The sequence below is a fragment of the Pelmatolapia mariae genome, linkage group LG14 (genome assembly GCF_036321145.2).
Source record: "Pelmatolapia mariae isolate MD_Pm_ZW linkage group LG14, Pm_UMD_F_2, whole genome shotgun sequence".
Classification (NCBI taxonomy): Eukaryota; Metazoa; Chordata; class Actinopteri; order Cichliformes; family Cichlidae; genus Pelmatolapia; species Pelmatolapia mariae.
In genome coordinates this window covers 30462754-30523875 of record NC_086239.1, presented here as the reverse complement: position 1 = coordinate 30523875, position 61122 = coordinate 30462754, and the positions used below count along the sequence as shown (strand labels likewise).

At 39.3% G+C, this 61122-nt stretch overlaps 4 protein-coding genes and 1 pseudogene across 4 annotated transcripts; 4 read left to right on the top strand and 1 right to left on the bottom strand.

Annotated features, from left to right (window-relative positions):
• Positions 1-6992: 6992 nt before the first annotated feature.
• LOC134641539 (olfactory receptor 2AT4-like) lies at positions 6993-7931 on the top strand. The gene has a single exon (XM_063494014.1). It carries the CDS (start codon positions 6993-6995, stop codon positions 7929-7931), a length of 939 nt encoding a protein of 312 aa, XP_063350084.1.
• Positions 7932-26093: 18162 nt separating this feature from the next.
• LOC134641538 (olfactory receptor 5AN1-like) lies at positions 26094-27059 on the top strand. Its single transcript, XM_063494013.2, has one exon. The coding sequence runs from the start codon at positions 26094-26096 to the stop codon at positions 27057-27059; it is 966 nt and encodes a 321-aa protein (XP_063350083.2).
• A 12183-nt stretch (positions 27060-39242) lies between these two features.
• On the top strand, positions 39243-45363 carry LOC134640688 (olfactory receptor 7A42-like; annotated as a pseudogene).
• A 955-nt stretch (positions 45364-46318) lies between these two features.
• LOC135932095 (olfactory receptor 2AT4-like) lies at positions 46319-47284 on the top strand. The gene has a single exon (XM_065471913.1). It carries the CDS (start codon positions 46319-46321, stop codon positions 47282-47284), a length of 966 nt encoding a protein of 321 aa, XP_065327985.1.
• Positions 47285-60110: 12826 nt separating this feature from the next.
• On the bottom strand, positions 60111-61049 carry LOC134640687 (olfactory receptor 6N1-like). Its single transcript, XM_063492590.1, has one exon. The coding sequence runs from the start codon at positions 61047-61049 to the stop codon at positions 60111-60113; it is 939 nt and encodes a 312-aa protein (XP_063348660.1).
• Between the last annotated feature and the right edge of the window lie 73 nt (positions 61050-61122).

Below are 61122 nucleotides of genomic sequence, written 5' to 3'. Positions count from 1 at the left end.
CTGACTGAAAGCGCTAATTCGTCATTCGGCTTTTGTCAGACTAAAGTAACTGTTAAAACTGTTTGAAAAGCTAAGCTATACAACAAGGAGAGATTGACAATTTCCTTTTAGTTCTCAGTTTATTTGATATTGACAAAAGTTAGTCAATTTTGTCTGTTCTTCTGTGAAACAAACTAAGATTTATTTTTAGAATTAAAATTTTGTTTCTAAGTGGAATTGACAATTTAGTAGTCTGTTTTGTTTGTTCTATTTTGAAACTTAAACGCTTTAGCGGCTGCCTTTTGTGTAGTTTGCAATATTTGCCTTTATTTATCTGAAACTGAAGTCTCATGTTCCTTAAGTACATCTACCCTGTTGAACTTATTATGGGAAATAAATATTTTAATTAAAACAAGCTGCTAATTATTTCACATTTTACTTGTGAGCAACGGCACATTTAAATCTTACAAATATAGTTATTTGGCTTATATCGTGATATATATCGTTATCGCCTGAAATGAAAAAAACATATCGTGATATGAAAAAAATCTTATATCGCCCAGCTCTACTTGGAATGTACATGAAACTAACCAGGCAGGTAGGCAGAACACACAACGGGGAATGAGGGAGAATGCAACACTGGACTGAGGGAGACAGAGGCTTAAATACATAGTACAACGACGAGGGAACGGAAAACATATGAGGAACGCAGCTGAGACAAATTAGACATGATGAGACCAGGGAAGCAAGACTAAACACACTGAATATGGAACATAAGACCTTCACAATACAACAGGAAATGAAGGAACACAAGACTGAGATATGAGTTTGACAGAGGAGTGGAGGAAAGGCAGATGAAAGGGAGTGAGGGAACACGTGGGAGCACGAGAGAGAGACATGGCGGGCTGGGGAAACATGGGAATGAAACACAGGGGAAGCTTAAATGTACAAAAGCTATCATCAGGATTACCAAATGAACCTACAATAACAAACCATATTACAAAATGACATCCACACACAAGAAACTCAAAATGTTGGGTCAAAATGACCCAGAACCATGACACTTTCACATTGGACACAGCATGCACTGCAAGTGCTGCACTGACCACTAGATGGACCAAATAAATGACCCAAAATTTGTGTTGTGGTGGCTGCTGCGCTCTTCCCGTGTGCAATTTTTTGTGGCTGCTCTACATTTTCTAGATGTTCCCTGTCATTTTCAATCATATATATTTCATGCATTCTTGAATGGAAATATGTATTTTGTATATTTCATGCATTCTTGAATGGAAATATGTATTTTGAGTTTCATATGATGTCTTAATACAAACCTCCTGTATGGAACTCAGTCTGCATTTTACATTATTTTGCAGCTGACAAGTGAATTTAATATAATATTACTATCATGTTAGATAACAACCAATGTATTAATTTTTAGTATATAAACCAAAACTTCACACATGCCCATGACTTTTATGTCTAACAACAATTTATTTCAGTGTTTAAAAACCTGACATGCCCAATTCAGTGGAAATACATTTCCACAGCACTGCTTTCCTCAAGAGGTCCTTATAAACACATAAACTGGTGTCATAAAGTTGCTTGCACTCAGACGCTCAGATAGACTCAAGTTTTCGGTTTGGAGGAATTGTGACTCTTCAGCCTGGCTACAGTGCTGAAGAGAAACCTAGGGTTGTTCTTATTTTCTTCAATATGATGAATAGTAGGATGCCCTTGCTTTACAGAGGGCTTTCTTATAGAGCGGCAAACTCTTTACAGGCTAAATGAAATTCTAAATTTGTGAGATTATATTTACTCTCAAATTTTGGAGTGATCTATTTTAAGGTACGCATTTGAGAGTTATATCAGGGAGTCAAGTACTTCTGATTTGAGACTGTTTTTCAGAGTATCCATACGAAGTGATGATATAACACTATTGTAGATTATTGACTTGTGTACGAGTAGTGTTTAGAGAGCTGCTCTTTAATAAATTGTGCAATCATTAGATTAAGCTTCTTTAACAAATAGCAGAAAGGACAACAAGATGGTTCACATACATCTTGGTCTCCTCATCTTGTTCTTCACAGCACAAACAAATGAGTGGTTTTCAATTAAGATGTGTAATAATGTGAGCCCAACTTTATCAAGCCCAAATTTTGATATATCTATATATCAAATACAGAAATAAAAGACACAAGTATTGTGTCACAAAGCTCTTTGAGGTTCATTACTGGAGCTAGGTACTGAGTATAATTCACTCAAGAGGGGTGAGTATGACACATCTTTCCTGTCAGCCCTTTGTAAACAAAGAAGTCATTAACCTAATGAGCAAACGTAAGATGTAACACAGTGGAAGTTGTGTCCGGTTTTGTAAGAAAGTTTAGTTGGACAAAAGATTAAATCTATCTATTTGTATTTTGGTATAATTTTATATATTTCAAATGAAATGAAATGATTTTTTAAATTTACTTAGATTAAAAATACTAACATTATTTCTAAAAATAAAAATATTTTGTGATGCATACATTTATCCACAACACATTTATGCATTTCTACACAAATACCAGTTCAAATGTTAAATTGTGGCTCAGAACCACTTCAAGAGATAGACCAGTTTATTTAGAATGGTTAAAAAGTCTTTAAGTGCTGTATGAAAGTGTGTTAGTAAATATGAACATGCTCAGAGCAGAAGAGTGCTATACCAATGCATTTATCTGCTTAATTTACCTATAATAGGCTGCATCTCCTCAGTATAAGGCCTACATATGTTTTATTTAATCTATAGGAATTTTGTGCTTAAAAACTGCTCCAAAAATTTTTATTTTCTTTATCAAGTCTGTCTATATTATAATATATTATTGGAATACGCTAAATGGTTGTTTGTTTTTATTTACCTTTCATTTGTTTGTTGTTGGGGTTTGCAACGTTGAGTTGTGTTCAGTGGTTGAGAGGAGGCGGTAGAAACCTTAGCAGGATAGTAGGTTGAATGCACGATCAGACTGGTACTGGGGATTCCACAGCGTATCCTTTAATGCACATTCTCTTCATCAACCATACAAGGCCCGGTTGAAATGCTGCTGCTTATCAAATATGACAGACAATGTTCATTCAACATATAACGTTGCAAAGGTTTTCTGGAGAGGTAAAACATATAAAGTCCGTCTCTCTCCATGTATTCGCGTGCAAGCACATTGCTCCCATAAATCATAGAGAGGGCTGTGGCGCACACTAATGACCTCATAACCCCTTGACTTATGTTACATTAAAGAGACACCACACCATTGTGACTGTTACATATTTCCCCCGGGTTAAACAAAGGCTGTCCCCCAGCCGAACACAGCAAAGGTACAATCCAGACTTAACCGGCCTCCATACATGGTTCAGCAGGATAAGATGTTAAAACCAAAACAGGGAAATGTACAGTGCAATATGGACAAACTGGCATACATGACAGTGTCCCACATGGTAAATGGCCATGTTATAGAAACTTAGGATAGCCAGGACAATTACAGAATGAAATTCCCTATTTGTCACTGTTTTTTTTTTCTTCAAAAACTGTAAGAGTCAGCATAATATGTGAAAACAGTACCAGGAAGAACTGTAGAAAACTTAAACACAGTCATGCTACAACAGTAACCAGCACGAAACACATAAAAATGCAACTTCAGGAACTATGGCAAAGCTGCATCGATCCCACGCTCAGGAAAAGCAGGTCACGACGAAGAGGCCAAACAGAGAACGGCACCAGAGTCCACAAACAGCGCTGGAGCGGCTCCAGTCGTTGCCATGGAAACCCACCCCCGCAATCCTTCGATCTTCTCGACGTCCGCGTCCAGGCCAGCCTGGTCTGTTTCCGCGAAGTATGGCAGACATCTACTTTGCCACGATGTACCTTTTAATGTATAAATCATCAGCTGCTTGAAGATACAGCACACCGAGGTCCAAGAAAAGATGTTCGGGCGACATTTTGTAATGTTGAGTTGTGTTCAGTGGTTGAGAGGAGGCGGTAGAAACCTTAGCAGGATAGTAGGAAGAATACACGATCACACTGGTACTGGGGATTCCACAGCGTATCCTTTAATGCACATTCTCTTCATCAACCATACAAGGCCCGGTTGAACGGCTGAAGCTTATCAAACATGACGGACAGTGTTCACACAACCTGTAACGTTGCAAAGGTTTTCTGGAGAGGTAAAACATATAAAGTCCATCTCGCTCCATGTATTCGCGTGCAAGCACGTTGCTCCCATAAATCACAGAGAGGGCTGTGGCGCACACTAATGACCTCATAACCCCTTGACTTATGTTACATTAAAGAGACACCACACCATTGTGACTGTTACAGGTTCTTTTTTATATATGTGTTCTAGCATTTGAAGCATCAGTGGTAAAAGGGGCTTCATTGGTACTGATGAAGCCCTGTAGCAATAATCCTCTAAGCTGCACACGTGTGCAATTGCGCACTGCTGGCACGATCTCTGCGCACAGAAAATCTAACCTGAATTGAAATTAAAATTAAAACTTTAACAATTCTGTTTTGCAGTGTTAGTCAGTAAGTGACTGGCTGCTCCTGTATGGGATTAGAACGATGCCACCTTATCCCATAGTCCAGCCAATAATGCGATTCACATTCGTATATACGCAGCTAATCAACGTCGTTGGCAGGCTATGACAGCGTCCTTATGTGCTGACACCGGTGTTTTAGCTGGCAAAGCGGCGTGGCTGATGAGGAGTGAAGCCACGTTAATGACAACGTGTACAACTATTGGAAATGTGAGCAGGACAGACGGAACAATTGATGGAAAAAGTGTGGAATTTATACCAGTTTTAAAATTGTGTTGCTAGGCCACGTAAAACCAGAGGTATGATAAAAATATATGCAATGTTTGGTTTTCTTCCTGAATACTATCGTTGTTTATATTTACTGCGGGAAGAAACTTTAAAAACTGTTTTATAAGGGAAACGCTCGAAAGCACTCTCCGTCTGTCAGCAAAAACAAAACCAAAGAAAACCAAAAAAAACCACCCTTTCCTATTGGTGGAAAAATGTACCATGTCGACCAATCAAAAAATTATATGGCAACATGGCATTTAGTTGTTTAGGAAGGGGGAAGTTTTAGGAGTGACGGCGGTGTTTTGAGATGTGAGAGATGTGAGAGATTTTCGACGTTTAGCGCAAATCTTGTGTAGTTAGTGTGTAGTGTAGTCAATAGTTTTGTTGTGTGTGTCAGAACAATGAGGCAACTACTGAATGTTACAGGTGTTACAGCAGTGATACATCTCCTGTTGTCAAGCCTGCAGGTATCAGGCTGTTGTTCTCCTTTATCTCATAGTGGACAGAAATTATGTTTTGAAGTGGCACAAATAATTTGTGTGGCATCAAATTTGATGCAGAACACCTGATTGTTCTGTAAATAGTTTGAAATGTTTATTTAAAAAACCACCTTGGCTGCATTTTTAGGTAAACAGCTGCAAAAAACGTTGTTGTTTGCATAATTCAGTGATTTTTTGAAGAAGTAACTATATAATTGTCACAGCTGTGGTGGCAGACGTGTGGTGAGTGTGAAGGAGGACCCAGACGCTGGCACTGGCTTAGATGTGAGCGAGCTTCGTTAACATACACTGGAGGCACAAACAGAAACACGATGAACAAAACAAAACCTAAAGGTGACCTAAACTGGGAATGGCTAACAAAACGAACCTGAACGGACGACTCTGGAGAAACGCAGGGAAGAAACACAGACGGACTAGCGACGAACATGAGTGAACACATACTATAAATACACAGAAGGGAACGAGGAAACTACACACAGGAGGGAGGCACAGCTGATTGTGATCGACAAGACGAGACAGGGGAAACGCAAACTGAACACTGGCATAAGACACAGACTTTCACAATAAAACAGGAAACTCAAAACACACGCGAAGACAGAGACTCAGAGACGCAGGCTTTACACAGAGACCTGACTACACTAGAGGGGATACACAGGCAGGGATGACACAGAACAGAGGGAGCACAGAATTAACACTGGGAGGTCAAATAACAAAACCTAAAAATCAGAACTCAGGAAGTACCACAAAACTAGGGAGCTAGAAACACTAGGACAGAAACCCAAAACACAAACAGTCACAAACCATGATGAAATCAAAAGTAAAAGTACAAAAACCAAAAACACTGGGTCACCGACCCAGGACCATAACAATAATTAATTGCCCAACATTGGTCATTATATACTGTATTTTGCAGAAAGGGAGTTACAGGACTCTTTCCCAGACCACAGACTCATACTTATTATACAAGTCAGAGCTTTATAAAAAACAAAAAAAGTTTTGTTTTCTAAAATTGGAGTTCAGGTTATTTTTACTTCCAATAGTGTTAACATACTACACAGGTCATGAACAAGATTTTTTTTTAAATTTTCATTGTAAGTGGGCTAAAGCACTTAATTAAAAGTAGTCTAACATAAATGTAAATGCTGTAATTTGATTATTTTAATAAACCATGTAGCTTGGATGGATTCGATGCTGGCGGGACCACAGTGCACACGTCTGCTGGTGCTCACAGTGGTCCAAGGGACTGCTCAGGGAGTTTGTGTGTTCGCTCAGAAACATTAAAAATTAGAGGAAACATTGCCCTGTAGCATTTTGTGCCAAAGAATGTAAATAGAATTAGTGGAATTTAAAATTATCCTAAAACTATCCTCATCTACCATTAGTAGTGGAGGGTGGGGGTGACATCATACATGATGTAATCTGCAGTCTCTGGTGATATGTAAACACAGACAATTGATATCCAGCGTGATTGGATGAGGGAGCTGCCAAGTTAAGACTTCCTGTTGTTGTGAGACTTAAAATGTGAAAGCACTGTTGTGTGGTTAACCCAAACCTGTTTGGGTTCAGAAGGGTTCAAACTGATTCTTTTTCTTTTTTTTACAACTGTTTATCACTGTTAACAGCATATTTTTACTTCTTCAACTACATCTGAAAATTTTTGTAACTTAATATTTGTTAAATATGTCTTTACAGAATGCTTCAATCAAACTAACACATTTTATTATAGGTGGTTTTGACACAGTCAAAAGGCCTGTAGCAGTTGGTGTGGTTATGCTGATAATCTATTTATTAGCTGTTTTTGCAAGTTTAGTCAATATCATCTTCATTGTTTCTGACAAGCAGTTACATAAACCAATGTATCTTCTGATTTGCAATCTTGCTGTTGTTGACATCTTCTATACCTCTAGTGCCACTCCAACAATGATCGGGGTTCTACTTGCTGGTGTTAATACCATATCATATGTGGAGTGCTTAATTCAAATGTATGTTTTCCAGTTGGGAGCAACAATGGAGAGGTTTTCTTTAACAATTATGGCATTTGATCGGTTAATTGCTATAATTTATCCTCTTCAGTATCATAGTTATTTAACAAATACACATACACTAGTATTTACATACATTGTGTGGATTGTTGCCTGTAGTTTTGCACTATTTCCACCTGTAACAGTTGCACCGCTCCCTCACTGCTTTTCGAGGCTTAGGTATACTTTCTGTGACTATGCTGCAGTAATGCGAACCACTTGTGTTGACCCAGAGAAATATTTCAACCAAGTTGCCATTATAACAATTTTTGTGTCATTTTTCACATTCGCTTTCATTTGTCTTTCATATTGTGTTATTTTAGTTTTTGTGAAAATATTATCAAATGATGACAAAAAGAAAATGGGAAGCACTCTTGTGAGTCATCTGATTTGTGTATCATGTTTATACTGTCCTCAGTTTGTCATTGTTATCTTGACCAGGTTTGGTGTGGTATTAACTCTTGAAGAACGCCAGGGTTTATTGATTGGCACCATCCTTGGCCCATCTCTTGTAAATCCTTTTGTGTATTGTCTCAGGACAAAGGAAATTAAAAGTAAGATCTTTAAGATATTCAGGAAGGTTGACACAGCTGGTTAGAGTATTGTGAACTCTGAATACACTTACTTACTGGGCACAAATACCTTACAATATGAAGTGCCTTGAGGCAACTGTTGTTGTGATTTGGCGCTATATAAATAAAATTGAACTATTAAAATATTCATATATGCACTTTCTAAATATTGTTTGGTGATTTGTGAACTTTTGAACGCTATTTAGGTGAGAAGTCACATTTAATGCAAAAATGTTGAAGATAATTTTCTTACACAAATTCTGAAACACAGAATGTTCCAGTTCACTCTGGGACTTTTCTGAGTTTTGATTAAAATCCATAGACCACAAGTTTACAATTCAAGTACCGAACTAACACCTTCTCTAATTGATTCTTTGATAGTTTTATCGTGATTATTTATTGTTTTTTGTGAGCAACACTGTGTGACAATAACAATTAAGTAATTACTTTATTTTGAAACAAAATAACAAAATAAATGTGTTAATGTTGTCTGAGCAGACTTTTATGACCCTAAGAATATTTATTTCCTTTGTGAAAACAGTTAAGGTTGTCATTAAAAAAAATAGTAACTGCTAAGAAGTCAAGGGTCACATCAAGAGAGTAAGAGGATCTTTTTGTTGTTCAACTACTAAAATAGCAAACATCAGATGGGATAGGAACGGACCGTGAAAAGAAAGATGTCTAAATTTTTTAATTATCTTCATAGATTTTTTTTCTATAAACTAAAAACATTTTCATCTTATACATGAGACGTTTTTTGGGATACAACCCACATACTGAAGTGTGCTGCTAACTCACAAATGGATATATTATATGAAATATTAGTGCTGACTATATTTGTCAGTTAACACTTTGCAGCTTAATGAGGATGTTTCAATCTGAATGTGTCCTATGCTGTGGCAAGAAATGTTTTGCAAGTCAAATACTTTCCATTACATTATCACTATAATTATTACTAACACAAGAAGAGTGATAAATGCATCTCCCCTGATCCGATATTACTTTTTCAAAGATATGTTCAAATTTAAGGCACATTTTTTGGTTATTTTATGCATGTCATACCGTAGGACATTGATTAAAAAAGATGATGATAATAGAAAAACTTTAAGAAATCTTTGGTTTTTGATTTTTTCATTTACTTCCAGCCACATGCAGTTAGTTTTTCCTTTATTTTTTTTATTTATTTTTTTTTTGGAGGGCTGCATAAGAGTACATCTATGGTGGGTAAAATTGCAAATTGAATTTAACCCTAGAGAACCCATGGGGTCAAATTTGACCCCATGGTTTCCCTAGAAAACCAATGGCGTCGGCTCTGACCCCATGGGTTCTCCAGGGTTAAAATATATGATGGCAAACTCCAAATGGCAAAATAGGACTAAAATCACTCAAACTAATTTCATACACTGGTTTTAAAACCTTTTTAAAGATATCCGGTCCGGTTTTGTGAAAACTGTATCCTCTGGAGTGATGCCTAAAAGCACCACACTAGAGGACATTGTCTGTCCTCTATACCTAGGACTTTGACTTGCTCTTGTGTGAGTTAATAATCATGGTAAAGGTAACATAACTGTAGGAAACATGCATACAAGTATGTATGTGTGCGTGTTTGGTAAAAGGAACTCACAAAAAAATACACTAACAGTCAAAATTTTGGGCATACCTTCTCATTTAATGTTTTTTTCTTTATTATCATGACTACTTACATTGTAGATTCTCACTGAAGGCATCAAAACTATGAATGAGCATATGGAATTATGTAGTAAAGAAAAAAAGTGTGAAAAACTCAAAACATGTTTTATATTTTAGATTCTTCAAAATAGCCACCCTTTGCTTTGAATATTACTTTGTGCAGTCTTCTCTTGGCTTCTCTCCATGGGCTTCATGAGACAGCCACCTGAAATGGTTTTCTAACAGTCTTCAAGGACTTGCCAGAGGTGTTCAGCACTTGTTGGCCCTTTTGCCTTCGCTCTGCAATCCATCTCATCTCAAACCACCTCAGTTGGGTTTAGGGCATGTGACTGTGGAGGCTAGGCCATCTGGTGCAGACCTCCATCACTCTCCTTCTTGATCAAATAGTCCTTACACAGCCTGGAGGAGTGTTTGGGGTCATTGTCCTGCTGAAAAATAAATGATGGTCCAACAAAATGCAAACCAGATAGGAAGGCATTTGACTGCAGGATGCAGTGGTGTCCCTACTTGTTCATTGTGCATATTTCCCCTCTATTGGCTTCCTTTCACTGGCTCCCTATTAAATCCAGAATTAAACTTAAAAATCCTGCTCCTCACATACAAGGTCTTAAATAATCAATCCCCATCTTATCTTAATGACCTTATAGTACCATATCACCCTATTAGAGCACTTTACTCTCGCACTGCAGGCTTACTTGTTGTTCCTAGAGTATTTAAAAGTACAGTAGAATGGGAGGGAGAGCCTTCAGTTTCCAGGCTCCTCTTCTATGGAACCAGCTTCCAGTTTAGGCGCAAGGAGAGAGGGCGGTGGTGCGTGAGTTACACGGAGCATCCAGAGAAGTTAGCTTGTTTTTATGTAGTATTAGTAAGTGTGTTTTGACTTTTCGGAAAGACAAGTCACAATGTCGGTAAGCTAGTGACATGACACGTAAAGTTTCGGCGTGAAGCTACTGGACTGTGTGTTTTGTTTCCGGCCACTGTGCACGCATTGAGTTAAAGCAGACCTTCCCAAAGTGTGGGGCCCGCCCCCTAGGGGGGGCGCAGAGCCATTGCAGGGGCGGTATAAAAAGGGAAAAAAAACAAAAAAAACAAGGCTTGGACACTGCTAGCATAATAGACAGGTTTTTGACGGGGCTCCCACACAAACGCAAAGCAGGAGATGAAGCATAGCTGAATATGTTTCCAAACCAACTTCATTCTAAGCCAAAGACTAGAAAATATGGTGAAGCATATCTTCCCTTGGGTTTCACCTGCACAAGTGTCAAGGTAGGTCTCCCCTGCAGAATTGGTTTTCCCTTCGTCGGGAGCTCGCGCTGGGCTCTTCAAATCACGGACAAACAGTATCCCACATTCTTGATTTTTAGTTCACAAACACTTCTTGTAATGACTAACTACTCCTGACATTTTGGAGATGTTAGCTCTTTATACAGTAAAGTTACAGTGGGATACAAATAATATCAGGCTCATCCTGCCACAATTTGTTCCCCTGGTTCAAATCCCGGACAAACAGCATCCCACAGTTTTTTATGTTTTTAAACCAATTTCCACAGAGAGGCATTTTTTGAAAAATGTATTGATAGCAATTTTGAATAATATTACACAGGGAAAAAACAACTACACATAAAATAATTACACCGTGACGCCTCTGCCTTTCTAAATAGAGGGACAGTAACTGCGTGTGTATGTGTAAGAGTGTAAAACCTGAAGATAGAGACAAAATACTGTTAATCTGACTATCTGCCATTCTGCAATTCATCTCATGTAAACAATAACATGGCGCACAGCGTGACCTGAAAAAAGGCACATTCCTTTGACGTTGCGTGACGAACTCTGTATTCCTTGTCCACACATAAAAAAAAAGGAGTTTTAAAAAATCTCCGTTTTCGGTGATTGGAAACGCCGTTTACATGTGGACGAAACAGCTGCGTTTTCAAATATACCCGTGTAGGTGTGGACATAGCGTAAAAGAGTTAGTAGTTTATTTTCTTACTATCTGTAATTTATTGCCGATTACTGCAGATTACTTGTATTTACTTAATTGTTTACTAAATGTTTGAGGTGTGAAATAAACCGCAATGGAGCAAAATATGGGTGTGTGTGGTTAAAGGATGTGTTTGTGCGTGCGTGTGCGGGGGGGGGGAAACATTTTTCTTGTAAAACAAAGGGGGGCCTAGCAAAAAAAGTTTGGGAACCACTGAGTTAAAGTGAGGCTATCCCAGCCGTTCGCTAATACGGACTACTGTAGACTGCCGTTTCGCTAAAGTTGTGGAACTTAAACAAGCCGCAGAGGATCGTTACCGAACTGGATAATGACGGACAGACCCCAGATAGTCACTCTGAGTACCTCTGGCAACGTGGGAAGCTAAAAACAGGTAGCTTGTGGAGCATGTGGAGATCACGGACCTTACTCATCTTTGTGCTACTGCATTCAGAGCGGAGCGATTCTGAAGGAGCTAAAGATAACCTGTTGCCTGGATTAATCGGGTGGGAGTTGCAGTTTCACAAGGTACTGAGTTTATTTATTTATTTTTGCTCATTGAGTGAAGAACTTCCGATTTGGAGATCGTTTTGGATTTATACTGGAGTAATACAGGCCTGCAACATAGGGTTTATTTCTACCGGCTTTAGGTTTAGGGACTATAATTGTTTTATCACTGGTGGTTTACACTGTATATGTGGAGATTCTGTGTACAGCTGGTAAATTGCTGTGTGTGTTTTTGGTTTGCCTGAATGCTAAAACCTGCCATTTTATTATTTTATTGTTTTCATTATTTTAGTAAATTAAAGGAGGGTTGCAATGGTCTACTTTACAATGTGTATGACATTATTTTCTGCACTGTTAGACACTGTTGCTCATTTTAGTGTGTAGTGCTACTTTTAAGAGATAAGCTTCATTGATCCCAAAAACAAAAGAGAAGTTAATTTAAGAATATAGTACAAGAGTACACCGGGAAAAGAACCCAAAGCCCATTTATTTAATGGTATTGAGTAAATAAGGGCTACATAAATTATCCAAAAATATGAACATGAATATGCAGTTGTCTTTCTCTGTGTGTCAGCCACTTTGACTGGGAACCAGCCCAGGGGATTCTTCGCCCTATTGTGGCTGGGATAGGCTTCAGACTTTCCACAGCTTATAGATAGCAAATGGAAAGAAATGGAAGGATGGAGTTGAAGAATTCTAATGTAAATCAAGGTGCACATAATCAAGCTGCCTTTGTGAGTTTTATTTACCTTTGCAAAGTAGTCAAACAACAGTTCAGAGTACAGAAGTGTTTTGCATGTAATGTCATTCTTAAGGCCCTTTCTGTCATGTGCTAGCCGTGTGAAGCAGGCAGGAGAGGACCCAAACGCAGAGTCACAGAGGCGAACATGAATGGCAGCTTTATTGCTGAACATCAGGAAATACAAAACTAACTAAACTTGGAATGTACATGAAACTAACCAGGCAGGTAGGCAGAACACACAAAGGGGAATGAGGGAGAATGCAACACTGGACTGAAGGAGACAGAGGCTGTGTCCGAATTCAGGGGAAGGATGCTTAAAATGCCATATTTGGATGTGATGACGTCACAGCGAAGCGGCGAAGGCTGTCCGAATTCAAAGAGCACTCAAAATGTGGTGACAAATGCGTCCTACCTCTCCGCGAATTTGAGGGTCAGTCGTGTCCGAATTCAGGGGAAGGATGCGCCAATGCCATATTTGGAGGCAATGACGTCACGGCGACGCGACGAAGGCTGTCCGAATTCAAAGAGTACTCAAAATGTGGCGACAAATGCGTCCTACTTTGCCCTGAATTCCAAGGATGGGTCCGATGTATCCTTCATGTCCTAATATCCCAGGATTCATTGCGGGCCACCTGCCGCATAAATTCCGAACCAGTAGAAGGATTTTGGACCGGAACAATGGCGGGCGAACCGGGCGTGACAGTGGGAGAGGAATCCGCATTCAAATGTAAGTACTTGAAAATCTGGTGTTACAAAAGTTAAACCCCCGTAGCGGTTCTGTTGGTAGTCTCTGGGCATATGCCTGTGTTTAGCTTATAATCCATAGAATCCCCGTGATAGACTGCACGTGAACTAGTATGGTGGCCCCAGCAGTTTGTCATGCATTGCCACTCACATACAGCTACGTTATATCTTGCTAATTAATCGTTTTGTGATACGTTGCAGGGAACAAAGAGCAAACAACTCTCCTTATCCGATTGCGAGGCGAAAACGACCACCTCTTCACTGGGGTAAAGAATTCTGCCACTGTGGCATGGAGGTACAAGAACAAATCAATTCACACCCATATATGAGTATAGTTTCATTAACCCTCATGCTGCACAGAACCTGTGATATCCATTCGGTATCACTCTGGTGTGCTGCTGTGCAAACGTTCGGATGTGGGGATCAACATAGTTGCCAAGGTTTCTGTCTTCTCTTATTTTTCGGGTGTGATCAGGACTATACTGGAGAAGATGGGCTTGCAGAGGACAGTCACCCCCTTGCAGGCAAGGAAAAAGTGGGATAACCTCAAGACAAAATACAAAGTATGTTGTTCTCAAGCAGATAAGTCATGAGGACACAAGTTAGTAAATGTACACCTAGTAAGAATTGTGGTGTTATCATGTGTTAACTGTCGTGTTTTTATTTCCCCTGCCTTTAGGACTGCAAGTATCCAGGGTCAGGAGAGGGTGTAAGTGGGAAGCCCACTGCTGCCACTTGGCCCTGGTTTGCCCTCATGGACGAGGTAATAGGACAGAGACCGTCCATCAGGCCCCCTGTCCTACTGTCCACTCTCCCTGAGGACACTCCAGGGCCAAGTTCAGCAGTGGGTGACCAGAACGTAGCAGAATCTGACACTGATGAGGGAGACAGTCAGCAACCGACAACAGCAAGGAAGAGGAAATGGGATCGGGATGACGAGCTGCTCAACCTTATCAGGGAGGGCATGCAGCAACAAAGGGAGGCTGAGGAGAGAAGGGCGCAGGAGAGCAAGGAGCGAATGGACAGACTTTTTTCAATTCTGGAACGTCTGGTTCCAAAATGACTGCTGCGCCCCTCTAATCTTCTTTGACAGTTCTGTGACATTTGTGTGTTGAGATGATTTTCCAGGCACCAGACACCTTCTCTTCCCTGCATTGCAGACGCTTTACTTTAAATTGTTTTGTTACATTGTGCCCTTTGTGTTGGACTTTACAAGTCTTATTTTAGCAATAAATGGAATCAAACAGTAATAGTCGCTGAATCCATTTTATCAACAGGTATTGATATGATGCCAAGTCATAATTACAAATGGACATTCACTCAAAAACAGAGTACATATCAGGAACAACAACAAAAAAACAAAAAAACAAATGTGCAATGCATAAGCAGCATTTGAAGACTACAATATTTGCAGCTATGTACATGTGTTCACACAAGATTAACCTGAGTGACCTGTTCCCGGACCATTTCATTCACAACTCCAATACATGCCAGGAAGTCCCTGGCAGTGTTGCTGGATCTGCTGAAGACAGATCAGACATGGATGGGGTGCTGCAACTGTGACCTGCGGTTTGTCTGGTCTAGTCGGCGAGTGGAGAATCACACAGGGTGGTCTGCAAAGAGAGCTGAAAGATGCATCCTCCCACTGTCCACTGCAACGTCCATCCACAAGTTTGCAGGGCTGGCTCTATCGACGGCTGCCGCACCACTAAGATGTCAGAGATATGCAAGCAGGAGTGCCATGAAGTGCCATATGCCACCGGGGAAAAGGTTCCTACACAAATTTGCACTTGCCTGTTAACAGTAGTCGTGGTCTGGTGGTACCTCCTCCAGGGCTGACACCTCAGATGACAGTTGGTCCCGCCAAGGAGCACCACTGACTGCCTCCAACCCTAGCCTTCCCCTCCTCATCCTCTGTTCCATCTTCCTCAGGCTCATCCACTGGGGCCACGATGTCACCGGCACTGAGGCAGATGTTGTGGAGGATGGCACAGGCTGTCACAACCTGTAGTGGTTACAACACATACGTGTGTGTGCGCATGTATATATATATATATATATATATATATACACACATACATACATACACACATATATATACATACATACATATACACACACACACGTGTGTATACACATACATATATATACATACATACATATACACACACACACGTGTGTATACACATATATATATATATATATATATATATATATATATATACACACATATATACATATATACATATACATATACACATATATATATACATACACACATACATACACACACACACACATACACACATATATATATATATACATACATACATACATATGTACACACTCATACACACACACACCTATATATGCACATATATGTGTGTAATACACACACACACACACACCTATATATGCACATATATGTGTGTAATACACACACACACCATTTGCGAACAAACATTATATGTTGCAATATTCACATGTCATTGGGTGGTCACTTACATGGGGTACAAAGGTGTGAGGCACCTCCAGCGCTTGCAGGAAGATGGCCCTGAACCTCGTTTTCAGCATTCCAAACGCATGCTCTATGATGGAGCGTGCCCTGGAATGGTGGCTGTTGAAGCGCTGGGCTCCCACACCTCGGACTGGCCTCTTGTAGGGTGTGATGAGGGGGAGTGGATGTTGGAGGCATGGTTACCCTCCATCTGCGAGGATGAAATGTCCTGGAGGAGGGTAGACTGACTGTCTGTACAGTGGGCTGTGGCGGAGCACCCTGGAATCGTGCACCGAACCAGGCCAGCCCACGTAGGTGTCGATGAAGCAGTCCTGATGGTCACAAACTGCCTGCAAGGTGATAGATGGAAACAGTTTCCTGTTTCTGTAGCACTGACCATCAGGGCCGCTTGGACACTTGATGCGGATGTGGCAGCCGTCGATTACACCCACCGCTTTCAGGAAGGCTCTGTGGCGTGCCAGCCCTGCAAACCCACGGGACACTGCCTCCAGGTCCTCTGGTGTCTTTGGGAGGTGGATGACCTGGTGGCGAATGGCCACCACTTCGTCTGTGACACAGTGGACAATGGTGTGGACAGTGGAACGAGGCATCCCAAACACTCATGACACCACCCTGTAGGATGCTCCACTTGCCAACCAAAACATGAACACCAGGATCTCAATTGTGGCACCCCAACCATGGCGCCGATCCTGGTCCAGGAGATTTAGCAACACTGCCAGGGACTCCCTGCTTAGCCAAAAATCGGGCCTCGTGTCCTCCTGGTTGAAGAAACGGTCCAGGACGGGAACACTCAGGTTGATCCTGCAGTATACGGTTCTTGTCTGCTTGGATGAAAGGTGGAGAACAACATGAACAGTTATGGTAGAAGGGTATGGTTTCATTTATTTTGAGGTACTATGTACTATGTACTACTGCACTGTGACAATACTTATGCTTTCATACATATACACTTCATCTGAGTAACTAAGCATGTTTCTGTACTCTAAGGTACCCTGTTTTCAGCTTTGTGACATTTTTACTGCCATTCCAGGCACATACATGAGTTACAGGATCCAATTCATGGTTGTAAATGCATACTGCATGTTGTCATATCAGCTTCAGGGACATTTACTTTATGGATTTCTTTATGATATGGTGACTGTGTACGCATGACTGGCTATCATTCAGTTATTGACATTATCCATTGGATTTAACAATTGATTCTGTTCATTTGGACGTTGCGTTTTCAGTGGGGGACACGTTTTGATCACTCATCCAAGTGACTTCTTCAGTCTCAGCTGACTGCTGGTTTCCCTGGCTGGGATGGCTGAGTAATTCCTAAATGTGTGTAGTTTAGAGTAGGTAATTTTACCTGGATGTGACTGGCTCTGATGAGCCTGAGGTACCACACATGCCAGCGAGGTGCTGGTTTTGTAGCTCCTCTTGGATTAGCACAGTGCACATGGCACGGAGCAACATTATCCGATCCAGTTTTCGCACGTGGCGTTAGCGATCGGCAAAAACGTTGAATTGTGGAATACTCGAACGACGGCAGGTCGTCCACAGCCGTTTAGATGTTGTGACTCATTGTTTTTTTTGAATAAAGTTTCGACGGAGAAAAAAAAGGGGGGCTGTCCACAGCCACTCACTTCCTGACTACCCATCCATCTGAGGACACTACCTTGTGACGTACGTAGGTAGTGTCCTTATGAGCATCCTTCCCCTGAATTCGGACACAGCCAGAGGCTTAAATACATCGTACAACGACAAGGGAACAGAAAACACATGAGGAACGCAGCTGAGACAAATTAGACATGATGACCTCTGTATATTTTATATATCTTATTTTATTGTTTACTCTATTTCATTTGTAAAATATGTATATACACACTCTCTCTCACACACACACACACACACACACACACACGTAGAGAAACATATTTAGTATACACATCCAGTAATGCATATACTCTTATATATTGTACATATATTTATTACTTTCAGATTTAGCCATTCTTATATTTTGCTTTTTTTTACGTTATTGTATTTTTGCACAACTCTGTTGCTTGTGAAGCTCGCACACAAGAATTTCACTCTCATGTACTGTACCAGTGTACCTGCACATGTGATGTGACAATAAAAGTGATTTGATTTGATTTGATTTTAGACCAGGGAAACAGAACTAAACACACTGAATATGGAACATAAGACCTTCACAATAAAACAGGAAATGAAGGAACACAATACTGAGATATGAGTTTGACAGAGGAGTGGAGGAAAGGCAGATGAAAGGGAGCGAGGGAACATGGAGCACGAGAGAGAGACACGACGGGCTGGTGAAACATGGGAATGAAACACAGGGGAAGCCTAAATGTACAAAAGCTATTATCAGGATTACCAAATGAACCTACAATAATAAACCATATTACAAAATGACATCAACGCACAAGAAACTCAAAATGACCCAGAACCATGACACTTTCACATTGGACACAGCATGCACTGCAAGCGCTGCACTGACCACTAGCTGGACCAAATAAATGACCCAAAATTTGTGTTGTTGTGGCTGCTGCGCTCTTCCCGTGTGCCATTTTTTGTGGCTGCTCTACATTTTCTAGATGTTCCCTGTCATTTTGAATCATATATATATCATGCATTCTTGAATGGAAATATGTATTTTGAGTTTCATATGATGTCTTAATACAAACCTCCTGTATGGAACTCAGTCTGCATTTTACATTATTTTGCAGCTGACAGCAAGTGTATTTAATATAATATTAATATAATTTAAATAACAACCAATGTATTCATTTTTAGTACATAAAGCAAAACTTCATACATGGCCATGACTTTTATGTCTAACAACAATTTATTTCAGTGTTTAAAAAACCTGAGATGCCCAATTCAGTGGAAATACATTTCCACAGCACTGCTTTTCTCAAGAGGTCCCTATATGCACATAAACTGGTGTCATAACGTTGCTTGCACTCAGACACTCAGACTCAAGTCTTCAGTTTGGAGGAATTGTGACTCTTCAGCCTGGCTACAGTGCTGAAGAGAAACCTAGGTTTTGTTCTTATTTTTTTCAACATGATGAATAGTAGGATGCCCTTGCTTTACAGAGGGCTTTCTTATAGAGCGGCAAACTCTTTACAGGCTAAATGAAATTCTAAATTCGTAAGATTATATTTACTGTCAAATTTTGGAGTGATCTACTTTAAGGTACGCATTTGAGAGTTATACCAGGGAGTCAAGTACTTCTGATTTGAGACTGATTTGAGTATCCATACAAAGTGAGGATATAACACTATTGTAGATTATTGACTTAGGTAAGAGTAGGGTTCAGGCAGCTGCTCTTTAACTTTAATTGTGCAATCATTAGATCAGGGGTCGGCAACCCTGGGCCCACGTGCCACAGCTGGCACGCGAAGGGTTAACTGATGGCACAACCATAGCTAGACTGGCCCGGTATGGCCGATGCCGGTGGTGATTTTTTGTTTTTATGGGCCGATAAGGTTTTTTCTTTTTTTTTTTCTTTTGTAACAGTATAAACAATGAAAGGTGGTGGATTGGCCAGATGCTGGCCGATGTGTAAAAATGAGGGAGAGGGGAGGCAGGAGGAGGAGAGACCCGAGGCGGCCGCCGGTCCGAGTGTCAGGTGAACTGAACTTCAGGTAAGAAGTTATGACCTGCAGTCATATACCAAGTTTAGGTGTAGTTTATTTTCGTTGTGCTGACTTTTTACAGTCAGTGACAATAACTCGTACTGCGTACTAGCTAGCATGACGGAGTTTCTATACAGCTGGGCGGGTGCTATGATGTTACTAATAGTAAACTTTATTCATAAGATAAGTTAGTAGCATTGCCAACCGTTCCATAAAAACACAGAATCGTCCTGCATTCAGAGAAAATATTACGCGTTTCACATTGAGCCGAAAAGGAACAAAGTTTGTCCCGTACTTCAGCTAGAATGGAAAAAGATACAAAGCTTGAGTTATTCTGCGTCTTTACGCTGCACAGCTGTCTCTTCTTCTCTCATTCACTCCCCCTCCCTCTTCTGTTGCTACTTCAATCATGAAAGGATCAATGATCAGCTGATCGGCTTTTCTGACGCAAGTCCCATCTCTCTTCTTTGTTTATCGCCCACTTTGCGCCAGAAAGAGGAAACCAGCGGATGTCGCGTTAAACAACAGCAGCACATTTAAGATTGATCAGCTGTTGTTTGAATTGATTTAATATTAATTTCTAGTATCAGTTGATGTTTGCTGGAGCCACAGCCGTAAAAGCTGCTGGTCATGATATCGGTTTGAATATCTGGTGAGACGGAAACATGAAGATGAAACCAGGAGATGTCCTTACTGAATCATCAGAGCTGAACAGGTGATGGAGAAACAGGTTTACCTTTAAGGTGACATGAGTGATTGAAGGGAAGTTATGAACTGTTTCTGAGAGACAAATAACACCAGGATCCTTTTCTACGTAGCTGACAGCTGGTAACAGTGCAGGGGTGGGTCTTGCAAATGTGGCAGCACAAGGTGGAAATAAAGTAAGTACGCTTCACAGTTTAAAAAGACAACGCCACCCTGGGAATTTCACCCAGAGAATACTGGAGGTAACACTAATCACCAAGAAGGCAGTTAGGTTTGTTATACTCAATACAGAGACGAGGTTCAATGATAAAATAATGTTTAATTAAAAAAACGTTTAAAAGCACAGTCATAAATATCAGTGTACAAGTATGCTAAAAAAGGTATTCAGAGCTGAGGCTTACCAGTGGAGGGCAGGGATGCCACACACAAACTCAAAAAAAGAAGAAAATACACCAAGACAGTGCAGCACACACTCACACTAATAAACTAAACAAGGCAGGTGTGTACACTCAAAGGCTCCCACCACCAAGGCACCCTAGTCTCCTCCATGTCGGCGCGCCGCATCTGAATAAAAGAAACAAAGAAAATTTTAATATATTGCAACAAAACTAATATGTAGCGCTGGGGGATAACCCAACTGCAGGACCACACTGGTGATCTACAGCTAGAAAAAGGGCCTCCCACCAGTGGCGTAACAAAATTCCAAACTACAAATCAAAAACAGTAAAACAACATACAATCTGGATAAAACTCTAAAATCTGGAGCAAACGGAATCGCCGTATTGCTCCAACTTGCCGTCTACACGACTACAAGTTAACGGTCAATCAATATGCACTCCAGCTAACTCCGATAACCGGCATGCATATGGCCGCTGTCCACGCCGCCGTCCACTGTAAAAGCTGGCAGCAGCAGGGAAAGAAATCTCGCAACGGGAACAGACGGTATAAGCACAGCAAAGCAAAGCAGCAGCACTTCAGCTTGCGTAGCGTGGTGTAAAACTAAGGCCCACACTTCCTGCAAAGCACAATAAGTAATTACTATAAAAGAACAATAAAAGGCAGAGATCGTAACAAAAGTTGATCACGTACCGAGTAGGCCGCGTCATAAAACATGAGCAGAATGGCTCAGAGGAGGCTTCTACAGCTACGACCTACAAACAATAGCCGTTTACCACCAAGTAAGGTAATGTACACTTACAATGAGTAAACACCTACCAGCCGCGATGGAGGCTTCAGAAGTAACCCGCAACTAATCTCGGCAACACCAACGGGAAGTCAGGTGACGAAAAAGGAGATCACAGGTAAGCGATCCAGGGACGCTCAAATGGCCACTATTTATACTAGCGCCCCACTAATGCGCCAGGCTGAAAGTGGGTTGAACCAAGGAATAACATTCATCCTGCCACACAAAGTTTTGCCAGGGCGCCAGGTAGGGCATTAACAGGGAAAGGGGAGCACAAAGAAATGCTTTTCTTTCTTATTCTCATTTAAAATGTCTAGCTTTTATTAAATAATTACCTGAATCTTACAACCAAAGTTTTATCTGATATAAAATGTATAGAAATCATGCATATACCAACAAGACAGTGTACATCACTGTCACAACAGCATTTGTTTTCATTCAAAGGCTTTATGGGTTTTCCTATAATACCTGGTGGGCCGGTCTCTAGTCAAAATGCCCGGGCCGATTTTTTTGTCCCAGTCCAGCCCTGGGCCACAGTACGCAGTGAATTAATTTGAGAAGGTGCATTAAAAAAAAAATAATAATAAATGGCCGGGCCAGCGGTGCACATCGCAAATTAGCTCGCATAGACACATTAGTTGTGCCGCTTCTTAATGGCGGTATCTTAGCTAACAACCCCAACTACCAGATTCAACTTGTAATTGGCTAAAAATAACTTAGCCTACCGGTGAGAGGGACGTTGCTAGCTGGTAGTTGTTTCAAGCAATGTTGAAATTTCCACATTCCGACACTTCAAATGCTTCAGTTTTCCGCTCAGCGCAGCATAGGCACCACATAAATACATGGATACATCCGAAGACTCGAGACAGAATTCACAATGCGTTTTCGGGACTTTCAGGTGTATTTCAGGTGTATGGACTGATGTTTTCTTTTCTAATCAAACCAGAAAGCTTTAATGAGCAGCTGGATTTGTCTCGCATTAACTGGCTGGACACAGAGGACATCAAAATGAAGCTGATTGAACTGAAAAGCTCAACTCTGTGGGGGCCAAAGTTTGCAGAACTACGAACGCAGCTGGAATCCACAGCTGTGTGTGTTCATGGAGCTTGCATTTTCACCTGCTGGACATCAATACCTGACAGCTTTAACTGTCTTAAGAGCATTGCAGAGGCCTTATTGACAGTATTTGGCTCTACATATCTGTGTGAGCAGATTTTCTCTCACACGAAGAATGTCCTCAGGTAGCCGTCTGAATGCTGGACACTGGGAGACCTGTGTCTCTGAGTGGGAGACCAGAGATCACATTAACATGTGTATCTCTGTATTAACAAACATGCCATATTGGCCCAGTTTATTTTTCTTATCATTGTTGTGAGGAGACCATAAATAGCATTTGCATTTTCTGTTGTACAGTTCATTTGCTGTTATGGAGTTCTTGCTATGGATAAAATGTGTCGTTTTTTCTATATTTCAAAATAGCTGATAACTATTCGCTGATAGCTGCCAACATCTGCAAACAAATATAATTCTATAAAGTTCTTCTATATAGTGTATAACTGTTAATATAGAGGGTTATTAAATTTATTGCTAATGCAATCATATGGCACATTGACTTCTAAGGAAATTTTAGATGGCACTCATCATCAGAAAGGTTGCCGAACCCTTCATTAGATTAAGCTTGTTTAACAAATAACACAAAGGACAACAGAATGGTTCACATACAGAATATTTTCTGGGGTGTAATTCTTCTGGTGGCAATCTTGGTCTCCTCATCTTATTCTTCACAGCACAAACAAATGAGTGGTTTTCACTTCAGATGTGTAATAATGTGGGCCCAACTTTATCAAGCCCAAATCTTGATATATCTATTTATCAAATACAGAAATAAAAGACACAAGTATTGTGTCACAAAGCTCTTTGAGGTTCATTACTGGAGCTAGGTACTGATTATAATTCACTCATGAGGGGTGAGTATGACACATCTTTCCTATCAGTCCTTTGTAAACAAAGAAGCCATTAACCTAATGAGCAAATTTAAGAAGTAACACAGTCAAAGTTGTGTCTTGTTTTGTAAGAAAGTTTAGTTGGACAAAAGATTAACTCTATTTGTATATTTTTTTATATATTTTAAATTAAATTAAATTAATTTTTTAATTTACTTAGTAGAAGAGTGCTATACCAATGCAAGAAACTCAAAATGCTGGGTCAAACTGACCCAGAACCATGACACATGACTCATTTCACATCAGACACGGCATGCACTGAAAGCACTGCACTGACCACTAGCTGGACCAAATAAATGAACCAAAATTTGTGTTGTGGTTGCTGCTGCGCTCTTCCTGTGTGCCATTTTTTGTGCCTGCTCTACATGTTCATACATGTACATGTTCACATTTTAAATGAAATGAAATTAATTTTTTAATTTACTCATTAGAAGACTGCTATACCAATGCATTTATCTGCTTAATTTATGCATAATAGGCTGCATCTCTTCAGTATAAGGCATGCATATGTTTTATTTAATCACAATTAATTTTGTGCTTAAAGATTGCTCCAAAAATTGTTCTGTTCATAAAGTCAGTCTATATTATAATTCATTGGTTCTGATGAAGCCCTGTGGCATTTTGTGCCAAAGTATGTAAGTAGAATTAGTAGAATTTGAAATTATTAATGATTTCTAATCCATCCTCATTTACAACCTCTCCCTGTCACATGCCACTGTCCTTCACTAACTGAAATCAGCAAGAATAGTCCTAGTCCCCAAGTCCACCACCATCATTGCACTACAATGACTACAGACCCATTGCACTGACTCCAGTGGTTGCAAAGGGCTTTGAGAAGCCCTTTGCAACTAAAGCACCTAAAGGACTGCCTCCCACCCAGCTTCGACCCCCACCAGTTTGCCTATGAGGCCAACAGGTCCACCGAGGATGCAATTTCCACTGCCCTCCACTCTGCTCTGCATCACCTGGAGAATCCTGGGACCTCAGTAAGGATGCTCTTTGATTTCAGCTCGGCTTTTAACACCATCATGCCAGACATCCTTATAGCTGGTATATAAGTATATAAGAACTTAGGCTACATGTGCATGGATCAAAAACTTTCTTACAGACCGATCACAATCCGTCAAGGTTGGCAACCAGAGGTAATCCTCCCTGTCACTCAGCACCGGCTCACTATAGGAATGTGTACTGAGTCCTCTCCTATACACCATCTACACCAGTGACTGCACCCCTACGCATCCCTGCAACATCATCATCAAATTTGCAGACGACAACACTCTGATGGGACTCATCACCAACGATGAGATCCAACGTCTGACAGACTGGTGTGACCAAAATAACCTGACCCTCAACACCAGGAAAACCAAGGAAGTGGTCATGGACTTCCACAAGATAAAAACTGATCCTCTCCCCTCTCCATAAAAGGCGACTTTGTGGAGAGGTTGTCTTCCTTTGAGTTCCTCAGTACCCACATTTCTGAGGACCTATCCTGGATTAAAAAGCACATCAGCCTGGTACTGAAAGCCCAGCACCGCCTCCATTTCTTGAGGGTTCTGAGTTGGAACAGGCTGCAGATTGACCTACTAGTGTCCTCCTATCAAGCTACAATCGAGAGTGTGCTGTTACACGCCATCCCCATGTGATACGCTGGCTGCACAACAGCGGATAAGAAGAGGCTCCAGAGGGTCATCAGAACTGCAGAGAAGGTGATCGGCTGTCCACTGTCCTCCCTGTATTCCATTGCTAGCTGTAGATTTCATTCCAGAATCAGAGAAATTGTAAAAGACCACCTCCGCCCTAACCACCATCTATTTAACATCCTGCCCTCCAGAAAAGGGTTCAGATCCATCAGGTGCAAAACCAAGAGACTAAAGAACAGCTTCTACCCGTGTGTTGTCAGAACCATAAATGCAAATTAAGAGTTTGAGCAGACCTCTCCCACACAATCATTCTGTCGCTACCATTTTTTTTCTGTGCACTATTTCAGCAGATGTGCAATTAACATCCCTATACTTAACAACCATAACTCTTCCACCCTTACTTATTTTTTATTATATTTTATTACGATGCCCTTGTACACACCCCCACAATGCTTACTGTAACCCAAACATCATCTTTTTCTTTCTTGTATGTTGTTTTCTTTACTTTTGAACCTTTGTGGTCTTGCTACCTAATTTTACTGTGCAAGCAACTGTACAATGAGAATAAAAAGTTCTAATTTCTAAGTCTAAGTGATCTGCAGTCTCTGGAGACATGTAAATACAGAGGAATGATATCCAGCGTGACTGGATGAGGAAGCTTCCAAGTTAAAGCTTCCTGTTGTTATGAGACTTAATGTGTGAGAGCACTGTTAACCCTAAACAGTGCTGTTTGGGTTTAGAAATGTTATAACTGTTTTTTAAACAACTGTATGTGCTATATTGTTACTTCTTCAACTGCATCTTGAAACTTTTTGTAATTTAATATTTCTTAAATATGTCTTTACAGAATGCTTCAATCAAACTAACACATTTTATTATAGGTGGTTTTGACACAGTCAAAAGGCCTGTAGCAGTTGGTGTGGTTATGCTGATAATCTATTTACTAGCTGTTTTTGCAAGTTTGGTCAATATCATCGTCATTGTTTCTGACAAGCAGTTACATAAACCAATGTATCTTCTGATTTGCAATCTTGCTGTTGTTGACATCTTCTATACCTCTAGTTCCACTCCAACAATGATCGGGGTTCTACTTGCTGGTGTTAATACCATATCATATGTGGAGTGCCTAATTCAAATGTATGTTTTCCAGTTGGGAGGAATAATGGAGATGTTTTCTTTAACAATTATGGCATTTGATCGATTAATTGCTATAATTTATCCTCTTCAGTATCATAATTATTTAACAAATACATGTACACTAGTATTTACATACATTCTGTGGATTGTTGCCTGTAGTTTTGCGCTTTTTACACTTGTAACATTTGTACCTCTCCCTCACTGCAATTCAAGGCTTAGGTACACTTTCTGTGACTATGCTGCAGTAATGCGAACCACTTGTGTTAACCCAGAGAAATATTTCAACCAAGTTGCCATTATAACATTTTTTCTGTCATTTTTCACATTCACTTTCATTTGTCTTTCATATTGTGGGATCTTATTTTTTGTGAAAATATTATCAAATAATGAAAGAAGGAAAATGGGAAGCACTCTTGTGAGTCACCTGATTTGTGTAATATGTTTATACTGTCCCCTTTTTATCATTGTTATTTTGACCAGATTTGGTGTGATATTGACTCTTGAAGAACGCCAAGGTTTATTAATTGGAATCATCCTTGGCCCATCTCTTGTAAATCCTTTTGTGTATTGTCTCAGGACAAAGGAAATTAAAATTAGGATCTTTAAGATATTCAGGAAGGTTAACCTCCTAAGACCCGAACTCTTTCATGGCATGCATTTTTAATTTCTCTTTGCTATTTGGGTTGATTGGGACCTGATGAATGTAAAAAAAAAAAAAAAAAAAAAAAAAAAGAATGACCAGATTTTGTTTGTTTTTTTGTTTTACCTGATTTTTGTTTCTGAGAAAAATGAGATCCACATATGAGGACATTTGTTTTAAATTTCGATAAAGCACTGGCAGTATAATGTCCTCATAATGTCCTCCTACGCCAGGTCCTAGGAGGTTTATATAGCTGGTTAGAGTCTTGTGAACTATGAATACACTTACTTGTAATATAATGGGCACAAATATTAAAATATCCATATACGCACATTCGAAACCTTGCTCTGGTGACTTGTGAATTTTTGAACCCTATTTAGGTCAGAAGACACATTTAATGCAAATAGGCTGAAGATCATTTTCTTACACAATTAGATTCTGAATCACAAAATGTTCCAATTCACTCTTGAGTTTTGATTCAAATCTATAGACCGCAAGTTTACGATTCAAGTACTGAACAAGCATTTTCTCTCACTGATTCTTTGATAGTTTTATCGTGATTATTTGTTGTTTATTTGAGAGCACTGTATGACAATATCAATTAACAAACTAATTGCTGTATTTTGAACCAAAATAACAAAATAAATGTATTAATGTTGTCTGAGCAGACTTTTATCACTATAAGAATATTTATGTCCTTTGTGATAATGGTTAAGTTTGTCATTAGAAAAATCTGAAACTGCTAAGACGACAAGGGTCATGTCAAGAGACCAAGGGGATCTTTTTGTTGAATCAGCTACTAAAATAGCAAATTTCAGGATAGTAACAGACCGTGAAAAGAAAAGAAAGATGTGAAAGGAGAAATTTTGCAATTTTCTTCATAGATTTTTTTTCTATAAAAAAAAAGTGCTACTAACTCACAAATGGATATATTACATGAAATATTAGTGCTGACAGTAATTGTCAGATAACTCTTTGAAACATCTTTATTAAGCTGCAACCTGAATGTATCCTATGCTGTGGCAACAAATGTTTTGTAAGGCAAATACTTTCCCTTACATTATTATTATAATTATTACTAATATAAGAAGAGTGATAAATGCATCTCCCCTTATCTAATATTACTACTTAACTGTTTTTCAAAGATATTTAAAAAATTGAACCATATTTTTTGGTTATTTAATCATGTCATACTATAGGATATTGAATAAAAAAGAATGACAATATAAAAACCTTAAGAAATGTTTGTTTTTTGTTTTTTTTCATTCACTTTCAGCAATGTGAAGAAGGGCTGAACAACAGTATAAAAACAGTAAAATTTAAAATATATTATGGCAAACTCCAAATGGCAAAATAGGACTAAAATCACTCAAACTAGTTTCATATACTGGTTCTAAAACCTTTTTAAAGATATTCTGTCCTGTTGTGTGACAACTGTATCCCCTGGAGCAGGGGTTGGCAACCCTAGGCACGCGTGCCACAGTTGGCACGCGAAGGGTTAACTGATGGCATGACCATAGCTGGATTGGCCATCGGGCATACCGGGCATTTGCTCAGTGGCCTGATGATTTTTTTTTTTTTTTTTGTAACGGTATAAACAATGAAAGGTGGTGGATTGGCCAGATTGTCGTGGTCCTGGGTCGGTGACCCAGCGCTTTAAGTTTATTATTATCATTCTTCTGAAACATGGACGCACATGTACAAAGGATGTGCGGTAAGAACACTAAAGTCCTCTGCTTTCCTAAGGATATGGTCAACAACCTGAAGGAGAGAATTCTTCAGATTGCAGATGAATATCCAACTGTGACAAATATTGTTCTGCATACAGGGTCAAACGATGTGTCCAAACAACAGTCGGAGGTTCTGAAACGGGACTTTACTGGATTATTAAATACTGTAAACTCTCTGAATGCAGCTGTATTCATCAGTGGGCCTGTACCGCCTGTCAGAGGAGGAGACGAGAGATTCACCAGGTTGCTTGCACTGAATAAATGGCTTATATCAACATGTACTGACCACTCAGTGCATTTTATCAACAACTTTAATATTTTTTGGGAACGCAGGCATCTGTTTAAAGCAAATGGATTTAATTTTAACAAGTCAGGGGTGAAACTGTTCACCTCCAACCTGTTTTATTCCATACGTCATCCATCTGTGCTTGGTGCCAAGGCTGAGATAAACGAGGAGTTATCTCATAAAGAGGAACAAACAGTACTCCAAGAACAGACAAAGCCCAGCAGAAACCTTGAGGAGGAGCTCCATCTGCCCCAACCCGGGAAGAGCCTCAGAAAGGAGAGACATCTGAGGCAAGAAGAGGGGTCCCTATTTGCCTCCAACTCTCTCAACAACACCAACGACCAGGACCAGGGACCACAATCATGCCCAGTCCCCCAAACCCCTGACAGGCCATCACCCCCCCTCCCCCTCCCTTTCTCCCTCCTCCCCACACCTGAAATTCACTGAGGAGATGATGGAGCGGGTCAATGCTGGGCTCAGATCTACCCCCCGGCCCAATCCCTTTTTGTCCGCCATAAACCCCCCACCAGAGCAGCCAAAGGTTCGCCATCGAGCCCCGCCCTCAACAGAGCAATCGAAGTCACATTGCCCAGCCTCGCCCCCCTTAGTTCCACCTTACCACCTTCATGCTCTGTCTCCGCAGTCTGATGTGTGATGTGTGGAGGGTCCGGGCTGCGAGGATTATGGCAGTGGTGACTTTTCCCAGGAGAAGCTGGGACCCTGTTTATTAGATGGTTTTAAAATTTCTGTACTTTTAGGTGACAGAAGGAGACGTGTGGCCTGGTCAAAACACAGAGAGTTGCACTCTAAAAGATTTTAATTTTAGTAAACATAGCTTGTGTGCCACAGACTGCTCCCAAACACGAGGGGGCAAATAATACCTCTAAAACACTTAAGTTGGCTTTATTAAACGTTAGATCTTTAGCTGGGAAAACATTTTTAATTAATGATTTAATCACTGAGCACAGCCTTGATTTTATGTTTTTAACTGAAACTTGGTTGGACCAAAGTAACAGTGGAGCTGTTCTCATCGAGACGACCCCTCCTAACTACAGTTTTATCAGTGAGGCCAGGGTGAGCAGGAGAGGAGGAGGGGTTGCTGTCTTATTTAATGAATCATTTCAATGTAAGCAGCTATCTCCTGGAAGTTTTCAGTCTTTTGAATATGTGGCTTTACAGCTAAAGGCCCCATCCAAAGTTGTGTTTCTTAATGTTTACAGGCCTCCCAAATACTGCACAGACTTTTTTAATGACCTCAGTGAACTGCTGTCTGTGATCTGTGTTGATTTCGACTGTGTAATTATTGTTGGGGATTTTAACATCCATGTGGACAACCCTCAGGACAAAGGGGCTAAAGACCTGAGTAACACTCTGGGCAACTTTGGGCTGACTCAGCATGTAACAGAGGCCACACATAATAGAGGACACACTCTTGACCTACTGATCTCCAAGGGCCTGAGCATTTCAAAGGTTACTGTGTCTGATGTGGGCCTGTCTGATCATTACTGTGTTTTCTTTGAAAGTAAAATCTCAGCCCACACAAATATATCAACAGCAGTGATCACAAAACGGTGTATAACTGAACACAGTAGTGAGATCTTTAACCAGGTCTTCCCATTAACACCTGACCTGTCCAGAGGTTCAGTCAATGAGCTCGTCAATAGCTTCAATGCTAAAATGTTAAATGTAATGGACACTATTGCTCCCATTAAGGTGAAGGTTATCTCTGGAAGGAAAAAGTCTCCATGGAGAAACTCCACACTGGTGAAAAATGAAAAAAGAGAGTGTAGGAAAGCTGAGCGCAGATGGAGAAAAACAAACCTCCAGGTTCATTATGACATCTATAAAGAGAAACTTCACAATTATAATTTACAGCTGAGGAGTGCAAGGAGGTCCTACTTCTCTGACATCATCACTAAAAACAGTCATAATGCTCGGGTCTTATTTTCTACAGTTGACAGACTAACAAACCCTCCTGTGTCAGTGGCAGCTGAACTTCATTCGACCATGGCCTGCAATGACTTTGCCAAATTCTTCACAGAAAAAATCCAAAAGATTAGACAAGCAATTGGTACATCAACAGCAGATCCAGGATATGTACTGTGTCCACCAAAAAACTGTTTAAACACCATCAAACAGTTTCACCCTATTAACAGCAAAGACCTGGAGGACATCTTAGGCCAACTGAACTCCTCATCTTGCTGTTTAGATGTCCTGCCAACAAGTTTTTTCAAAAAGGTCTCAAAGACTTTGGAGTCAGACCTGTTACAGATCGTAAACTTTTCTTTAATGTCAGGTGTGTTTCCAGAATCACTAAAAACTGCTGTAATAAAACCTATACTGAAAAAGGACAATCTTGACAAGACACAAATGAATAACTACAGGCCGATCTCAAATCTCCCATTTTTAAGTAAGATCATTGAAAAAGCAGTTTCTCAACAGCTCAATTACTTCTTAACACAGAATAACTGCTATGATGCCTTCCAGTCAGGTTTTAGACAGAACCACAGCACTGAAACTGCTCTGACCAAAGTGTTTAATGACATATGTTTGAATACAGACAGTGGAAAAATGTCAGTCTTAGTTTTACTGGATCTCAGTGCAGCATTTGATACAGTTGACCACAACATATTACTCAAACGACTGGAGAACTGGGTAGGTCTTTCAGGAACTGTACTAAACTGGTTCAAAACATACTTAGAAAACAGGAAATACTTTGTATCAATAGGTAACTTCACATCTGAGCAGACAAGTATCACATGTGGAGTTCCCCAAGGTTCCATCTTGGGACCCCTTCTGTTTAACATTTACATGCTCCCACTGGCACAGATTATAAAGAACAACAAAATAAACTATCATAGCTACGCAGATGACACACAAATATATATCACAATGTCACCAGGAGACCGAGGCCCTGTACAGGCTCTTGGTAAATGCATTGAGGAAATTAATGACTGGTTGTGCCACAATTTTCTCCAGCTAAACAAAAACAAAACTGAAGTAATAGTCTTTGGAGCCAAAGAAAAACGATTACAGGTCACCAGAGAACTTCAATCTATACACCTAAAAACCACAAACCAGGCGAAAAATTGGGTGTAGTGATGGATGCAGACCTAAACTTAGAAAAACACATTAAGACAATAACAAAATCAGCTTACCATCACCTCAAGAATATTTCAAGGATAAAAGATCTGATGTCTCAACAGGACCTGGAAAAACTAGTCCATGCATTCATCTTTAGTAGGCTTGATTACTGTAACAGCATCTTTACAGGTCTACCTAAAAAAATCAGTCAGACAACTACAGCTCATTCAGAACTCTGCTGCTCGAGTCCTCACTAAGACCAAAAAAGAGGACCACATCAGTCCAGCTCTGAGGTCTTTACACTGGCTGCCTGTCCGTCAGAGGATAGACTTTAAAGTTCTGATGCTGGTCTATAAAGCTCTGAATGGTTTAGGACCAAAATACATCAGTGACCTCCTGACCCAGTATGAACCTTCCAGATCCCTCAGGTCATCTGGATCCGGTTTTTTATCAGTTCCCAGAGTCAGAACCAGACACGGAGAAGCTGCATTCAGCTTTTATGCTCCATATATCTGGAACAAACTCCCAGAAAGCCTCAGATCAGCTGAAACACTCAGTTTATTTAAATCCAGGTTGAAGACTCACCTGTTCTCAGCTGCTTTTGAATAAAGCACCAAATCCACACTTTTAAGCTTAAATTTCAAAACTTACATTTTAACTACTGATTTTATCTACTGTCCTGATTTTATCTACTGTTTTGATTTTTCATTTTATATACTGTTTTGTTTGTTTGTTTGTTTGTGTTTGTTTGCTTGTCTTAATCAATTTCAAATCATGCTTTTTATTTGTTTTTGTTTTTAATGTCTCTGTAAAGCACTTTGAATCACCTTGTTGTTGAATTGTGCTATATAAATAAACTTGCCTTGCCTTCTAGTTTATTCTAATTTTGTATTTGTTCTTAGGGGTTGAGTTGTGTGTTTCTATCATCCCTACCTGTGTCTCTCCTCTGTGTTCTGTTCGTGTCCCCAGTTGGTTGTGTAAAACAGTCTGTGTGTTTCCTGTTTTACTTTGTAGGTTTGTGTCTCGTTATGTCCATTAGTTCCAGCTGTGTCCCCGCCTGTCTGCCATTTCCTAATTGCCTGGTGTGTGTATTTATACTGCGTGTCTGCCTGTGCTCCTTGTCGCGTCGTCTGTGTTCATCCACTGTGTTACCCTGCGTACTCTACATTACTTCGTGAGCTCCCTGGTGTCCTCCCTTCATGTTCAGGTTTGCTGCTCTATGGTTTAGTTTCTCCCAGTTTAGTTCATCCTTAGTTCTGTTTTGCCATCCCCACTTTATGTTCGGTATTCTTAATAAACCACCCTCACATCCTAATAAGTGCTGCATTTGAGTCCTCCTTTCCTCTCATCACACGGCCGCTGCCCCGAGCCGTGACACAGATGCTGGCCGGTGTGTTTTTAAAAAAAAAAAAAAAAAACCTCAGTTGTTTGGTGGTGGCTATGGTGGAGCTTCCACAGATTCAGTAACATTAGCAAGTGGTGGAGGCCAGCAGGTGGATGAGGGAGAGGGGAGGCAGGAGGAGGAGAGACCCGAGGCAGCCGCCGGTCCAAGTATCAGGTGAACTGAACTTCAGGTAAGAAGTTGTGACCTGCAGTCTGAGTCAGATATAAACCAAGTTTAGGTGTATTTTATTTTTGTTATGCTGACTTTTTACAGTCAGTTTCAATAACTCGTACTGCGTACTAGCTAGCATGATGGAGTTTCTATACAGCTGGGTCGGTGCCAGGGGCAAAGATTTCTTACTTTTTTTGACAATATTTGCTGTTTGTGGGACACACTACTAAAAATATAAAAAGCATACAGTACGTAATTGAGATGGAACATTTTAACAACAGAAGTATAGATAACCCCTCCCCCCTCCCAAAGTGGTTTGTTCCAGCTCGGCTCTCCCCTGCTCTGTAGTGATGGGATTTCCGGCTCTTTTTAGGGAACCGGCTCTTTCGACTCACTAAAAAGAGCCGGCTCTTTAGGTTGTTTTGTTGCTTTAATTAATTTATTATTAACAACAATATAAAATTATGCACAAAAGGAATTACTAATGTAAAAAAAAAGTGCTTTTATTTATATGTTTATATATAAATATATGCGGTGGCCCCTAGAGACAAAGCACATACAAACTCCAAAAAGCACATTTCTAGCGTTAACTGAACTTCAAAACAGAGCTACCTAGATCACTTAAATTACACAATTGAAAGCATATGTGTATTTATACACAAGCACTCATATATATATTCAAATAATTCAAAAAAAATGTTCATTTACCTGTTACTACCACAGACCAAATCCGGTCGTTGGTACTTGCTGGCTTGTGTAGCCACTAGGTAACAAAAGCTCAACACTGGGCCCTAGCATCCTGGAGCACTTCTGTTGTCTTTTGTATGTGTTTTGGAGTTTGTACGTGCTTCGGGGTTTGTACGTGCTTCGGGGTTTGTACGTGCTTCGGGGTTTGTACGTGCTTCGGGGTTTGTACGTGCTTCGTCTGTAGGGACCACCGTAAATACTTTTATTTATTCACTCCACATAAAATGTAATAAATAAATCATATAATACAAAAACCAACTATTCACATTTCAACTTTTAACTATTTAAATTTTCAGCTTTTTCATTTTAAACAAATTTAAAGTGAAACAACACAAAACACTGCAAACCACAACACAATTAAATATAAATTAAAATATGAAAACAAAAAGAAGATGCACATTCTCTGTCATATGGGCCTGCATGAATAAACTTTCTGTATCATTTATCATCTGCAACTGAAAATAGTTGCGGATGATTACTATACCTTCTTAATGTGACGTTGTTGTCCCTGGCTCTCTTTCTCTGTCTCTCCCTCTTGCTCTGTTCCTGTGCTACTGCCAGTGTAACTATCGCCCCTCCCCCCTCTTCCCAGCGCAAGCACAAGGCTCGCGTGCGGAGTGAAGCGGAAAAAAAGTGCGAGAGAGAGGGTGAGAGAAAGAGAGAGGGGGGAAAAAAAAAAACACGGCTCGCGATAAGGAGCCGGCTCCCGTCGTTCACGTCAAAGATCCGGCTCTAAGAGCCATTTCGTTCGCGACCGACCCATCACTACTACCAATGGTACCGCTGAATTGGGACACAGCCACACTGGCCTTGAGTACATTCTTTGATAGTCATGTCAATGTGACACAAGTTACTTTCCTTCATAAAGTTTGCTCTCCAACTTCTGTGTCTGTAACATTTCCAGAACATAGCTACACTGTAACAGTGTTTACTGGCAAAAAGATATAGCTACTGTAGTACACCATCAAGGGTCTTCATAGACCCAAGTTTCATTATAAAAGCTACTTGAAAGTTATGTAACATTTTTTTCTTCCCCAGAAAATGGAATGAAATGCCTGAGCTACCTGCTAATATTAGCCCCTTCATGAAGACAAGCATTAAATAGATGTAGTGGGACAAATTTAACATGGAGCGAGCTTTCTTTAATTTTTTGCTTTTGTTTTCTTAATTGTTCCAAATGGTGTGGCAAAGTCTATGGGCAGAAATCTGTGCCATCAGAAACTGAATTTGAATAAGTTAAATTCGAATCTGAATTGTAACTTGAATAAATGCTTTTGAAAACTGAATTTGAATTAGTCTAATTTGAAATTGAATTTATGGTTTGAAAATGATCATCACTAAATTGAAATTGAATTTTATATATTGAAAATGAATTCATTTGCTTTGAAACTGCATTTTATCCTTTAAAAATTCAGCTCTCGAATAATTTCAGTTTCACTCTCACCATTCAGTTTCAGTTCTACAATTCAATTTCAGTTCCAAAATTCAGTTTTTTGGAACTTACTTCCGGTTCCGGTTCAAGCGCAGATTAATAGAACTACGTTTTACCAGCGGGTCGAAAGTGTTACTGACGGGATTCTACAACATCTTGAGCTCAATTAAGACTTCAGAAGTCATTCGTCATGTCGAATGACCAGCGGATAAACTCTCAGGTTGGTAATAAATGTATTACATGTATAAGAACAAGCGTCATGTTAACAATTGATAGCCGTACACTAACTTTTATGCTTATTGTAGCTGTTAGCTAAAAACGCTAATTTAGCCTAGTTTGCCCTGGATTCAGCTTTGACAAACAAATATGATCGACTGTTTCTAGTAGAAATCCAAGGTTGTCATCTTGTACCCTGTCAGAGCCCTGTATGCTTGCAGAGACCCCTACAGTAGGGAAACATGCAAAACGGTGTCCAAACCTTTGTATTTGAGCTTTATGTCTTACACAGCATCCCAACTCTTTAGCTAACTTAATAACTTCAGCTAAAGTGAATAGTTAGTCTAATTCATTAGTGCAGCATTACTGGATCACCTCTGTTTGAAGTGATATAATATGATATACAACTATCACTGAAACAGCAAACTTTGTAAATAAACATCACTTCTCATTCTCTAAAGGTTTGGCCACAGCTGTAGATTACACTATCAGTGCTTTTTCACTCTTGACAATAATTACATTTCTAAATTCTTTGTGCATTTACAGGTAAACAATATCTAATATTTTATCTAAATGACTGCTTTGTCTTTGAAAAGGTGAAGAGCCTGAGGCCGGTGATAGTCCAGTTCTACTCCAAGTACATCCTTACGGTGGCTCACAGGACAAGGCCACATTCCTGTCCTGCCAGAAGAGAAGAGAAGCTCTTCATGCAGTTCAACCACACCTGTTATATTCCATATGACAGGGGTCTCAAACTCCAGTCCTCGAGGGATGCATGCAACTTTTCCATGTGTCCCTGGTGCAACACACCTGAATACAATTAGTAGGTCATTAGCAAGAGTATAGAACTTGACTGCATGCTGAGGTGGCAGCCCCTAACCCCTACCTACTCACATATATTTACTTAAATTTACTTATTTGGAAACATATACTTCTAAAATACTTTTATTGCACCATGTCCATTCACTCATAAGCTGCTGTAACGTGAATCAAATGGCTGAATTGCCAACTCAGCATGCATTCAAGTTCTATACTCTTGCTAATGACCTACTAGGTGTGTTGCAACAGGGACACATGGAAAAGTTGCAGGACAGCGGCCCTCGAGGACTGGAGTTTGAGACCCCTGCCGTATGGTGTTCATGCAGTTTTCTACCCCACAGTTACAGCATGTCTGACTGCCTGTTCAGGATATGCAAAAATATATGAGTTTAAGCATGTGATGACAAAGGCCTTCCATTATGGTGTTTGTCATCACATGTCACAGACATCTGGATGATCATTTGGAATAAATAAACTAAAAACTTGTTACTTCATCTTTTATCTTTATTATTATTCTTATTTTACATTTTTCATTGTTAGGCATTAGGTTTATTTGTAGTAGTCCTTTCCAACTTCTTTCCCTCCATGTTACTGTGTCAGCATCTGTTTGGGGTTGGGAGTGGAACAGAAAGTAAGGAAATCCAAAGTGCCATTAAAACCAGGAGAGGTTCTTGTATTTCAGAAGAAGGGATTAATTCAAAAGAAATGACCTCAATGCCATATTTTATTTAGGAACCCTAGAGAGCACTTTGCAAAATAACACATTCTTATAATTTCACCCTCAGATGAGCCAAGCTACGACTGTCAGGGAAGGTGATGTAGGTACAGAGCATGTGAGAGTGGTTAAGTTAATGTCTCTTGTCTAGATGAAGGCACAAGAGGGATCAATGGCAAGGCGTAGAGATTCAGTATCTTCAGTCTTCAGTGGACACTCCATTTCTGGCACAAAACACCTGTAAAAGATGGTCGATTTAGGAGGTGACATGACAACTTCAGCCTGTCAAACATAGTAATGGAGTATGTTTTAAAAAAAAAAAAAAAAAAAAAAAAAACAAACAAACAAAAAAAAAAAAAACTAAGCATGCACTCAGTACCCTAAGAATTATTATGGTAGTTAAACACAGTGATAGTCACATATCATATCACTTCAAACTGAGGTGATCCAGTAATGCTGCACTAATGAATTAGACTAACTATTCACTTTAGCTGAAGTTATTAAGTTAGCTAAAGAGTTGGGATGCTGTGTGAGACATAAATAAAGCTAAAATACACAGGTTTGGACACCGTTTTGCATGTTTCCCTACTGTAGGGGTCTCTGCAAGCATACAGGGCTCTGACAGGGTACAAGATAACAACTTTGGATTTCTACTAGAAACAGTCGATCATATTTGTTAAAGCTGAATCCAGGGCAAACTAGGCTAAATTAGCGTTTTTAGCTAACAGCTACAATAAGCATAAAAGTTAGTGTACGGCTATCAATTGTTAACATGACGCTTGTTCTTATACATGTAATACATTTATTACCAACCTGAGAGTTTATCCGCTGGTCATTCGACATGACGAATGACTTCTGAAGTCTTAATTGAGCTCAAGATGCTGTAGAATCCCGTCAGTAACACTTTCGGCCCGCTGGTAAAACGTAGTTCTATTAATCTGCGCTTGAACCGGAACCGGAAGTAAGTTCCAAAAAACTGAATTTTGGAACTGAAATTGAATTGTAGAACTGAAACTGAATGGTGAGAGTGAAACTGAAATTATTTGAGAGCTGAATTTTTAAAGGATAAAATGCAGTTTCAAAGCAAATGAATTCATTTTCAATATATAAAATTCAATTTCAATTTAGTGATGATCATTTTTAAGCCATAAATTCAATTTCAAATTAGACTAATTCAAATTCAGTTTTCAAAAGCATTTATTCAAGTTACAATTGAGATTCAAATTTAACTTATTCAAATTCAGTTTCTGATGGCACAGATTTCTGCCCATAAAAGTCAGCTGAAAACAAATAAATGCAGGTTATTGTAAGAATGTGAGCATTTACTTCCAATCCACCTTTATCCTTCCATCGAGGGGATGACATCATTTTTTTTGCGCTATCTGATGCAATATAGACATTTCATATTCTTATGTCTAATTTGATTGGAAGAAGGAGCTGTCCAATCAAAACTTACTTTTCTTACAAGTCTTAAAATGAGAAGTTTAAATATTGCCCAGTAAAAACAGTTGTTTGACTGAGCTCAGATATGTTTGTAAAATCAGATAAAGAAGATTTACAACATACTTTATCCATATTTGCTTTGCTTTTTTCCCCTTCTTCTTCTTAACTTCCCAACTGTATATGTCTTTACAGAATAGTTCAATCAATGTAACACACTTTATTATAGGTGGTTTTGACACACTCAGTAGACCTATTGCTGTTGGTGTGGTTATACTAATAATCTATCTTCTTGCTGTTCTTGCCAATATGGCAAATATCATGTTTATTATTTCTGACAAGAGATTACATAAACCAATGTATCTTCTGATTTGCAACCTTGCTGTTGTTGATATAATGTACACCTCCAGTTCCAGTCCAACAATGATTGGGGTTCTACTTGCAGGTGTTAATACTATATCCTATGTGGAGTGTTTAATTCAAATGTGTGTTTTCAATTTGGGAACAGCAATGGAGTCGTTTGTTTTAGCAGTTATGGCATTGGATAGATTCATTGCAATAATTTATCCTTTTCAGTATCAAAGTTATTTAACAAACACACGTTCTTGTTCTTACATTTATCCTGTGGTTCATTGCCTGGTGTTTTGTGTGTTATATGCCTGCAACAGTTGTCCCCCTCCCACACTGCAGCTCCAAGTTGAAGTACAGCTTCTGCGAATTTGCTGCTGTAATAGGAACAACCTGTGTTAATCCAGAGAAATATTTCAATGAAGTTGCCACTATAGTATTTTTTATTTTCTTTTTCACTTTTGTTTTCATTTGTCTTTCATATTGTGGAATCTTACTTTATGTGAAATTACTTTCAAATAATGAAAAAAAGAAAATGGGGAGCACTCTTGTGAGTCACTTAATTTGTGTAATTGTTCATTACTGTCCTGCGTTTGTGCGCATTATCTTCACCAGGTTTGGCGTGGTATTAACTCTTGAGGAACGCCAAGGTTTAATAATTGGTGCAGTCCTCGGTGCATGTCTTATAAATCCTTTTGTGTACTGTCTTAGAACGAAAGAAATTAAACAAAAGCTCCTTAAGATTTTGAAAAAGTTTCACACATCTGACTAAAATCTTGTGAACTGAGTGTGCATTTTTAAGGATGAAAACAGTAATAGCCTTACCTTACATTGGTGCATATTTTCTGGACATTTTGTCACAAAATGTTTGAAACGCCATTCACCTGGACTGAGACAGAAGTGAGAATTATTCTATTTTGTGGGTTTTACACAAGATATTTGCCTTACCTTAACTATTCAATTCAGTTTACACAAAATTTAGGGAAAAAAAAGATTTTGATTGTTTTTTAATATTCAGTGAAACTGTATCTGTGAGCAACACTATGCATTTTTCCTGCTATGCTGTAAATATTCATACTTAATTAAACAAACTAATCAACTTTAGTAATTATTTATTTGAACTGCCTCAATAATTATTTTGTTTGTTTACAGACCTTTAGTTATATCTGATCAGGTGTTTGGAACCCAAGGATAGTACTTGAAAGCAGCAAGAAGTTTTTATTACATTTCAAAAATGATCAAAATGAATGAACGGCTCCAACACCAGCCTAACATAGTTTAGAGAGAGTGGACTGCTACATTTTGACAGACATTTCAGTTTGGTTTGTTAAATTATCCTATATGAGATAGACATAAAACAAAAAATGTTGCTCTGTGTGGGCACACCTGGAAAAAAAATGACACAAGTAACTTGGCTCCCAGTAAAAGAAAATGCTTGCTTGTGTTGGTAACATCCCCCTCTCATTCCAAATAACTGAGCCCTGCTAGCAGCAACTTTTACAGCTACACTGAAAAAATAAGGCACATGTTTTTGGCTCTAAATTCTGCCTAATATGCATTAAATTCCCTCCCACAGACCTTTGTAAGTCATGTTTCTATACAGTCTCGTCCCATAATTTTGCACCCCTGAAAAGGAAAAGTCTACACATAGATATGCAATGACGTCAGACACAAAGTCACCTTTGTGACAGATTTTTAATGCTTTGTACACAGCCTCTCTTATTTGCACACATCAGGCTTTTGAAAATGTGTAATTTTATCTATATTTTAATTGGAGAATTTGAGACAGTTTTTTTCAACAAATTTGTAAATTACTTAAAAAATGTTTACAGAAGGACATGTTGTTGAGGAAGCATTGGGGATCTCTGCTTGGGCACAGGTAGCAAACACACTGTAAATTCCATGCCCAAATCCCACTTAATTGTGCCTAGGCCTACATCTTTAAGAATGCCATGGCATGGTTTAATTGTTATTTAGTTATTGCTCATGTCCAGCTGAACCCCTTAGGTCACAGCTTGCAGCTGTATTCAAGCAAATCTCTGGTAGGTTAAGTAATCATAGGCATGCATGGTATGGATAGATGAGTGCAAGTACCTTTTTTGCAAAGCACGATCACATGTGGCTATTTTATTGACTAACAGGCTTCACGGTCATGGCATTTGTTTTTGTGTTTTCAGAAAAATAAATTCATGCTGCACAGTCAGAATAAAAACAAGCAAAGTCATAAGAATAAAAAAAAAAATGTTGTCAAGTGGGCAGTACATGTTGTGACTAAGCCATTTAAATTCAATTTACGCCCAGCTGTCTGGGGTCTTTCTGGGTAAACTTTTCCCTGTGCCTGGGGAGGGGGGGGGATTCGTTTTGGTACTGCAGCTTTCTCCCACAGTCAAGAAAGCTTGCATGGAGAGTTGATTGTTGATTCTAAATTATCCACAAATATGAACATGGATATGCAGTTGTCTTTCTCTGTGTGTCAGCCACTTTGACTGGGAACCAGCCCAGGGGATTCTTCGCCCTATTGTGGCTGGGATAGGCTTCAGACTTTCCACAGCTTATAGATAGCAAATGGAAAGAAATGGAAGGATGGAGTTGAAGTATTCTAATGAAAATCAAGGTGCACATAATCAAGCTGCCTTTGAGTTTTATTTACCTTTGCAAAGCAGTCAAACAACAGTACAGAGTACAGAAGTATTTTGCATGTAATGTCATTCTTAAGGCCCTTTCTGTCATGTGCTGGCCGTGTGAAGCAGGCAGGAGAGGACCCAAACGCAGACTCACAGAGGCGAACATAAATTCAAAAGGCAGCTTTATTGCTGAACATCAAGAAATACAAAACTAACTAAACTTGGAATGCACATGAAACTAACCAGGCAGGTAGGCAGAACACACAACGGGGAATGAGGGAGAATGCAACACTGGACTGAGGGAGACAGAGGCTTAAATACATCGTACAACGACGAGGGAACAGAAAACACATGAGGAACGCAGCTGTGACAAATTAGACATGATGAGACCAGGGAAACAGAACTGAACACACTGAATATGGAACATAAGACCTTCACAATACAACAGGAAATGAAGGAACACAAGACTGAGATATGAGTTTGACAGAGGAGTGGAGGAAAGGCAGATGAAAGGGAGCGAGGGAACACGTGGGAGCACGAGAGAGAGACACGACGGGCTGGGGAAACATGGGAATGAAACACAGGGGAAGCCTAAATGTACAAAAGCTATCATCAGGATTACCAAATGAACCTACAATAACAAACCATATTACAAAATGACATCCACACACAAGAAACTCAAAATGTTGGGTCAAAATGACCCAAAACCATGACACTTTCACATTGGACACAGCATGCACTGCAAGCGCTGCACTGACCACTAGCTGGACCAAATAAATGACCCAAAATTTGTGTTGTGGTGGCTGCTGTGCTCTTCCCGTGTGCCATTTTTTGTGACTGCTCTACATTTTCTAGATGTTCCCTGTCATTTTCAATTATATATATTTCATGCATTCTTGAATGGAAATATGTATTTTGAGTTTCATATGATGTCTTAATACAAACCTCCTGTATGGAACTCAGTCTGCATTTCACATTATTTTGCAGCTGACAAGTGAATTTAATATAATATTAATATCATGTTAGATAACAACCAATGTATTAATTTTTAGTATATAAACCAAAACTTCACACATGCCCATGACTTTTATGTCTAACAACAATTTATTTCAGTGTTTAAAAACCTGAGATGCCCAATTCAGTGGAAATACATTTCCACAACACTGCGTTCCTCGAGAGGTCCCTATATACACATAAACTGGTGTCATAAAGTTACTTGCACTCAGACGCTCAGACTCAAGTTTTCAGTTTGGAGGAATTGTGACTCTTCAGCCTGGCTACAGTGCTGAAGAGAAACCTAGGGTTGTTGTTATTTTCTTCAATATGATGAATAGTAGGATGCCCTTGCTTTACAGAGGGCTTTCTTATAGAGCGGCAAACTCTTTACAGGCTAAATGAAATTCTAAATTTGTGAGATTATATTTACACTCAAATTTTGGAGTGATCTACTTTAAGGTACGCATTTGAGAGTTATACCAGGGAGTCAAGTACTTCTGATTTGAGACTGTTTTTCAGAGTATCCATACGAAGTGAGGATATAACACTATTGTAGATTATTGACTTTTGTCAGAATAGGGTTCAGGCAGCTGCTCTTTAATAAATTGTGCAATCATTAGATTAAGCTTCTTTAACAAAAGCACAAAGGACAACAAGATGGTTCACATACAGAAAATTTTCTGGGGAGTAATTCTCCTGGTGGCAATCTTGGTCTCATCTTGTTCTTCACAGCACAAACAAATGAGTGGTTTTCAATTCAGATGTGTAATAATGTGGGCCCAAATTTATCAAGCCATAATGTTGATATATCTATATATCAAATACAGAAATAAAAGACACAAGTATTGTGTCACAAAGCTCTTTGAGGTTCATTACTGGAGCTAGGTACTGATTATAATTCACTCAAGAGGGGTGAGTATGACACATCTTTCCTGTCAGCCCTTTGTAAACAAAAAAGTCATTAACCTAATGAGCAAACGTAAGAGGTAACACAGTGAAAGTTGTGTCTTGTTTTGTAAGAAAGTTTAGTTGGACAAAAGATTAAATCTATTTGTATTTTGGTATAATTTTATATATTTCAAATGAAATGAAAAGATTTTTTTTAAATTTACTTATATTAAAAAATAATAAAAATACTAACATTATTCCTAAAAATAAAAATATTTTGTGATGCATACATTTATCCACAACACATTTATGCGTTTCTACACAAATACCAGTTCAAATGTTAAATTGTGGCTCAGAACCTATTCAAGAGATAGACCAGTTTATTTAGAATGGTTAAAAAGGCTTTAAGTGCTGTATGAAAGTGTGTTAGTAAATATGAACATGCTCAGAGCAGAAGAGTGCTATACCAATGCATTTATCTGCTTAATTTATGCATAATAGGCTGCATCTCCTCAGTATAAGGCATGCATATGTTTTATTTAATCACAATTAATTTTGTGCTTAAAAATTGCTCCAAAAATTGTTCTACTGTTCATAAAGTCTGTCTATATTATAATTCATTGGTTCTGATGAAGCCCTGTGGCATTTTGTGCCAAAGTATGTAAGTAGAATTAGTAGAATTTGAAATTATTAATGATTTCTAATCCATCCTCATCTACAACCTCTCCCTGTCACATGCCACTGTCCTTCACTAACTGAAATCAGCAAGAATAGTCCTAGTCCCCAAGTCCACCACCATCATTGCACTACAATGACTACAGACCCATTGCACTGACTCCAGTGGTTGCAAAGGGCTTTGAGAAGCCCTTTGCAACTAAAGCACCTAAAGGACTGCCTCCCACCCAGCTTCGACCCCCACCAGTTTGCCTATGAGGCCAACAGGTCCACCGAGGATGCAATTTCCACTGCCCTCCACTCTGCTCTGCATCACCTGGAGAATCCTGGGACCTCAGTAAGGATGCTCTTTGATTTCAGCTCGGCTTTTAACACCATCATGCCAGACATCCTTATAGCTGGTATATAAGTATATAAGAACTTAGGCTACATGTGCATGGATCAAAAACTTTCTTACAGACCGATCACAATCCGTCAAGGTTGGCAACCAGAGGTAATCCTCCCTGTCACTCAGCACCGGCTCACTATAGGAATGTGTACTGAGTCCTCTCCTATACACCATCTACACCAGTGACTGCACCCCTACGCATCCCTGCAACATCATAATCAAATTTGCAGACGACAACACTCTGATGGGACTCATCACCAACGATGAGATCCAACGTCTGACAGACTGGTGTGACCAAAATAACCTGACCCTCAACACCAGGAAAACCAAGGAAGTGGTCATGGACTTCCACAAGATAAAAACTGATCCCCTCCCCTCTCCATAAAAGGCGACTTTGTGGAGAGGTTGTCTTCCTTTGAGTTCCTCAGTACCCACATTTCCGAGGACCTATCCTGGATTAAAAAACACATCAGCCCGGTACTGAAAGCCCAGCACCGCCTCCATTTCTTGAGGGTTCTGAGTTGGAACAGGCTGCAGATTGACCTACTAGTGTCCTCCTATCAAGCTACAATCGAGAGTGTGCTGTTACACGCCATCCCCATGTGATACGCTGGCTGCACAACAGCGGATAAGAAGAGGCTCCAGAGGGTCATCAGAACTGCAGAGAAGGTGATCGGCTGTCCACTGTCCTCCCTGTATTCCATTGCCAGCTGTAGATTTCATTCCAGAACCAGGGAAATTGTAAAAGACCACCTCCGCCCTAACCACCATCTATTTAACATCCTGCCCTCCAGAAAAGGGTTCAGATCCATCAGGTGCAAAACCAAGAGACTAAAGAACAGCTTTAGTTCAGCAGATGTGCAATTAACATCCCTATACTTAACAACCATAACTCTTCCACCCTTACTTATTTTTTATTATATTTTATTACGATGCCCTTGTACACACCCCCACAATGCTTACTGTAACCCAAACATCATCTTTTTCTTTCTTGTATGTTGTTTTCTTTACTTTTGAACCTTTGTGGTCTTGCTACCTAATTTTACTGTGCAAGCAACTGTACAATGAGAATAAAAAGTTCTAATTTCTAAGTCTAAGTGATCTGCAGTCTCTGGAGACATGTAAATACAGAGGAATGATATCCAGCGTGATTGGATGAGGAAGCTTCCAAGTTAAAGCTTCCTGTTGTTATGAGACTTAATGTGTGAGAGCACTGTTAACCTAAACAGTGCTGTTTGGGTTTAGAAATGTTATAACTGTTTTTTAAACAACTGTATGTGCTATATTGTTACTTCTTCAACTGCATCTTGAAACTTTTTGTAATTTAATATTTCTTAAATATGTCTTTACAGAATGCTTCAATCAAACTAACACATTTTATTATAGGTGGTTTTGACACAGTCAAAAGGCCTGTAGCAGTTGGTGTGGTTATGCTGATAACCTATTTACTAGCTGTTTTTGCAAGTTTGGTCAATATCATCGTCATTGTTTCTGACAAGCAGTTACATAAACCAATGTATCTTCTGATTTGCAATCTTGCTGTTGTTGACATTTTCTATACCTCTAGTTCCACTCCAACAATGATCGGGGTTCTACTTGCTGGTGTTAATACCATATCATATGTGGAGTGCCTAATTCAAATGTATGTTTTCCAGTTGGGAGCAACAATGGAGTTGTTTTCTTTAACAATTATGGCATTTGATCGATTAATTGCTATAATTTATCCTCTTCAGTATCATAGTTATTTAACAAATACATGTATACTAGTATTTACATACATTCTGTGGATTGTTGCCTGTAGTTTTGCGCTTTTTACACTTGTAACACTTGTACCGCTCCCTCACTGCAGTTCAAGGCTTAGGTACACTTTCTGTGACTATGCTGCAGTAATGCGAACCACTTGTGTTAACCCAGAGAAATATTTCAACCAAGTTGCCATTATATCATTTTTTGTGTCATTTTTCACATTCACTTTCATTTGTCTTTCATATTGTGGGATCTTATTTTTTGTGAAAATATTATCAAATAATGAAAGAAAGAAAATGGGAAGCACTCTTGTGAGTCACCTGATTTGTGTAATATGTTTATACTGTCCCCTTTTTATCATTGTTATTTTGACCAGGTTTGGTGTGGTATTGACTCTTGAAGAACGCCAAGGTTCATTAATTGGCATCATCCTCGGTCCATCTCTTGTAAATCCTTTTGTGTATTGTCTCAGGACAAAGGAAATTAAAATTAGGATCTTTAAGATATTCAGGAAGGTTAACCTCCTAAGACCCGAACTCTTTCATGGCATGCATTTTTAATTTCTCTTTGCTATTTGGGTTGATTAGGACCTGATGAATGTAAAAAAAAAATACCAGATTTTTTTTTTTGTTGTGTGTTTGTTTTTTTTACCTGATTTTTGTTTCTGAGAAAAATGAGATCCACATATGAGGACATTTGTTTTAAATTTCGATAAAGCAGTGGCAGTATAATGTCCTCATAATGTCCTCCTACGCCAGGTCCTAGGAGGTTTATATAGCTGGTTAGAGTCTTGTGAACTATGAATACACTTACTTGTAATATAATGGGCACAAATATTAAAATATCTTTTTGTTGAATCAACTACTAAAATAGCAAATTTCAGGATAGGAACAGACCGTGAAAAGAAAAGAAAGATGTCAAAGGAGAAATTTTGCAATTTTCTTCATAGATTTTTTTTCTGTAAAAAAAGTGCTACTAACTCACAAATGGATATATTACATGAAATATTAGTGCTGACAGTAATTGTCAGATAACTCTTTGAAACATCTTTATTAAGCTGCAACCTGAATGTATCCTATGCTGTGGCAACAAATGTTTTGTAAGGCAAATACTTTCCCTTACATTATTATTATAATTATTACTAATATAAGAAGAGTGATAAATGCATCTCCCCTTATCTAATATTACTACTTAACTGTTTTTCAAAGATATTTAAAAATTTGAACCATATTTTTTGGTTATTTAATCATGTCATACTATAGGACATTGAATAAAAAAGAATGAATAGAAAAACCTTAAGAAATGTTTGTTTTTTGTTTTTTTTCATTCACTTTCAGCAATGTGAAGAAGGGCTGAACAACAGTATAAAAACAGTAAAATTTAAAATATATGATGGAAAACTCCAAATGGCAAAATAGGACTAAAATCACTCAAACTAATTTCATATACTGGTTCTAAAACCTTTTTAAAGTTATTCGGTCCTGTTGTGTGACAACTGTATCCTCTGGAGTGATGCCCAAAAGCATCACACTAGAGGATGTTTTCTGTCGTCTATACCTAGGACTTTGACTTGCTCTTGTGTGCACTAGTAATCATGAGTTAATAATCAAGCATGCATGTGTGTATGTCTAGGAAAAAGGAACTCTGTTTCGTTTTTAGTTTTTGCAACTGCACTTCAGGAAACGCTCATCCTTTTAGTCTGACTGACCGACCTTTTGTTCTTAAAGTAATGATGGACTGTCGTTTCTCTTTACTTAGAATTAATTTTATGGCAAGAGTACTGTGTACCAACCTGACTTCTACACAACACAACTGATGTTCCAAACCCCATTGAGAAGGCAAGAAATTCCACAAATGAACCCTGACAAGGCCCACCTGTGAAGTGAAACCACTTCAGGTAACTACATCACTTTGAGTGTCAGTGTAGATATTTTCAATATCTTAGCTGCCTTAAACAACATGCATTCTACATAAGGCTTCTCTGACTAATGGTCAGTGCAGCTGAAATATGCTGTATTTTATTAAACAACCTGTTTTACTGAGGACTCAAAATGTATTGGTTTTTTTTTTTTTTTTGGTTTTTGGTTTTTTTTGCTAAAAGTGAGACTCCGGGAAAGTTAAATGCAGAAGAAAAACTTCTGAACAATGTTCAGAGCTTTGAGCAGTACCCCTGTAAATCTTTCTTACATGATTCATTTTAATGAGAAGAGATCATTTGGAAAAAATCACTATGATTTATTTAGATAACAAAAGAGGATACGGTAAAGCAAAACATAAAATGACTATGCAATAAAGGTTTAAGGGTTGCCAGAAGCCAGGGGACAGAGCAGAGAGCCTGTGATAAATGCTCAAGGGCTGCAGGAGTCTGGCAGACAGAAGAAAGAGTGTGATAGGCAAATGAAGGCCAGTAAAAAAAAAAAAAAAAAAAACTTAGAGCCCGCGATAAAAGCTTGAAGGTTGTAATAGGCCAGGCAAGAGAACCAAGAGCATGTGAAAGTCTTGAGGATTAACAGAGGGCAATGGAGACAGCCTACAATTAGGCTTGAGGGCCATAGGAGCCCAAGAGAAGGAAGAGAGAGCCTTCAACAATAGTTTGAGGTTTGACAGAGACCAGACAGCGGCCTACAATATGGCTAGAAGGCTGTGGAAGGCCAGGAGAAAGAGCAGGGAGGCTGTGATTTAAGCTTAAGCGCTGTTGGAAGGGACTATATTCTTCAATGTGAATAATCATATGAGATTGCCACTTTTGCCTAGCAGCCTACACTGTCATGGTAACTTACAGTCATTATGGAGGATCAAATCAAATGAAAGGGCAATGTACTGACAACAAATTCTCAAAATTAAAGTTCCACAGTCAGCATAAAAACAGTTTAACATTGTCTGGTGACACCTCTTCAGTAACTTCAGTAGATTAAAATAGATAACGCATACAGAATCAAGATGCCTCAATCAGTTCCTCATCATTGCATATGATGTTTATTTGTCTTATATATCACTCATTCTAGTCCACACAACACCATAAAGTACAGGTTTGATAAACTATTATAGTTTGGTATAGAATTTTATTTCAAACCAGATCCTGAGTAACTCGATTCAACCCATTTACTGAAGATGTTTTATAGAATATGATTGTGGATGGTTTGCTCTCTGTGTTAGCACTGTGATTGACTGGCAACCTGCTCAGGGTGTACCTCAGTCTTCATTCCTCATGCAACTCTAAAGTAGATAGGTGGGAGAAAACAAATGAATGCAAATGATAGCTTGATGGATAGAAAGTGTGCATGGATTGCATAACATGTGCCAGAAGATTGTTGCAACTTGCTTACGTGATATTTATCCAAATATGGGTGTGGGTATATAAAAAGTATAGTAATCTATATGTTTGACCCTGTATGAATATTTTTGGCCCTGTGTTGACTAGACAAAAACTAAATTGTGCAGTCAATTTTTCTTTTTGTTTTTTTAAAGGGAAGTTTGACGTATAATCAATAGCCCATTATCACAGTGATAAACTTTTAACCACAACTGTATAGCCTACATGGTTAATTTATTGTAGAATACAATTCATATTCCTCATCTAAGCATATTTAATCACGTACTTTTGACTTATTCTTGAACCCTTGTCAGTATTTTAGAATTAGTTATGATTAAACTAAAGAAGCGCATTATCCTCCACTTTGCCTCTCACTTTAGAAATTATACCGTGTGTCTGGATTTCTATATTTTGAAGATGAATACAAATGAAAATATTAGTGAAAAAGAGTGTATAATATATGTGGATTTTCCTGAGGCACTGTTTTTGTGAAGAACAATAATACAATTGTCGGTGACAGCTGTGTGACAAGCAGGAGTTGGATTCCTATGCAGGAATTGGAAAAAAGAGGTCATCTAAAAAACAGCTTTTATTCTCAGTGACATCATTGCTAGCCACAAATTGGACTTCATGCTTCTTACTGAAACATGGCTTGATTACGCAGGCAACACAGAGCACAGATCATCTACTAACTATGTTTTGAACTTTGTTTTCATAGCAGTTAAGGTGCTAACGTGTTAGTTTTATTTTATTTATTTTTTAAAGCAGACTCTGTTCACATGAATCTAGTCAGATGTGTCAGTCTTATTTTTTAATAACTTTTTCTGTTTTGTTTTTACAATATGACATATGATAGTTCACAAAAAGATTTACAAGTGATGGACCAAATATGTTCTCTATCAATGAAGCCTGATGTTCCTCAAGAGAAGAGCTTTGAATCCAAACAAACAGGGGGGTGTCACTGTGTGTGGGATGGGATAGAGTAGGGAAGACAGCTTGTCATTTTTTACATATTTCAAGAAGTGTATTTTTTATATGTCAAAACAGATACAAACAGATTTATCAATAAGCATCAAGTCAATGTATGAGAACTGCTGATCTAGTCATTAGTGAATTTTCAAAGTGTGCATTATCAGTATTGTCATAATGCAAGCCTATTCAAATGGCGGCCTGCGGGCCACATGTGGCCCAGAAGCAACCTGCGAGTGGCCCTGCCTGTGGTTTGTTGTGGAAGTTTTCCATTAAATAAAGCCTGCAGATGAGCGGTGAGCGGTAGCTAACATTCTTTAATCCAAATACACAAAGAACAGACAACCAAGCTTGATAGAGAGCCTGCATGATCGCGGGGCAGGTCAGCAGAGTCTCACTGAGCCTAGCATGGCTCTCAGTTAAATACCTTCTCCAGGAACAAAAGGCAGTACACAGTTGTTTCACACCTTAAGGTTCACACTCCCTTGCTACCTCCCAGAGTCCTCAAAGAGACAAAAGACTGGAGTTGTCTGCTTCCCCCCAACTTACTAGACCCCCACCATTTGTCTTACTGTATTGGTGTGAGACATGTTAAAATCCAGTGGCACCAAGGCATTATACAATAAAATAATGTGATTAATACATAAGTAAAAGAAATTCCTATACAATCCCACCCTTTGATTTTTAAATCAAGAATCACATTAATACCAGAATTTCTTTCCTGACATTCTGTATATCACATCAACATTATTTTACACTTAAAGGAGTTTCACACTGTGTATCCTCACTTCACTGTTCTCTCACCAGCCTTTGTTCATCTTTAATCTTCCCCCCAATCTAAGCTCTCACATGCAAATGGCAACAACAATGATACAGAGGAAAGGTCTTCTCCAGAGTGTCATAGTACTTCGCATGGCAAAGTGAAACAGCATTAGATGGTCATTCCCAGCCCCAGTCATGGCTCCTGGTGTCTGTGCCGTTTACAGAGTCATAATTCCAACGCTGATCACCTTTGGAGCTTGGCACGCTCTCTTCATCCCTCGATTTCTGTTCCAACGCGGCTGTAGATTAGGAGCAGAGCAAGTCGTACACTCCTGTAGTCTTCCTCAACGTCAAGGTAGAAATCTCTTTCATTTTATTTAAGATTTGCTGTTCAAAATCTTCTCGTGACAATCCTTTGGAAGTCCAGTGGTGCAGCCCACTGTCGTTTGTCAGCTGTCCTGCAGATGCTCCCTGCTTCTCACTGGTCCTGTTGAAGCGTTCTCTCCCAGTCATGGTCTGCATTTGCGTCAATCCTTCCATATCCCTCATGTCACGGTCTCTGCAATTTAAAAATGAAAGCTTCCCCGGAAAACCCTCTTTTGCCCTATGTCAGCTTAGCACAATAAAGTTGTGCATTGTCTCTTAAAATTCCCAGGGCTTCTCCCCTGGAGTAGCTTCACTCCAGGCCCTGTCATAAGAAAAAACATTAGCCAGTGGTGTGTCCTGCTGTAAATCGTGTGATTGGATCATATGATCAGCCCTCTGCTGTGGAAAAAGTGATGTAGATGTTAGCGCAGCGCATCTGTATGCACACTTTCTCACAGTGACCTCTGCACTGTAAACAATACGAGGTCATGAATAACACACCGCTGGTAAATTCACAAAGACACAGAAAGTGGCAATTAAAAGGTTAAGTCAGCACGGCCCAAAAGCTCATGCAACCTGTTGCTGTCACCTTTCTGCTCCTGTAAAAAGAAACATACATACATCCATACATCCACCCTTTTGTCACTGTCTGGGTGGAGGTGCAATCTTGCATACTCAGTCCCCACAGTCAGTCCCCACTTTTTATTTGCTGACAGTAGAACCTCTCGTGACGCAATAAGTTTCTACTGTCAGCAATGACGTCATTTCAAAAAAGAAAAAATTTTTAGACTGGATTACCTCGCTGAATCCTTTTTGACAGGGACTTGTTTTCTGATTGTCCCAAATAAGTGGCTTTCTCCCGAGCCCATTTTAATTTTTGGAGAAACTCACTTGCGATTGTTCAACATGTTGTGTAGTGCTTTCGATCCCAATGTTGCAGGCCTGCTTCAAAAGAGAAAATTGCTAAACAAAAAAAAAATATCTCAGTGCACTGTTAAAAATCAAAAAATATGAAGGCCTCTTTTTAGAAGTTGTCTAAGCATACTCTCTCAGAATGATAGATCAAAACACAACTAATTGGCAGGTTCAAAGTGGTACCAAAAGAAAATGCATCAGCCAAGTAAATCCCCAAAACTTTCATCCACCAGTCACACACCTCACACAACAACAATATTCTATTAGATAATGAGTTTTGTTTTCCCCCATGTACCCAGATGTGTGTCATGATAAGACCTCCCCAACACATCAGAAACAAGAAACTCAATAATCTATTAGTCTCCACTCATCTGACCCCCCTGCAGCATTCTGTTCACCCCTGCAATGATTCAATCATCCTTCCCCAAAAATAATACTAGTTCACTAGCCTATGTATCACTTCTTAACCTACTAAGTGAACCGGACAAGATGATGGTAACAGAAATGCGTGCTTAAAATGCTATTTGGTCTTCATGAGCTTCATTGCATGTGTGTATGTGTTAGTAGGATTAATGCATTTTTCTGTTTGTGTAATTTTTGTGTACCTCTCCTCTTTGCGGTGCTCCAGACACTTTTCAATTCTCCACGAAAGGCAGTCGTTTTTTCTTCCCAGTTTCCTAAACCCAAATTTCAATTCCCACACTAAAACAGCCATGTTCTCCCCTGCTCCTTCCACTGTGGTCTCATCTCATCTCTCCCCCTTGCAGCAGTCCAGTGAGAGTCAGTTGTCTTTCAGCTTTGTCCTGTGTTTTCCACTGTCTCATCTTGCCATTTTCCTCCAAAAGTGGCAAATGTCCAACTCAGACAGTCTTTTCAAAAGTCCATTCACACACAGTGAAGTTGCAGCTCGTTGGAAATGCACATCCATCCATCCAGTCATGATGATGCCATTTTTCTCCTTGCTGCTGCTGTCTTGCACAGCTGCTGCTGCTGGACCTTTTCTTCACTGCTCAGGATACTGCTGTGAGCTCTTGATATCCATCTCGTTGTTCTGGAACTGCATTTCTTGTCTTCAGGGAGAGATTCTTGGAGCTTGTGTTCTCAGGGTGACAAACACATGGAAGTTAAGCTGTAAAACAATTCAGCCAAAACTTGGCTTGAGTGTTTCTAATGATGTTAACCTATAATTTTCTTCCGACTGCTGCACGTGGAAAATTGATCCGGGTCTGCTCTTCACCTGCAAGTTGACACACTGAGACATTTTGATCATTCTTCTTACTGCTTAAAACAACACTTCTCCTCTCTCTGGTTCTGAACTCCCCTAGTTGTTCTACATTGAAAATCACCAAACCCTCTTCCTATTTTTATTGCTTATTTTTCATCAACAAGTCTGCTAAAAAATAAATTTTTGTGTGTCCACCCTAGGGGAGCTGGTGGCCTGCAGTACCACCCTCTCCCGCTAGTTGGAAACAACTTTTACACACATTTCTACACTCCTCTCCTTTTTTCTGTTCCCCATTTTCAACCCCATTTTTTCACAGTTTTTTCACACACATCAACTTTTCCCACACAACCATTCTCTGCAATCTTACACACCACACATTTACTCAGTTCTTACCATACAGTCACACATTGAGTTTTGTCTCTGGCCGCCCGGCGCAACGTCCGCTGCTACTGGATCTAGATCCTATATTTACACTCAGAGCGTCCCCTGCAATGGCCTTCTTCCCTTACCGGCAGAAAAGTGCTAAAATACCGTCACTCCACACACTCTATATTGTGCAGACGTGATTATCAACGGTGGACTCGAACCACCGTTCCCTGTGATGGACCGGTGTTTCTGCAATTACTCTGGCAGACGACTGCTTTTCTTTTGCACAACACCGGAACCGAACACAAGCCTGGGGACTCGAACCCCAAGATTTTCCCTCCGGCGACTCGAACTCCGGAGCAGCAGGCACTTCACCGCTCGGCCAGACAAAAAACTCATGACTGTATACAAAGTTAGCTACAACTCACCCATCTGCAGGAGTCCCCTCAAAGTTGATAGTCTCGGTGGTGGCTGAAACACACGGCTCCGTGACTCCTCCATTTCCTTTGCTTCAACAGCTGGTAGGACAAAGGTACCTTTTCCTCAGGGGTGATCAGCCCGTTCACGGAACCGTTGTTCAGCGACCACACGGACTATCCTGCTCACAGCGCCATTCTGTTGTGGAAGTTTTCCATTAAATAAAGCCTGCAGATGAGCGGTGAGCGGTAGCTAACATTCTTTAATCCAAATACACAAAGAACAGACAACCAAGCTTGATGGAGAGCCTGCATGATCGCGGGGCAGGTCAGCAGAGTCTCACTGAGCCTAGCATGGCTCTCAGTTAAATACCTTCTCCAGGAACAAAAGGCAGTACACAGTTGTTTCACACCTTAAGGTTCACACTCCCTTGCTACCTCCCAGAGTCCTCAAAGAGACAAAAGACTGGAGTTGTCTGCTTCCCCCCAACTTACTAGACCCCCACCATTTGTCTTACTGTATTGGTGTGAGACATGTTAAAATCCAGTGGCACCAAGGCATTATACAATAAAATAATGTGATTAATACATAAGTAAAAGAAATTCCTATACAGGTCCTGGCAGAAACACAGAGAAAACGCAAAAAAATTAATTAATTAATTTAAAAAAATTAAAAAAATAAAAATTCCTACAGCGTAGTGTAGACTGTGAATGCAACACTCCTAGTAGCCTAGCAATATTTAACCCACAATGCACCGTGATGTAAACATATTAAACAATCATCGTAATATATGATGCGACAACAGCATGTCTTTCTCAGTCCAAACGCGTAAATTTGACAATGAAAACCGTCGGTTTAACCCTGCCTGGACTGACAAATACTTCATTTCACCGCCAAATCCAAATGCCAAACCTATGTGTTTAATTTGCAGTGAGTGTGTTGCGGTACTTACGAAGGCACCACAATGACAAACACCAGACTTTCTACACAAACTTTCCAGAGCAATCTCAGGAGAGGGCTGCAAAAGTACAGTTTAATTGCGAGTTTAATAATCTTACAACCGGAGTTGTACTACCATGGTGAGGGTCCTGTACAGCCCAAGAGAGAGCTGCAGCAGCTCCGCTTCGTGTTTGCTTCTTAGCGAAGAAGAAAAGGCCTTTCACAGATTCTGAAACAGTGAAATACTGCATGCTGGCCGTGGTGGATGCGGTGATAAGTGACAAAAAAATTTAAGTAAGTGTGACATCTGCTATTAAAAACGTAACCCTGTCAGACAGTTCAAATATTCGTAGAGTTGAAGTTCTGGCTTCAGACGAGTTTAAAATGCTGTTAGATGATCTGAAGAAAACTGATGTAATATCTATAGCAGGAGATGGGTTCACAGACAGAACTGATAATGCACAGTTGTGCATATATGTCCGTTTTTTGGATGGGAAATTGCTCGCTTATTACCGTTAGAGGGACACACAGCTGGCGAAATAATGTTTGAGAAGATTTCAGCTCTTTTTAAGGAAAATGGTCTGGATATGAAGCGTGTCTGTATACTTGTGACAGATGGGGCTCCATCCATGGCAGGAAAAGTGAGTGGTCAGCAAAATATTTATTTTAATTTGAAAGTGCAAAAAAATAGTTTAGTTATAGCTCCCTTTTCTTAAATGGATCTTTTGGTGTGCATTTGTGAGAGGTCACCAGATTTACAGGGGAAAAAGAAATAAAAAAATTACTTGTTTTTCAATAAAGTTGTGTGGGTTTGAAATTGATCATGATCTGCTGCTTACTGGCTGCAAAAAATATCTGGCCCAGATAAATTCCTCAGTTTGAAATCTGGTCCAACTAACTTCTTAGTTGAATAGCCATGTCATAATGCAATGAAATAGACAATTTCTTTAAAACAAAATCTAAAGTTATTGACCTCCTTGTCAAAACTATTACTGTACACAGTTTACCACAATCACCCTGGAGAAATGGCAAAAAGAACCTGCAGGAGAGCTGCGGGAGAATAAATGAACTACAAATTAATTTTGAAATCTATAAAAATGCACTTTATTATACTTTCTTTACTTTACTTAAGCTGAATAACAGAAGCTAACTATTGAGACAAGGGGAAACAAAACTGAAAATAACACACACAAGATGAGACAAAAAACCTTTGGTCTACTGTAGTGGCAGATTTCTTTTCTCATATATTAGTCACATATTTAATTATATCACATTAGTTATAGTAATAGTAATATCACTTTCTCACTTTACTATAGTAAGAGAACTCCTGTCACAAGTTTACATGCATGTGGAATGTTAACACAGTGAGGCCATTGTAATGGGAGACGTTAAACAGATAGTGAGACTCCTTCAGCTTATCAGGGATTTAAATCCTTAGGTGACGCCAAGCAGAAAACAAGGTCATAATTCTCTCTGTGAGGGAGAAGGTATAGCCCCCCCGTGAGAGGGGCCAACATGTAAGAGTTTGTGGAATAATCTTTGTCTGTGTCTCTGTATATAAGATGTAAGGGCGGTGGCCACAATTCAGAGATGGTCCTGGTGTTTCAATGGGATGCTCTCTCCACATTGCAATGTGTTGATTAAACCCACTTCAAATCAAGCTCACTGGGTGTGTTGCAGGTTATTGTTAAAATTTCTATAACACTACCTAGCCATGAAACAGAGCAGTGGAGCAGTTCAGTGGGTCAACCAGCGAGCCCACAGATGAGGCAAATCAATTCAGAACCAGGAAACCAGTAGAGAAGATCAAGCAACATTGGAGCCTGGCTGAGAGGTTAACCTCAGGATGAAGACAGGGAATGACAGGAGACAGAGAAAATCTGGGGGCTAGTGATATTGGTGGGAGAAAAGACTAAGATCCTTAGGAGGCCAAGACTGGTAATGAAGACACTAAGGTGACATGGCTGGAGAGCAATCGTGCTAATGAAGACCATTAGGTGGCCTGGCTATGAGCTGATGATGATATTTGGTAGCTTGGCCATGAATTTTAAAAAAGATGACTTACTAAACAGTTATAATGAAAATGTACTTTAAACTTTGGTTTGGTGAACAGAAAGCATGGTGGAAACAGTAGACTGAGAAGCAGGGATATGACAGTGTTCACAATTACATCCAACACAAAAATTCATACAAATTAAACTCAGGGATCATTTAAAAGTAGAAGTCAAAAATTTTTAGGTGATCACATAAAACCAGATCAATATCCCATAAGGTTAATTGACCCGATGCTATGCTCTATGTGATCCTTTACATTTTTGAGCAGTATATATACTCTTCATATACCTTTATGTATATCTTTATATTTTAACCAGGAAATCCTTCTCCTCTTATGTAAGGTCTCGAGGGGGTTTTCTACATGTAATCATTAGTTATCTGTCTCGCTCATGTCTGCGGTAGGCTCGCTTAGCATGGGGGGTCTAGCCTTAGGACCCTTACTGGATACAGACACCCCAGGCGGGAATCGAACTTGCAACCCTCTTGCAAGAGGGTATAGCAGCTATCCAGCTGCTATATGCATATTGTGGGGTGGCTGTGGCTCAGGTGGTAGAGACGATCAGCTACTGATTGGAAGGTTGGTGGCTTCCCCAGTCTGCATCCCAAATATCCAAGATACTAACCCCAAGTTGCCCTCCGATTTGTTTATCGTGTGAATGTTGTGTGAATGTTGATTAGTTTGCACTTGAGTTTAGAAGTGCTTGTATTAGTGGGTAGGAATGGGTGAATAAGGCATGTTTTATACAGCGCTTTGAGTACTCCGGGAGAGAAGAAAAGCACTATATAAGAATTAGTCCATTTACCAATTATTATTCATCTCTTGCTCTGTTCTACAGCATGTCTTCATCCTGTCTTCCTTCCATCACCGGCTGCCCTTCTATCTGTAGCTATGTGCTGCAGATAGAATTTTCTTTTCTTTAGAATTTTCTTGAATCCCTCTTTATGAATTTAACAATGCACTTTAACTTTACTTACTTGTAACTCACTGTTACTTATTATTAGTTTTGGCTTTATTCATTTTAATCATCAGGGGTCAGTTAAACTAACTTAACCGGAATGAAAGGTGGTACACAAATGAATTGCTAATTTGAAATTACTGTTGTCACAGTGACCTGCTGACTCAGTTCACAAGAATCTAGTCAGATGTCTTAATTTTATTATTTTAATAAGTAATTTTTTTAAATAATCTTTTTGACAATATGACATATAGTAAAAAAAAAAATGATTTACAAGAGATGGGCCAAATATGTTCCCTATCAATAAAGCCTGATGTTACTCAACAGATAATACCTCATTCATTCTGGTCATGATAATGATATACCAGAGTAAAAACATACTTTATGAATAAAGTGACTCACAAGAGTGATTCCCATTTTCTTTTTCCTATGTTTTGAATGTTGTTTTTTTACAAAGCAGTGAGAACCCACAGTATGAAAGACAAATGAAACTGAAAGTGAAAAATAAAATGACACAATAGCACTTAGATTGACACGTCTCTCATTCACAAAAATTGAGGTGCAGTGAGGAAGAGAATGAATGCTGCAAGAAACAAAACAATCCAACAATCCAAATCCAACCTTTTTGGACCTGACATTTAGGAAACTTGAGAGTGACCACATTCAAATTAAATAAAACAGAATATTTCTCCACTTAAACAGATTACCAGCCTGTCCTGGGATTTGCTGTTTCACATACAAATATTCTCCAATGTCTTACAACTCTGATCAGAAAATACAGAAAATCCTTAAAATTATGCAGGTTATTCAAATAAAGTCATCATACTATCATACTATAATGATTATAGGATATGTATCTATGTATCTTCCCCATCTCCTCCTTGATGATTGGACTAGTCTTGATGACACTTCCATAAACATTACCTATGGCACTGAGAGTGCCTATATGTCTATATAGTGAATACAAATCTCCCAGTCATATATAGTTATACATTAGACAGTTCAGTTAAGCATAGAAACTAATTGTATGTCATAATGCCATGTGTATGTATGTTTGTATGTTCAAAGCTTATAGTACAGGCTTGCTAGTAGTTCACAGTAAACTAGCTATACATGCCAGACTTTTTTTTTAATATCCTAAAGATCTTAGTTTTGATTTCAGTTGTCCTTAGACTGTACACAAAAGGATTAACAAGAGATGGGCCGAGGATGGTCCCAATAAGTAAACCCTGACGTTCTTCAAGAGATAATGCAACGCCTAATCTGGTTAAGACAATGATTATAAATGCAGGACAGTAATGACATGTCACACAAATTAAGTGACTCAAAAGAGTGCCCCCCATTTTCTTTTTGTCATTATTTGATAATTTGACAAAAATCAAGATCCCACAATATGAGAGGCAAATGAAAATGAAAGTGAAGAATAAAATAAAAAATAATATAATAGCACCTAAATTTAAATAGTAATTTGGGTCAACACAAGTGGTTCGTAGCACAGCAGCATAGTCACAGAAAGTGTACTTCAGTCTTGAGTAGCAGTGAGGGAGACGAACTAGCACTGCGGGGGCAAGAGCTGCAAAACCACTACCAGCAACCCACAGGATGTATGTAAGAAAAACAATACGTGTGTTTGTTAAATAACTGTGGTACTGAAAAGGACAAATTATAGCAATTAATCTATCAAATGCCATAATTGCTAAAGCAAGCCTCTCCATCACAGCTCCCAAGTGGAAAACAAACATTTGAATTATGCACTCCACATAGGATATGGTATTAACACCTGCAAGTAGAACCCCAATCATTGTTGGACTGGCACTTGAAGTGTACATTATATCAACAACAGCAAGGTTGCAAACCAGAAGATACATTGGTTTATGTAATCTCTTGTCAAAAACAATGAAGAGGATATTTACTGTATTGGCAATAACAACTAGTAGATAGATTATCAGCATAACCACACCAATTGCCTCCGGCCTTATAACTGTGTCAAAACCACCTATAATAAAGTGTGTTACATTGATCGAAGCATTCTGTAAAGACATGTTCAACAACAATTTTAAATTACAAGCTATTTCAAAATGCAATTGAATAAGTAAAAAAAAAATAGAATTAATA

Excerpts from the sequence above, each read along its gene's own strand:
- LOC134641538 (XM_063494013.2), top strand. The coding sequence starts at position 26,094 with ATGTCTTTACAGAATGCTTCAATCAAACTAACACATTTTATTATAGGT.
- LOC135932095 (XM_065471913.1), top strand. The coding sequence starts at position 46,319 with ATGTCTTTACAGAATGCTTCAATCAAACTAACACATTTTATTATAGGT.
- LOC134640687 (XM_063492590.1), bottom strand. The coding sequence starts at position 61,049 with ATGTCTTTACAGAATGCTTCGATCAATGTAACACACTTTATTATAGGT.
- LOC134641539 (XM_063494014.1), top strand. The coding sequence starts at position 6,993 with ATGTCTTTACAGAATGCTTCAATCAAACTAACACATTTTATTATAGGT.